This window comes from Staurois parvus, unplaced genomic scaffold (assembly GCF_062004578.1).
Source record: "Staurois parvus isolate SC_StPar_1 unplaced genomic scaffold, SC_StPar_1.0 ptg000192l, whole genome shotgun sequence".
Lineage (NCBI taxonomy): Eukaryota > Metazoa > Chordata > Amphibia > Anura > Ranidae > Staurois > Staurois parvus.
This window is the reverse complement of record NW_028317988.1, coordinates 8,713,124-8,785,212: the sequence shown is the minus strand read 5'-3', so window position 1 is coordinate 8,785,212 and position 72,089 is coordinate 8,713,124. Positions and strand designations below refer to the sequence as shown.

General features: G+C 43.3%; 1 long non-coding RNA gene across 1 annotated transcript; it reads right to left on the bottom strand.

Annotated features, from left to right (window-relative positions):
- Window positions 1-15,510: 15,510 nt before the first annotated feature.
- Window positions 15,511-49,450, bottom strand: LOC149461798 (uncharacterized). The gene is made up of 3 exons (XR_016312774.1): window positions 49,040-49,450; window positions 29,277-29,408; window positions 15,511-16,338 (listed from the first exon to the last, which is right to left on the bottom strand). It is a non-coding gene; the product is annotated as an uncharacterized LOC149461798 (long non-coding RNA).
- Between the last annotated feature and the right edge of the window lie 22,639 nt (window positions 49,451-72,089).

Below are 72,089 nucleotides of genomic sequence, written 5' to 3'. Positions count from 1 at the left end.
CAGTTTGGCTTGAATGAATGGAAGGGGACATGTTTTTCCTATGTACAAAGCAGATCCTGGACTGTTCTTTTCCTGAAAGCCATCAGTCATTGTGTATCAGCTTCCCTTTATGGGTGGGGCATTAGCAACCCCTCAAAAAAATCAGCTTTACTTCTTGTGACTACATGCAGAGATGTCTTCTCTGCCCCCATAGAGCTGCTCCCAGCTCCAAAACCTGCAAACAATACCATCCCTCCTGGCTTCTCGAAAGATCTCCCGGGACAAGGATAAAAGATTGAGCTCAGTGCTGTCCTTAGAAAGCTTGCTATGTGTGGCAGTCTGTCCCCTTGTAGATACCAGAGTGAACTGCTGTCCTCTTTGCTCCCTGCTACTCCAAGTCTCAATCCCATTCATGCTACACTGCTGAATGTATCCTCCCGAGCCAGCCCGAGCCCAGCCTGGAGGTCGCCCCCCCCCTTCCCCCCAGACTTAGGGGACCCCTTCTAGTCACCAACAGTCTTCTCACCACTCCATCTTCCACCCGACCCCCTTTCAGCCTGACTCTCCCATATTTATGGGCCAGTCCACCATTCCACCATGGCCTCCATACTTGGAATTGGTCAGACTCCCATGAACATGCAGATCAGGTCTCCACCCCTTCCTGCTTACCGACCTCTGGAAGGTTCTATGGCCTTCCAGAGTCAGGAGGAGGCAACAGAGCCACAACCTATTGAGTCAGCCAGATGTCAGAAGACTCATCCGATCTGCAATATCCTGACCTCAATCACATGACTCACACAACTACCATGAGCAATGATTTTACCTATAGTACACTACACTATACTAGTAGAGGATAGCAAAAAAGGTTAGGAGTGAAAATTGTAAAAGGAAATGGAGTGAAAAGAGAAGGGGAAGGGACAGAGAGAATGAGAGAGAAAAGGAGAGAGAAGATAGGAAAGAAAGAAAGAAAGAAAGAAAGAAAGAAAGAAAGAAAGAAAGAAAGAAAGAAAGAAAGAAAGAAAGAAAGAAAGAAAGAAAGAAAGAAAGAAAAAAAAAAAAAGAAAGATTGATTGTAAAAGGGGTAAAACAAATACTAGTGAGAGAGTGATACTTGGAATAGGAAAAGGAAATGGAGTGAAAAGAGATGGAGGAAGAAGGAATAAAAAGAAAAAGGGAGAAAAGGAGGGAGAAGATAGGATAGATGGATTGAATAGATAGAAAGACAGATAGATAGATAGATAGATAGATAGATAGATAGATAGATAGATAGATAGATAGATAGATAGACAGACAGACAGACAGACAGACAGACAGAGAGAGAGAGAGATAGATAGATAGATAGATAGATAGATAGATAGATAGATAGATAGATAGATAGATAGATAGAATAAGATAGATAAATAGATAGACAGATAGATAGATAGATAGATAGATAGATAGATAGATAGATAGAATAAGATAGATAAATAGATAGACAGATAGATAGATAGATAGATAGATAGATAGATAGATAGATAGATAGATTGTAGATAGATAGATAGATAGATAGATAGATAGATAGATAGTATCTGTCTCCTAATTTGAATATGGAATGTAGGTGCAGCACAGCGTGTTAAGCTTTTCTTCACACACCTAAATCACAGGAACAGAGTGGTACCTGTTTGGTAGGAGCAGTCACTCTATTACTTATTACAGCACACCAGCCTGTAGTAGCCTTGTACGGAGCTGTGAGCTGCCCTCTAAGCTGGGCTTGTTTACCCTCTGAATGGCTCTGCTTATTTGGCTCTATCAAAGAACAAAGATTAGAAGGTGTGAGTTTTGGGGGTATCCGAAACAAGATAAAACTCTTTAGTTCCCACCAGGATGGGGTGGGGGAGAAAAGACAGCGTTTAAAGCGAAGGCTAACAGAACCCCTTTATCTAGCAGCACTACCAATAATATTCCATAATAAAATTAATGAAGGGAAAATGGAAACCAGACATGTAAATCCGTTGTTGCCCACGCTCAAACTTTGTTAACATAATCTGGGTTTTATAGTGTTTACATTGATAGAAAAAAACATAAAATGAACTGAGTTATTATACATTATAGTCTTCATCCTCCGTCATAGCATTGGTTGAAGTCATCAAATGATTCCTTTCATACGCATAATGTTTTTTACATTAAAAATACGAATCAAACTTTTTCTTCGAAGTGAGTGAAATGAAAGCATGGTGAAGCAATCTGCTCTATTTCAAATCAATTCACTTCCTGGCCTAGCACAGGAACATCACAGAAAGTTTGACTTGGGGGCTAACTGGACACATACTCCTAAGGCAGCCTTTCCTTCAAGGGGCTTTAAACTCAATGTTGCTGGTTGTTGTTGACAAAGAACTATTACCTTTTAATGCCCTTATTTGTAACTGCAGTGCTGACATATTTGAACTTCCCTCCCTACCCCCCAAATCTATTTGTAGTGCTACCCCTAAGAGGTAGGGGCTAAGGGGCTGCTGATTTTAACCTGTTCTTCCTCAATAAGTACAGAGGCTACTGGTCCACACAAGCAACAGTCCATTCACACTGGCTCCAATGAACAATCTAGAGCCCAAGGTCCCACAGCTAAAGAACATGGCATCAAGTTGCATTGCGTGTAAAAGCAGCTGTCAGTACCCAGCACAGCTTCTAGCACACAGTGGCAGGAATGAACTTAAAGTTATTACTCGCAGGTCCCCAGGATAGCTGTCTCCTTCCAGCTTCCTCTAGACACAACCCAGTGAGCGAGAAGGCACCTCTCAGGACCCTATCCCTTGTGGCGTGGTTCTGCAATCGACTGAGCAAAGTCTATTCAAGCCCTTATAGTCCTGGTACCTCTGAGGCCTCTTGAGCAGTTGAATAATCCATGCAGAGCAGAAGACCCTGCACCTCTGGAACCCTCCTAGGACCCTCCAGTGTCTCAGACTTTTTATCTACATTCAGGTTCCCTTCTGGACATGTTTCCCTCAGGGACTGGGGGAAGCAATCTAACTCCCAGGTTTTGAGACCCTGAACAGGTTAGACCAAACAATCACTGCCCTCCAGATTACAGATGGAGCCTCAGCTAAATTTGTTGAGAGTGCTACATATTCTACGCTAAAACCACCCACTCAGGTGCCTACTTACCTTTTTCCAGCAGTTATAGCTGTAACTTCCCATGGACTTGACTGGGATTTTTCTCCAATGGTACGGGCTCAGCCCATTCAAGTTTTTGGGAAGGTATTGCACAAGTGTGGGCAGTTTTGGACAATATTTGTACACCAAAGCTGAGGTAGAGCAGTTAGCAGACATATGGGTGAGAGCTTGGGAGCTTTCATTCTAAGCTGACTCTGTCCTTTAAGATTTAGGTTAAAGTGGACATAGCATCTGAGCTATTTTTGCATGTTAGGTACAGGCAAGTTAAGTGATGTGTAGGTGGAACAGGAACTGACAACTCATGGGGCCCCCGGGGCAATAGGGGATCATGGGGCCCCTGTGTCCTTGCCCAAACTCAAAAAAGCCTATGAAAAAGGTACCAGGGGCATCTCATGGGGCCCCCTACTAACCCCGGGCCCTCGGGCAGTGCCCGAGTTTCCAAATGGTCGGTCCGCCCCTGAACAGGGGTATTTATTACCTGTCACAGAGATTGATAGTACTTCCCCTGACAGAAGGATGGCATCATCTCTATTCAGGAATCATTCAGGATCAGTTTCCTGGATTGAGATGCTGAGATGAAAAAATCTAGTTATTTACTAGGACCAGTTTAGACTTTCACATCAATCCAAGCCCTCAAAGAGCTTACAATCTAAGATCACATGCATGCATACTAGGACCGGTTTAGACAGGAGCCAATTACCCTACAAGCATGACTTTGGAGTATGGGAGAAAACCCACACACACACACGGAAAACATGCAAACTCCATTCAGGTAGTATCATGGTTGGAATTTGAACTGGTGACTCTAGTGCTGCAAGACAGGAGTGCTAAAGTAAAGGCAGCCCATAGATGATTCGGTTTTCTTTCCTTCCACCACATTGACCGTGTTGTTGGGGGGAATGCCTTTCATAGCGCTATTGTGTTCTGCTGGTGGGGGACAGGGAGCTTTCTAAGCTACTAATTACTCTCAGACACTACCTGACAAAACTGGCTGCAGTTTTCCAGGAAAAGTTAGATTTTTAAAAGTGATCCCAGATCATGCATGTGATCATAACCCCTAAATTGTGTGGAGAGAATGGGGAAGTGGTAAAAAGCACAACACCATGGTTTTACCCAAAATTCAAAAGACAGTAACAAGACAGTTATATCAACATCTCCTGGCTATGCTAGGTACTCAAGAAAGTTGACCCATGTAGCACCCTGCCTTTGCCTCTGCTGTACTCAGTTCAGCAGCAATTTATTTTCAAGGTCTGGTCAGGTCTATCCCTAAATCTTAGGGTTAATTACTCCCGCTTGCCTCTAAAAGAAGTTTTCAGAAACAGAATAGGAGGATCAATATTTGGGCTATGAATATTTGTCTGACCTCAGCCAATCCCTGGGAGGGGCACCTGGAGAAAAGATAAATGTCTGGGAGGGTCTGTTCAGAGCTCTCTTGTCCTGGGGCCTCTACCCTTGGGAGGCATCCTGTGCTACAGAAGATCTGCATGTGTTTGGCTGAGGGTCTGAAAGACATCTGCTGGAGGACACTACCTTAGGAAGCTGGGTTGGAGAAGGAGCCCCTTTCACTAATGAGTGTCACAGGAAACTTGTTGGAGAGCAGTATCTGGACATTGTGAATAAAACCTTAGCCTAGAGCTCCAGGTGTGCCTGTGCCGTGAGGGTTGGGTGCCAAGGGTAGCTACAATGACTGTGACAGATGCACTGGCTGTTCCCTCTACCTGCAGCAATATTTTAAGCTCCTGCTGAACTTGCTGGCGTTTTGGAGTATCTGGCACCCTCATCCCTTTCTCCTGTTCAATAACTGCAATGAATCTACAAAAAGACATCCTCTAGACTGAGCCTTTGTTTGTTGGTGTGTTCTGGAACTACTACCTGGGCGCCTGGCAACCTTTGAACAGGTATGGGAGACCTGAGGTATTTCCAATGGTCCCTCTGGGGGTGAGTGCAACACACATTTAACACAGTCCAGCTAGAAGGAATGCAGAGATATCATAAACCTCAACTAGCCAGAATCTTTATCCACTTGCAAATTGCCAGCCTGCATTATACTGTGGGCAGGTGGCTGCAGGGATGCTGTTAGAAACCATGGGGCCCCATACAGCAAACCTGACAGGGCCCCTCCACCACAAAAAAAATATATGCTTCAGTTATGAATGAAAACAGTAACTGTTACTGATCACTCATTGTGTTCATTCAGGAAAGGAAAGGGCTGGTAAATGTGACATATTTACTGGACCCTTCCCCCACTCTCCACCCTGAAGAATCCTATTGTGTGCTTGCAGCTGCTGGTGGGAAGGAGAGGAGGAAAGCCGGCAGCACTTTGGTGGGTGGGGACACAGAGGGGGGCCTGGGCAGCAGGGGGTGCACAGAGAGGGTGATGGGTGTGGCGGGGGCAGTTACTGGAACTGACCTCCTGTATGGCTCTCTGCAGCAGCTGAAGGCTAGCGGGAGGAGGAGGAGAAGAAGGCACCTTCTCTGCCCATATCTGATTCAACTAGCTGCTTGGGCCCCCCTGCTGGACTGGGCCCCATACAAGAGGACTAGTGGCACCCCCTTATCCATGGCCCTGGGTGGCTCACACAGCCACAGTCGTGCTTCCGGGTTCAGTAAAAAGTTTAGTTTAGTAAAAATCAGCACACTGTATAATAATTGTTAGGCACACACTTAACGTTTTGATCACCCCAGATGTTAACCCCTTCCCAGCCAGTGTCATTAGCACAGTGACAGTGTATAGTATTATCACTGATTAGTGTCACCGGTGATGTTAGTGTCAGTTAGTCAGTTAGTGTACTTCTCAGCTAGTGTCAGATGTCTCGTTGCATTGTTACAGTCCCACTATAAGTCGATGATCACCGCCATTACAAGTATAATAAATAAATACAAATTCTAGTAAAACCATAGTTTGCAGATGTTATAATTTTCATACAAACCAATCAATATACACGTATTGGGATTTTTTTTTCACCACAGACATTAGTTTATGAAGAAATTATATTTTTAAATTGTTTTTATTGGATATGCTCTATAGCAGAAAGTAAAAAATATAGATTTTATTGTTTTAAATTTTCTGTCTTTTTTTGTCATAAAAAACAGTGAAACAATCAAATACCACCAAAAGAAATCTCCATTTGTGTGAAAACAATTATATAAATTTAATTTGGGTACAGCGTTGCACGACTGCGCAATTACCAGTTAAAGAAGTGCAGTGCTAAATAGCAAAAAAATGCAAAAAAACCTTCTGGAGCTCAAGTGGGGAAAGAACTTTCGATGAGGCCCTGTCATACACAGTAAAGTATTACATGGTCTGGAGTGCAGTTTAAGAAATTCTAATTGGTAAGACTGGAGTAGTGACCTATATTGACCTATAACTGAATTCCATAAAGTTAGGTTTTAATCATATTCCATAGCTCCTAAGGTATTGCAGTAGCCTTTCTTAAAAAGCAATGTACGCTACATTAATCTTCTACACTAATGTAGTAGAAGATACCAAGCAGATGTCAAACACACGTGGTCCAAAAAGCTAATAAGACACATTAGACCTCCTAGGAGAAAGACACATCATAGGCCATATTTGATGTCTAACAAATCATAACTTCATTCTGCCAAGTAATATACTGTTTTTTTGGATTGTGAAACTCTGTCATATGGAAATACAGGTGCGATTTTGGGTGTGTCCTCTGAGCATAAAAAAATACTCCAGCACACCTACAGCACAGCCTTTGATTGGGTGTGGATAGCTCTGCAACACCATCTCCAAGGACAAAAAAAGATAAGCGCACAGGCAGCTGTGAGCTTTTATTTTACCACCAGAATTATTAAGGAATACTAAGAATCATTCATGAGGGCCATTGACTCCTAAAACATTAAAGTTGACTTACAGTAATCTTTGAGTGATTTGAGATTCTTAGACCAGACAGACTCCACTTCTGCTTATTCCTTGATTTTTTTTGTGACACATATTCACTATGCCCTGTGAGTAGGCAATGCTGTGTTACACATTTCACAGAACCTGCCTTCTGAACTACAGAGGTGCTGAGAGGAGGAGGTTCAGGAGGTGCAGTCAGTACAGGAATTACTGCTTGCAGGCATCAATGTACCAATGAGGTGGAACTATTACCTGGGTATATTAGAGAATTTTTAACTGCTCACTATTTAAAAGAGTGTCCTGATTTACAACTATATTGGAGCTTTAAAACCCAACCAGAGAATTTCAAAATATAAAAAAAACCTTGCTCAGCAACCCAAACAACCAAAAATACTGCTTTTGCTACAATACTCACCTCCTGTCCATTGTTGCCCCCACAGATTATTAGCTCTGTAGATCAGCACTGGTCCACTTCCAGGTTGAATAACTCTCAGGTGTGTGTGTGTGGCTCAGGGGAGAAGGGATGAACAGAAAGCACAGTGAAGAGCAAGGACAAGCAAGTACAGTATAACACTTAAAAGAAGTGCTGGGAAGGCTGTGGGCGGGGCATAGACGCCCTAGTGGGGGACACTAAGTACTACACTCGCTAACTGCCTAGGTTCTAGGCAGGAGTTTGCAGTCATGCGAAATCGCACTGAGCACAGTTAACCCTCTATTAACCCATGGCTAACTGACTGTACTGTTTACACTAAACACTTCAGACGCTACTACAGTTGGAGAAAACCAACTCCAAGGTGTGCAGCATTTAGGTGCCACAGAGCCTGCAACGGCATCCACTGACCCAGCAATCCCTGTCACCTCACTCCCTGTGACATGTCCACAGTTAATGATGGATACAGTAAATGCACTTCACTCCATAACTACATGGTTGCTTCTCTCTCTCTCCCAAGGGCCCCTCTAAATATCTCACCAGTGACATCCAAAGTACTCTGTGCCACAGGTGTGATTTCAAAATGTGGGGCAGGGTACAAGCACAACACCCCTTCACTACCAGGGTAACCATAACCCTACACCGTCACCCATTCATTGGTTGGTTGATTGCTAAGTTCAAATGACACATGTACGGTTGTCCCTAGCAATGACAGTATAAGCTACACTAGACAGCAAACTACATGCTGGACAAAAATGTACTGTATATCTTCTAACCTACAGTCCTGTGGGTACTATATGCCATTGCCAGAAGAGTTTCTGTGTCTCCTAGCACAGTCTCAAGAGCATGGAGGAAATTCCAGGAGACAGGCAGGTACTTTAGGAGAGCTGGAAAGGGCCATAGAAGGTCTTTGACCCTTCACAAGGACCAGTATCTGCTCCTTTGTTCAAGGAGGAACAGGATGAGCACTGCCAGAACCCTACAAAATGACCTCCAGCAGGCCACTGGTGTGAATTTCTCTGACCAAACAATCAGAAACAGACTTCATGAGGGTGGCCTGAGGGTCCAATGTCCTCTAGTGGGTCCTGTGCTCACTGCCCGGCACCAGAGAGTTCGACTGGCATTGGCCATTGAACACCAGAATTGGCATTCCGCCACTGGCGCCCTGTGCTTTTCACAGATGAGAGCAGGTTCACCCTGATCACATGTGACAGACATGAAAGGGTCTGGAAAAGCCATGGTGAACGTTCTGCTGCCTGTAACATCGTTCAACATGATCATTTTGGTGGTGGGTCAGTGATGGTCTGGGAAGAAATATCCATGGAGGGACGCACAGACCTCTACAGGCTAGACCAGGGGTAGGCAACCTGGGGTTCTTCAGCTGTTGCAGGACTACAAGTTCCATCATGCCTCTGCAAGTCATAGCGGTAACTATCAGTTTTGTAATGCAATGCCTCAAGGGAAATGTAGTTCCACAACAGCTAGAGAGCCACAGGTTGCCTACCCCTGGGCTAGGCAATGGCACCCTGACTACCATTAAGTATCGGGATAAAATCATTGGACCCATTGTCAGACCCTACGCTGGTGCAGTGGGTCCTGGGTCCTCCCTGGTGCACAACAATGTTATGTTCAGCCTCATGTGGTGAGAGTATGAAGGCAGTTCCTGGAGGATGAAGGAATTGATACCAATGAATGGCCCCCATGCTCGCCTGACCTAAATCCAATAGAACACCTCTGGGATATCATGTTTCGATCCATCCAACACCGCCTGGTTGCACCTCAGACTGTCTAGGAGCTCAGTGATGCCCTGATCCAGATCTGGGAGGAAATACCCCAGGATACCATCCATCATCTCATTAGGAGCATGCCCCGACATTGTCAGGCATGCATACAAGCATGTGGGACCATACAAACTACTGAGCACCATTTTGAGTTGCTGCAATGAAATTTCAGCAAAATGGACTAGCATGCTGCATCATTTTTGCACTTTGATTTTCGGGGTATCTTTTAATTCAGTCCTCTGTGGGTTGATGATTTTCATTTCCATCAAACAATGGGGCAGCCTTACATTCCTAACACAGTACCCAGTCCATATCAGTATAGATTTCCAACATGATATTTTCCCCATTGAGATATGATGTGTTTTCAAAGTCTCCCTTTAATTTTTTGAGCAGTGTATATTCCTGCACAGAGTTCTCTAAGTGCTGCATAAAGTGACTGTACCTTAGGCAGGTGGCAAGTCCACAAAAGCAATCCTATTTAGGCAAGAGTCCAGTTAGACAATGAATTTACAGAGGTAGTGACAGTCCCTCTAGAGTCTATGACTGGCAGTAATCCATAAAAGCAATAAGTGTACTAAATACACTCCACCTTAAATTTGTCTTAAGGGCATATTTAAAAAGGTAGTGAACCAATCACCATCATTTAAAACTCATGCACTTGGAAGATTCACCTGCAGTGAATGTTTGGTGAATGTCAGATTCACTGCTTTAAAAATATGCCCTTTTGCTTTTTTTCACTTATGTTGCTATGTATTTACATGGCATACTTTGTGTTTCCAATTGGAATGTAGGATACAGGATATAATAGGTTAGATGGGCGGTAGGTCACTGGTGGCAATGCACTTAGAATGTACGGTATAATCAGAAGGTGGGTGATAGGGCATTGGTGGAATGCACTTAGAATGTATGGTATGATCAAGAAAATGGGTGATAGGGCATTGGTGGCAAGCCATTTGGAATGCAGGGTATAACCAGGAAGATGGGTGATAGGGCACTGCAGGCAAGATACTTGGTAGGTAGGGTATAATTGGGTGAGAGGTCACTGGTGGCAATCCACTAGGAATGTAGGGTATATACAGGATGATGAGTGATAGGGCATTGGTAGAAAGCCAATTGGAATGTATTGTATAATCAGGATGATGGGTGATAGGTCACTGGTGGCAATCCACTTGGAATTAGGGTATAATCAGGAAGATGGGTGATAGGGCACTGGTGGCAAGCCACTTGGTAGGTAGGGTATAATCGGGAAGATGGGTGATAGGGCACTGGTGGCAATCCACTTGGAATGTAGGGTACAATCAGAAAGCCACTTCTATGTAGGAGGTTAAAATGCTGGTAAAAAGTGGTCTGCATGGTATGTGAATGAATTTATAAATAAATGACTTGCGTAAAGACAGTTTAGTATTATCATTCAATAGCTAGCTGTAGGTGGCTGATCAGTTAAGCCCAAAATTAGCACACACAGGTAGATCTCATCCACTTGGGCCAGGCTGGTGAAAATCTGACCTGCCATGGGGATGAACAAATCAACATAAGCACTCACACTGAACACCCATATGAGGTGGGGAACAGTGGAAAATGGACATATAAATATGTTGTATTAGAATAGCATCTAAAAGCTCAGATGTGGCCCTTGTATGACCACATCTTACATCATTGGTGAATAACTGCCTCACTTAGAAAGTCAAAAGCAGCCAAATTCTCTGCAACCAGACCATTCTTGACCCTGACATGTGTATGGACACTTTAAAGCAGATTTCCACCCTAACAGTTGACTGAAGTGAGGCTTGCTGGTTCCCCTCTCCATATATTCCTATGGAGGATCCACAAGGGGGCTCATGACACCCCAATGCAGACATATGGAAGTCAGAAGACAGCGAATTTTGATAGTGAACACAAGGCACCCAGGACAGATTTTAGTGAAAATTGTGGAAATGCAGAAACTGTATCCAGAAAGCTAACCTGTCCATTGTGATCTCACTGTGAAAACATCCTTGGAATACCTCTTAGAGTTCACACAGCAGCACAAGCACGTCCAAACATATGTCAAGTTTGAATCAACAAACAGAGTTTTTCTCTCTCAGTGGAACAGCTTGATTTCTTTCTTAAATTTTAATCTTTAAAAGGCACATCGCCCTTAAAGCAGTATTAAACCCCAAAACAAAAGTGTAATATATTGCAGCTTACCAATTCTTAGATGTGGTGGCTGCATTCATTTACTTTTTTTAGGGCTTTTATTTTCCTTTATTGTCACCTGGTGATCCTGCCAATAAGTCTGTTATGTCTCAACTTCCAATAACAGATGAAGTTTTCCAGAAAAAGTGGCAGTTAGAGGGTTGAGGGAATTTATCACTATCAAGGTTGCGTACAATGATCAGCTTTTATTTATTTATGTAAATCCTTTATTCCAAAAGGGAAAAAAAACCTGTTACTGTAACTACTTATCCCCTAACGCCTACGCCTCCTGGCCCTTTAAGGGGTTCCTGATGCCAGGAGGTGAGGCAGGGTTTATGGTCACGTGACCGCTGTGATTGACTGTCACAGTGGTCATATGATCGGAAATCCTTCCGTTAGGCGCCAGTACCTGTGCCAGGAGCTCGCAGGGTACGCATATATGCACCCTCTCGGCTGAAAGGCCTACCCACCAAGAGCCCGCATATATGTGTACTGTCTGCACCAATGAGTTAATAGGTGTTAGCTGGAGTTCAGCTTTAATTAGTAAAGGACAGTAATCTGCTAGTCTAAGACCTGGTTCACACATACACTATATTGTCAAAAGTATTGGGACGTCTGCCTTTACACGCACATGAACTTTAATGGCATCCCAGTCTTAGTCCATAGGGTTCAATATTGAGTTGGCCCCGCCCTTTGCAGCTATAACGGCTTCAACTCTTCTGGGAAGGCCGTCCACAAGGTTTAGGAGGGTGTCTATGGGAATGTTTGACCATTCTTCCAGAAGCACATTTGTGAGGTCAAGCACTGATGTTGGACGAGAAGGCCTGGCTCACAGTCTCTGCTCTAATCATCCCAAAGGTGTTCTATCGGGCTGAGGTCAGGACTGTGCAGGCCAGTCAAGTTCCTCCACAACAAACACGCTCATCCATGTCTTTATGGACCTTGCTTTGTGCACTGGTGCGCAGTCATGTTGGAACAGGAAGGGGCCATCCCCAAACTGTTCTCACAAATTGGGAGCAAGAAATTGTCCAAAATGTCTTGGTATGCTGATGCCTTAAGCGTTCCCTTCACTGGAACTAAGGGGCCAAGTCCAACCCCTGAAAAACAACCCCACACCATAATCCCCCTCAACCAAACTTTATACTTGGCACAATGCAGTCAGGCAAGTACCAATCTCCTGGCAACCGCCAAACTCAGATACGTCAATCAGATTGCCAGACAGAGAAGCATGATTCGTCATCTCCACTACTCTAAAGTCCAGTGGTGGCGTGCTTTACACCAATGCATCCAACGCTTTGCATTGCATTTGGTGATGTAAGGCTTGGATGCAGCTGCTCGGCTATGGAAACCCATTCCATGAAGCTCTCTACGCACTGTTGTTGTGCTAATCTGAAAGACACATGAAGTTTGGCGGTCTTTAGCTATTGACTCTGCAGACAGATGGTGACTTCTGTGCACTGTGTGCTTCAGCATGCGCTGACCCCTCTCTGTCATTTTATGTGGCCTACCACTTGGTGGCTGAGTTGCTGTTGTTCCCAGTTGCTTCCACTTTGTTACAAAACCACCAACAGTTGACCGTGGAATATTTAGCTGCAAGGAAATGTCACGGATGGACTTATTGCACAGGTGGTGACCTATCACAGTACCACGCTTGGAGTCACTGAGCTCCTGAGAGCGACCCATTCTTTCACAAATGTTTGTAGAAGCAGTCTGCATTCCTAGGTGCTTGATTTTATACACCTGTGGCAATGCAGGTGATTGGAACACCTGAATCCAATGATTTGGTGTTCCAATACTTTTGGCAATATAGTGTATGTATGTTGTGATTGATTTTTTTCAGTGTATTTTACATTTTTGAACACACTTTTTTGATGTGTTTTTGATGCAGTTGGCTTTTGTTCCACCAATAGGAAAGTATCGAGTGCAACTTTATACTCTCTGGCACCTAAAGTTGCATCAAAATTGCATCAAAGTATTGCAGGAGCCTTTTCAAAGTCTATGTGACTTTGAAAAGGTTCCTGCACTACTTTGATGAGACTTTGATGTGACTTGATTGCCAGAGAGTGCAAAGTCACATCAAAGTCGCACTCAATACTTTCCTTTTGGCCAAAAAAAAAGCAAAATGCATAAAAAACCCAACACTTTTATTTTTGGTGCATCAAAAACACAATCTGTAAGGGGTAAGGTAAGTGAGCGCAATCAGAAAGAGTGAGCAGCTAACATACAGGGTAATCCTCAACACCTTAAATCGTAAAAATATAAATGGGGTATGTAGCGCTAGAGAGTATATAAATCAATCAAAAAAATGTATCACCATACATAATAAGTTAATACATAACACTTCTATTATAGAGGTATAAGGTCAAATAGACGTAAAATGTTCATATAATATATCAGGAGAGGTATTGGATGTAATCCCAATGTGCTTCAAATCCAACTTGATAAAATGGAAAAAGTGTGGTTATGCGCTTACCACATAGACATACAATTTGGGCATTGTATGTAAATCATCATAAGCTGGACATCAAGGTCTGGTCAGCAGCATTAGCAGCATTTGGTCACCATAGTGGACACTCAGGGATGATGGTACACACACTCTCGAGGGTCCCCTCAGACTCACCAGCAGGTCCAACGTTGTCCAGGTATCTAATGGCCCTTCACTCCAGAACACCACCTTGCAAAGCTCATCATAAACGAGCCAGGAGGCAAGAAGGTACCAATAGTGAAGTGCGTTTATTCAAAATAGTGCAAAACGAACAGAAAAGGAAGGAACTCACATAAGCATAAAAACATCCAGGTCTGATTCCCATGCTACCTGGTGGCTAGTGGTTCCCTGGTGGTAAAAGGATCCCACCCAATTGACGCCTTTTACCACCAGGGAACCACTAGCCACCAGGTAGCCTGGTATATGTATTTCACTATTGGTACCTTCTTGCCTCCTGGCTCGTTTATGATGAGCTTTGCAAGGTGGTGTTCTGGAGTGAAGGGCCATTAGATACCTGGACAACGTTGGACCTGCTGGTGAGTCTGAGGGGACCCTTGAGAGTGTGTGTACCATCATCCCTGAGTGTCCACTATGGTGACCAGATGCTGCTCATGCTGCTGACCAGACCTTGATGTCCAGCTTATGATGATTTACATACAATGCCCAAATTGTATGTCTATGTGGTAAGCGCATAACCACACTATATCTTTTTCCATTTTATCAAGTTGGATTTGAAAAACACAATCTGCTGCAGGAAAGAAGTCCCTGACCCTTTCCAAAAATGTAGTGGCTGAAAACTCATAGATGTGTCCCATAGGAAACTATGTTAAATGGACTGCAGTGCGTATCTGCAAAATGCACTAAAAAATGCATAGGTGTGAAACAGGTCTTCACACCCCCCTCTCCCCAGACTGACAATGCTGCAATCCAAAAATGTCTCCTTTACTCCTCCATCCAGAGTTGATTCTCCCTTACACTTGGCCATACATGGCCATACATTTGATACCTGTATGGGCAGGCTGGTTGTACACAAGTCGATCTATCGCTATATTGCTTCCCAAGGTAAATTTTAGTAAGAGCCTTCTGGCATGAGACCCACCAAAACCTGTTTAGTTATATTATCTGTACAGAAATGAAAGGAGTGACAATGACACTATATCCTCCATAAACAGGGGATCTGTACAGACTCCTCTCGGCTCCATGTGAACGGAGGTACAGTATTAGATTTTTGCTGTCTATGGGATCCGTTCTTTCTGATACAAAGACATACTGAAATGTTTAACACGCAGCTGGTGCAAAGAGCCGGTCATATTACTTATCCATTTATATAAGCATTGTAAAAGATGAAAGGGAAGGTGCGTAGTGCCAGAACAGTTAGTATAAAGGTGTACATTAAACGAGGACATAACTACAGAGAGAGGAGATCACATAGCTTGTATGGGGCCCCAAAGTACTGTGCACTTAGAAAGGGAAAAAACTCTTATTTAATAGATGTCTGAATTCAGAAACCTCCCATAGCAGCCAGTTTCATACAATTTTTTTCCCTCTGTTATCTTTTTATTGCTTACAGTCAATACAGACAGTTCTTATTTCATTTTTTTGTGACTGCCAACGGATTTAAATGGAACAACTATTTTTTATGTTTTATTTTTATTTTAATCTTTATTAAAGTGGTTGTAAATCCTTTCATATACCCTGTGAAGTGACATGACTCAGATGATATACAGAGATGAAATAAATCTTCTTACAAAGGTTGTACCTGTTAATCTGTAGTCATCTCTTCTCTATAGTTGTTCAAAGTCCAGAATTTACACAACATTTCTGAGCTTCTGGGGGCATGGGATCTGATGTCACACACTGCATAGCGTAAGCAAAGACCTGCGTGTAATCTGAGACCTGAGTGGAAGGAATGGACATCCCCCCCAGAGGTGTATTTACCACAAGGCAAACCAGGCATTTGCCTAGGGCGGCATTTTTCAGGGGGGCAGCAGCATTTTTTCAGGGGGTCCCACGAAAGAATTAATGGAAGAAAGGACACACGCAGCACGGGGACCAGATGGGATCTGAGAGAGGCTGCGGGCTGCTTGATGGTGTATGCAGAACCTGACTCTTGTTGCCGGGGATGTCCAGAGCTGTGAAGGTGGATGTCTTATCCCTTGCCGGGTGGGGGGTTGCCAGTGTATGGGGGGCGGTGGAAGTAGAAGGCTCTCTCGGGTGGGGGTGGGGGCTGGGGTGTTGTTTGTGCCAGGCCCTTTTCATGGGGGAGGGGGTGTTTGTTGGTGTCAGGGTCCGTGGGGGGAGCCAATTTTTGTGTTGCCTAGGGCAACATGAAACCTAAATACACTATTGCCCCCCCCTTCATACAGTCTCATAGCGAAACATGCACAGCTGAGGCTGACCGTCACCTGTTGTGTTCAAGAGGAGGTGGGATCGTCTCACGGCATTGTCTGGTGTCGGCATAGACTGTCAGAAGTGGCTGAGGAAGGAGAGAACAGACAGAAATCACACTTGGTGCTTTTGAATGAGACAAGTACACACTATAGAGCAGGGTTTCTCAACCAGGGTTCCTCTAGAGGTTGCTAGGGATTCTTTGAGCAATGAGCAATATCCACCTCTCGGATAGGTTCCCGCTGACACTATTGATATTTTTAGCTATCTATAAGGGGGTAATTCTTCTCAATGACCACAAGGAACATTTTTCCCACTGTCCATCACACGAATGCATCATGACCTTTAGATACAGTCATTTTTAACAGGGGTTCCTTGAGACCAAAAAGTCATTTCAAGGGTTCCTCTGTGTTGAAACAGTTGAGAAAGGCTGCTATAGAGGGACGTGCTTTGTTCAATTTTCATGTCAGAGGTTTACAACTACTTTAATGCCAGGACTAAAAGTATAATTTGTAGGATATATATAAAGGACCTAGAACATATCTATTGATCTATACTAATATACAGTATTTACATACTCCTTTACATTGTAAAAATCATGTTAACAAAGCTCAATATCTCAAACTGAAACCTACACACACAATGAGAATAAAAAATACAACCTCAATTTACAACGTAATACAAACTAAAGTCAAATACACTGTATTCAGATCATAGTTTCCCTTTAACCACTTTGAGTCCAGTCACTTTCACCCCCTTCCTGTCCAGGCCAATTTTCAGCTTTCAGTGCTGTCATACTTTGAATGACAATTGCGCGGTCATGCAACACCGTACCCATATGAATTTTTTAGCATTTTTTTGAGACAGATAAAACTTTATTTTGGTGGTATTTATTCACCACTGGGATTTTTGCTACATAAATGAAAAAGTCCAAACATTTTGAAAAAAAAAAGTTTTTTTCATATAAAATTTTGCAAATAAATAATCTTTCTTCATAAATCTTGGCCAAAATGTATTCAGCTATCTTTTTAGTAAAAAAAATAACCCAAATTAGTTTATAACCAAAAATTATAATTTTTCACAATTGTTTTTTGCATTTTTATTTTGTTTTTTTTATTTTTATTTATGGTTTTTTTTTTAACATACTGTCACACTAGCAGTACAGTGTCACCATAGTGACACTGTACTACTTGTGGGGGGGGGGGGTGATGAAGATTTTTTTTTCTTTTTTACACTGATTGCTTTTACACCCATAAAGGCGGTAAAAACAATAATTTCTCCTTCTCACTGGCTGCATTCCTGCAGCCATTGAGAAATACTGTGAGAGCTGTGATTGGTCACAACTTGTCACATGATAGAAGGCTGTTGTGAATAGCCTTGTACCATGTGACCTCTGTGATCATTCACAGATTTCACACGTAGTAAGCAATGATGTCAGGAAGTGACATCTTGTTTACCACTGTTCATGTGATCACTGATTGGCCAATCAGTGATCACATTAATCGGGACCTCACACAGAGGTCCTGTACAGGGATCGGTGTTCTGTTGTTCTGTTCTGGGCACCGGATCGTGGTGTAGCAGGCAGTGAATGTGGGGGCCATTTATAAACTGCCACCCGCTTGGGCACTGCTCTCATCCAGCCGTTTATGTACATGGGCCAGACAGGAAGTGGTTAAAGAGACTTTTCCTGACACATTTATACTCATCTTACCCGCAACCCCCCCTCCCCCCCATAGCTCTGTTGGCCCACTCTCCTCCCAGCATACAGTAATTGAAGCATGAAAGCTCAGACACTGCCTGGTGGGAGAGGTGTACCCATAGTTCCCTATGCACATGTATACACACGCACCCACACTCACATAATCTTCTTCATATATATATATATATATATATATATATATATATATATATATATACCCATACACGCACACACATATAGATATTTACCACAAATGCGGATGATAATTACATAATTATATTCTTTACTTATGTAGTGCTACCCCTGTAGGAGCCGCTGTGTTTTTTAGGTCTCCCTAAACTCTGTACAGCGAGGCAACACGCATTTTCCACACTTGCATCCAAAGTCAATAAACAGTCCATGAGCTTGGTTTTTGTTGTTTTATTAGGGATTAACAGCTTGGATAGGATCTAGGGGTATATGGGATACCAAATAGAACTAAAACAACTTGGAAGACAACTTCTTAGGCACAAAAAGGCAAAAATCCATCAAAAAGCAAAACAGAATAGACCCTGCACTCTCTACTCCTTCAGGAGTGTCTCTTATCTTCTGATGAAATCTACACACAATGTTTACTAGGGGCACTTGATCCCCTAAATGAACCTCTTCAGACCCCAGATGAAAATCTCCTCCGAGACACACATGGGAATGATGTCTCAGGAAGAACTAGTTGGGTATTGCACCTGACCACCCTTTCCCTTGTAGACCCAGGGAGTGTAGAAGTATTCACAATGTCCTGTTCCTGTAGCTGTAAAGGTGAAGATGCTTTCAGGACTTACGCTGGGCTTCTTCCCCTGCTGACAGGCTGTCCCTCCTTGTAGGCAGGCTGTGGAACAGTGCAGGCCCCTCTTTCCAGCTCTCAACCTGTAGGCAGACCCCCCTCCTCTGAGGTCCCCTCCCACGCTCCACACCAGTAGCACTTCCTCACTACATCTTCCACCCGATTCCCCTGCTGACCAGGCTCTCTTATTTTAAGGGTTAATGTAGCCACCATGCCAGGTCTCCTGCCTGGGGTTTGGCCAGATTCCCCTAAGTATGAAGATCAGTCCCTCCTCGCCTCCGCCTACTGGCTTCTAGAAACTTCTCCAAGTCTCAAGAGCAGGGGGAGGCATCAGAGGACAGACCTGTAGATCCCTCCAGCATTAGCCTGAGGTAACCTTGCTGACTCACTCCCAGGGTGACTCAAACCCAGGCTTCTAGCAAGCCTCTAACTGTACACAAAAAACTAATTACACTGAAGGGCATTTTACTTAGAACCATACTATGAATTTTGTAAATTTTTTTACTCTTTAGTACTTTACAATCTGATCCTTGTATCAGTCTGGGCCTCTTCCGACCCATCTTCCTTGGTTTATGTGCTAAGTGGCCGCAGCAGTTTCACATTGGGCTTTAGGGTTTGGTTTTGCTTGGGTCCATGGTGGACAGATGATGTGCTGGCAGCCTCTTTCTTTTAATCATTGTGTACTGAACCTCTACTTATGTAAGTACAGCATGCACTATGCAATATGATGTGGAATATCACTGCTTGGTTATATTATCTTTGTAATTTGTATACTGAACAAATGTGATTGCTTTTTAGAATTGGAAAACACCTGATTTATCCCCTGAAGAAGGAACTTTTCCAAAATGTGCTGGACTTATGTCCTGATGTCTTAGTTGTGGAAGGCAAACTGTATTCATATAAACATATGGGGTATTCTGAAATGCTGTATCGAGTAGCCATGTTTATGTAAATGATACCGACAGAACAATCTGCTTATATGTATTTTATTGTGTATATTTTTTAAATCAACCATAGCATAAAAGTTACAGTAACAGTCAGTTGACGCATTTCAGCCTACACAGCTTTAGTCCTAAACCGTGTTAACTGACTGTTACTGTAACTTTTATACTGTGGCTTCCTGAATAAATACAAGATATTAGAGCTACGTCGGATGTGCAGATCACATTTTTGGATTATTGCCTTTAGCTGTGCGACGGAGGATCGGGCACCCACTGGCTCTATGGATGGAGGTCTGCAAGAGTTGTAGCGCATGGTTCTTTCTTTACAATACTATTTAATCTGCCTTTTAAGTCCTAAGGGGATCTCTGTCTGACAATTTTTTACTTCTGATTGAGGACGGAGCAGTGGAAGCTGAGTATAAATGGGTTGGGAGAGGGTGGGGGAGCTTTCAGGGCAAAGTAACAATGGTTATTTAACCACGTTTTGCCATGTTAAGAGGGTGGGCTTTGATGTCCACACTCACACATGTGTCTATGAGTGGCAGAGGTTTCTGTGCTGAGGGCATGCTCACTGTGTACTTCCAGCTCTGCGACCAGGCTGTCAAAGACAGCTTCTGGTCTCTAGTAATGACTGGAAGCTGGCGGGACCGTCTCCCAATCATGTGACCACTGTGACAGCCAATTACACACATGACTGGGCAGTCCTGCCCAGCCCTCCAGGCATATGTACCCACTTAAAGGGACAACGGGGCTGGGCAGGAAGGAGTTAATAGTAAAACAATTTAAAAAACAAACAAACAATAAACCAGATAATTTTTTTTTATTTATCAGCAACTACTGGCAAATATGTAAGTTTGTTGTTAAAATGCAATAAAAGTACCCCCCCCACACACACACACACACACACACACATACACAAGGACTCAGACAGAGAGTCAAGATCAGCAGTATAAATCAATCAAGTGTATCTGTAGACAAAACTTTTTTCTTTATATTTTGGATAGAGTAGTGAAGAGTTAGATCTTTCTTCTGTCAAGTCTTTATCGCTGTCTGTGTCACCATTGGGGAGATTCACTCCTTTGTCACTGAAACAGAAAGTGATGGGAAATCCAAAATTCTAGAGTTGTCTCCAGGACAAGATGTAAGGGGAAATCTTCTGATGGGGACCCCTGGTAGGGGACAAGTGGTGAAGAGGGCACTTCCTCTCATTTTGGGACATTTCCACTAACTTCAAGTAAATCGACATTTCCCCAGTGGTACCCAGGTAAAATAAAAATGGCAAGGGTTTTGACTCTTCCTAACTCTATCTAAAGCCAAAAAATGGCTATATACACTCCCCAGCCACTTTATTAGGTACACCTTGCTAGTACCAGGTTGGACCCCTTTTTGCATTAATAACTGCCTTAATTCTTCCTTGCATAGATTCAACAAGGAGAATTTGGTCCATATTGACATGATAGCATCACGCAGTTGCTGCAGATTTGTCGGCTGCACATCCATGATCTGTTCCACCACATGCCAAAGGTGCTCTATTGGATTGAGATCTGGTGACTGTGGAGGCCATTGGAGTACAGTGAACTCATTGTCATGTTCAAGAAACCAGTTTGAGATGATCTGAGCTTTGTGACACGGTGCATTATCCTGCTGGAAGATGGGGACACTGTAGTCATAAAGGAATGGACATGGTCAGCAACAATACTCAGGTAGGCCATGGTATTTAAACAATGCTCAGTTGGTACTAAAGGGCCAAAAGTGTGGCAAGAAAATATCCCCCACACCATGACACCACCACTAGCCTAAACCATTGATACAAGGCAGGATGAATCTATGCTATGCTTTTGTTTACGCCAAATTCTGATCCTAACATCTGAATGTCGCAGCTGAAATCGAGACTCATCAAACCAGACAACATTTTTCCAATCTTCTATTTTCCAATTTTGGTGAGCCTGCGTGGATCGTAGCCTCCATTTCCTGTTCTTCGCTGACAGGAGTGGCACCCAGTGTGGTCTTCTGCTGCTGTAGCCCTTCTGCTTCAAGGTTCGACGTGTTGTGTGTCAGAGGTGGTGTTCTGCATACCTTGGTTGTAACGAGTGGTTATTTGAGTTACTGTTGCTTTTCTATCATCTCGAACCAGTCTGCCCATTTTCCTCTGACCTCTGACATCATCAAGGCATTTTCATCCACACAACTGCAGCTCACTGGATATTTTATCTTTTTTGGACCATTCTCTGTAAACCTCAGAGATGGTTGTGTATGAAAATCCCAGTAGATAAGCAGTTTTTAAAATACTCAGATCAGCCCATCTGACACCAACAACTATGCCACGTTAAAAGTCACCTAAATCCCCTTTCTTCCCCATTCTGATGCCCGGTTTGAACTTCAGCAAATCATCTTCACCACGTCTGGATACCTAAATGCATTGAGTTGCTGCCATGTGATTGGCTGATTAGAAATTTGTGTTACCAAGCAATTGAACAAGTGTACCTAATGAAGTGAGTGTATGTACTTTAAATGAAGGAAAGACACGGGTATAACATCATCAATAAACAAATACAATGATAGTGCTACTACCCATATATCCTCAATTCGGAGAGCCTGCCAGATCCACAGTTGCTCAGCTGTATACAATACTCGGTACCAAAGGATACTCTTATGGCTAAAGTCATGTAGGCTGAAACGCGTCGACTTTTTGTATTTGCAATTTTTACACTGTGGTCATTTAATAAATGCAAGCTTTTAAACAGCAACGATGGTCATGCGGATCCTTTTCTGTGGAGTATTGCATAACCTCGTCAATGTGCTGCTTTTATTTTAAAGTTCAGTCATCAGGCTGAGGGCAGGGAAGCCACCAAGAAAGCAGCTTTTTTTTTCCTATGGGCAACTGACAGATGGGTCAATAGTATTATTATAATTTTCTCTCTTTTTTTTTTTTTTTTAGGAGTGATGGATGGGGACTAGGGATGAAGTCGAATCTCTGGCCACATACGCAAAGGGGCTTGATAGGGAGTGACATTATTGCCTAAATATAGTCATATGGCCATATTGAGGCAAGAATGTCACCACTATTCCTGTCCCTTACCTATTATTGAAGATGACAGCCAAGGAAGCTGTCATTCAGTGAGTGGCACCACCCCAGTGTTCAATATATGTGGCCTGGCATGGTTGCTGACCTGCCATGCTGCCTGCTTGGATTTTATTTGTGGGGGGGGGGGGGGGCTCACAGGTTTTTTTTTATTTCCGTATGGAGTTCCCCCTTAAAATCCCAGACTTGAAGGGACTGGTATAGAATTTGGGATCTCCTTTTTAACATGGGGTCCCCCTTGAAATTTATACCAGACTCAAAGGACCTGTTATGAGATATGAGGGGACTCTCAGGCATTGTGTGCGTGGAGGTCCCCCACTACCATCTACATCAGACCCCATTCACTTTAAGCATTACTAAAATCGCTGTCTCTCCCAAACAGAATTAAAATAATAGTTTGCTTAGGTACATGCTCCCCAGTGCAGTGCCCGGCCTCCCATGCCATTTGTTTGACAGTCCCTTGTACCCCAGAAAATGGCCATTACAGGATTTTTTTGTTTTTTAAACATTCAGCTTCCGTTGTCTTAAATGGGGTTAGGAATCGGCAGCCAAGCTTTAGGCCTGGTTCACTCTGCTGCGACTTGAAAGTTGTGCGACTTCCATTGCAACTTTGCATTGCGACTTTCTTACGACTTGATGCAACTTCACTGCGACTTTCATGTGACTTTGATGTTATACGACCAGGGGCCGACTAACCATTTGGAAACTCGGGCACTGCCCGAGGGCCCAGGGTCGGTAGGGGGCCCCATGAGATGCCCCTGGTACCTTTTTAATGGGCTTTTTTGAGTTTGGGCAAGGACACAGGGGCCCCATGATCCCCTATTGCACGGGGGCCCCATGAGTTGTCAGTCCGCCCCTGTATACGACTTTGGTTTTTGGTTAAAAACCATCTGAAGTTGGATACTGCTGCATCATAGTTGAATAGATGAAGGCAAAGGAGATAAAAAGCAGTACCATCTGAGTGCAGTATGATTATAAACAGCTTTAATCGCAAGTGGAATAACTTACAGGAACAAAACTTGCAGCAAGCATGTAAAAATCCCACTGCTGTAATCGCATCCAGCGGCTTATGGAAGGACCCCTTGTCTGGGCCGCTCTGGTGGTTCCCAGGGTTCCCTAGCTGGTGTGTATCTGATGCTGGCAACTGACATTGTCACAACCGGAGCACAAGACAGACAGAGGGTGTGGCATGCATTCAAAGCATGTGAGCTCCTTCATCAGGCCATGCTCTGAATGCGCACCATGATGAAGGTGCTTCCATAAGCCGCCAGATGCGATTACAGCAGTGGGATTTTTACATACTTGCTACAAGTATTGTTACTGTAAGTTGTTCCATTTGCGATTAAAGCTCTTTATGATCGTACTACACTCCGATGGCACTGCTTTATATCTTTATTTTCACAGAGCCGCTTCTAGCTCCCATAGGCGGCTGCAATCTGAGAGACAGTGTAGCTGAAAGGACTATTGGACTTTTCATATCAGTCTGCATTTCTATTTGTACTATCATGCTTCCAAAGTATTGCCTCTTGTGGTCTCTGCACCACTCTCCTGTTTCCATAGATTAAGGCAATCCTTGTGGCTTTTGTCATTTTAACATTGCAGTCTATGGCACTGGAGTCCCCCCAAAGACGCAGAAAAATAGTGCAGGAACTCCTTTTAAAGTCATTACGACTTGAGTTGTATTAGTTAACTGCTTCTGCGCTTCCCTGTAGCAGTATTATCTATACGTGATTTTGGGTATGGGGCATGTGCAAGCCGTGCGCGTGCCCTACCTGTGCTGCCATTCGTGGCCTTGGCTGTCAATCACCGGGTCCCAGCCAGTGATTCCCCGTGGGCACCTGGCGATCTCCAAGTATTACCAATGGGGGAGAACCCTATGTGAAAACAATACAGATCTCTCCCCTGTTAGCTCCTGCACACTGCTTTGTATGGCTCTGCATAACAGAGCCCAGGGGCGGACTGACCATTTGGAAACTCGAGCACTGCCCGAGGGCTCGGGGTCAGTAGGGGGCCCCATGAGATGCCCCTGGTACCTTTTTCATAGGCTTTTTTGAGTTTGGGCAAGGACACAGGGGCCCCATGATCCCCTATATGAGTTGTCAGTCTGCCTCTGGTCACAAGTTGCATCAAGTCACATGATAGGTCACATCAGTGTGAACTAGGGCTCAGTCATGTTCACCAAACCCTGCTCGATCCAAACCAAATTAGTTAATCATTAATCATTGAACTGTGCATGTGGTGGCTTTTTTTACAGATATAATTGTAACATATGACATATGCACTATGTTACCAAAAGTATTGGGACGCCTGCCTTTACACGCACATGAACTTTAATGGCATCCCAGTTAAGACTAAGGTCTGTAGGATTCAATATTGAGTTGGCCCCGCCCTTTGCAGCTATAACGGCTTCAACTCTTCTGGGAAGGCTGTCCACAACGTTTAGGAGTGTCTATGGGAAGGTTTGACCATTCTTCCAGAAGAGCATTTGTGAGGTCAGGCACGGATGTCGGACGAGAAGGCCTGGATCGCAATCTCCGATCTAATTCATCCCAAAGATGTTCTATCTGGTTGAGGTCAGGACTCTGTGCAGGCCAGTCAAATTCCTCTGCTGACGCCTTAAGAGATCCCTTCACTGGAACTAGGGTGCCAAGCCCAACCCCTGAAAAACAACCCCACACCATAATCTCTCCTCCACCAAACTTTACATTTGGCACAATGCAGTCAGGCAAGTATTGTTCTCCTTGCAACCACCAAACCCAGACATGTCCATCCGATCGCCAGACAGAGAAGCGTGATTGGTCACTCCAGAGAACACGTCTCCCCTGCTCTAGAGTCCAGTGGCGGTGTGCTTTACACCACGGCATCCGACGCTTTGCATTGCACTTGGTGATGTAAGGCTTGGATGCAGCTGCTCGGCCAAATAAACCCATTCCATGAAGCTCTCTACACACTGTTGTTGTGCTAATCTGAAGGCCACATGAAGTTTGGAGGTCTTTAGCGATTGACTCTGCAGACAGTTGGCGATTTCTGTGCGCTGTGTGGTTCAGCATGCACTGACCCCGCTCTGTCATTTTACGTGGCCTACCACTTCATGGCTGAGTTGCTGTTGTTTCCAGTTGCTTCCACTTTGTTATAATACCACTAACAGCTGATCATGGAATATTTAGTAGTCAGGAAATGTCACGGATGGACTTATTGCACAGGTGACAACCTATCACGGTACCACACTTAAATTCACTGAGCTCCTGAGAGTGACCCATTCTTTCACAAATTTTGTAGAAGCAGTCTGCATGCCTAGATGCTTGATTTTGTACACCTGTCTCCATGGAGGTGATTGGAACACATGAATCCAATGATTTGGAGGGGTGTCCCAATACTTTTGGCAATATAGTATTTATGTGGGTCATAAAACTGAGATTGGAGCCACTCTAATAAATGCAGAGGTCTCAGCTGCAAAGACTGCCAATGTGCCTTTGCAGGAGTGGGGTTCTACTTTAATATTTATTATTTATTTCAGGTACTTATATAGCGCTGTCAGTTTACGCAGCGCTTTACACATATATATATATTGAACATTCACATCAGTCCCTAACCCTCAAGGAGTGTACAATCTAAGGTCCCTAACGTACATTCATACAATAATAAATTGGAGTATTCCCATAAACGGAATTTGTTTGATTTGACTGAAATAACTAGTCTGTAATAGCATCTAATTAATGCTTAGGATGCAATAAAGGAGATTTACTAAAACTGGTGCACACAGAATCTGGTGCAGCTCCGCATAGAAAGCAATCAGCTTCCAGGTTTTACTGTCAAAGCTTAATTGAACAACCTGAAGTTAGAAGCTGATTGGCTCCCATGCACAGATGCATCAGATTCTGAGTGCAACAGTTTTAGTAAATCTCCCCCATTGCATATATAGTTAAGGTACTGTATCTATGCCTGGTTTTGGTTTTACAGTTACAACTGCTAATATGCCTCTGCTGTGTTAGTTTCTGTTCGAAGGAAATGTCCTAGACAGAAATATTTCTCCACTTCATCTGATTTGGACACTTTGGCTTCTTATGGATTGGGTGTTAGTTCACACTTCCAGATTTGCCTGCATTGTCACCTGCTGGTGAAAGCAAGTACTGCAGCTTCTCTGGTTATGTGAGCCTGTAAAAAGGGAAAGAGTGATGCTGAGCACAGTAATTCATGGCATCCAATGTGATTCCATATTTAAAAAGTGGGGCCTTTTCAAACACAGAAAAAAAGGGCCACTGGACCCTCCAGGACCAAATGGGGACATCCAATGACTGGGACAGAGATGATGTACAGGAGTTCATATTTCAACCCTTCCAGCAAGCCACTAGATGTCCTATTTGAATTTCTTAATATTCAGGGCCAGTGCTGGACTATTTTGTGACCTAGGCAAGGCCAGCTACTTGCGCCCCCCCCCCAAAAAAGAAAAATCAATATTTTTACAAACAGTAGAAAATATTAAAGCAACAAATCATGAAACTGCTACATTTCTTTTAATTTTCAAAAATAAGTGCAATAAGATGCCACCAGCACCAATATTGAAGACAAAATATATATTACCAAATATAAATGAACTGTATTAACCAATCAGACAGAGAAACAAAGAAAAAAGAAGATAGTTTCAAAACTCCACAGCGATCAGCAGCCACCAGCTGGCTTGCAGAAAGGGACTGGGTCTGAGAGGAACACTGGAAGGAGCTGCAGCTTAGCTGCTACACTGGCTACAGACATCCGGCATCTTCCTCTAACTAAATGGTCATGTGTGTGGACAGGCTGTGAGACAATTGTGCAGAGTAAAGATACCATCATTCCCTCATCATGCTCTGTGTATGAGGGGAGGGGAACAGGTCCATAGGCCACACAGAAAGAGAGCTGGCCTGCGCTGCGCCCAGGCGCCCCTAGGTGGGAGTGCACCCTAGGCAGCTGCCTAGTTTGCCTAGTGGAAGCACGGCCCTGTTAATTATGCATACATATACATTATTATATTGTTGCACTAGAATGTATCTGTCCAATCCCACTCATGAGCCAAAACTATCTGACTCCTATCAGAGATGTGAAATCTCCTTCAACAAACAGGCTCATGGACTTCTTAAGGCCAACCGAACTTTTGGTTTAAATTAGCTAAGTGCATTCAATGGGCACAAAAATAAAATGTGTGCAAAGTCTTTTCCGTAGAAAGCAGCCACAACCTAAGAAATAAAGAAAAAAAAATCCTGTCCCCTGCCAGAATGCTGTGTAGAGAATGACCTTCTGTGCGGAAGCAGTGGTCTCTCTGAAAAGTTCCAGGTCAGAGCTAGAGCTCTGCAGCAAGCAAAGCTTATGTTCAAACTGCTCAACTTATCACTGCCCTATCCTCCTGCTAGCAAGTTACCAGTGTTAGACTGGTGAGCAGCCACAATCTAAAGCAGTTGTGTATGGCAACCAATCAGCTTCTATCTTTCATTTTCAAAGCCTAACTGAACATGCTGAAGATAGAAGCTGATTGGTTGCCATACACAACTGCTTTGGATTCTTTCTGCTCCAGTTTTGATAAATGCCCGATTGCATCTTTTGCTCCTCACTATAAAAACAAAAGTTGTTGGGGAAAAAAAGATACAATTGTAACACTAGGGCGTAATCTAGGTTAGGCTAGGTTCAGGCCCATGCAGTTTGTGCTTGATCTGTTTCCGCAGTGCGTTTTGTGGTTTTGCACATGCATTTTTTACTTGTTTTTTGACACGTTGTTGATGCGTTTTGCGTTTTTTTTAACTTGATGCTGGACAGATTAAAACGCAAAATGCATCAAAAATGCATCAAAACCACACAACATGCTTTTCTGCAGCTTCTCCGTTGAAGTCCATAGATCCACAAATGCAACGTTTTGCGTTTAAAAAAGTCCCTGACCCTTTTCAAAAAATGCAATGGGTGAAAACATGGAGATGTGGACCTGTCCCATAGGAAACCATGTCAACTGGTCTGCTGTGCGTTTCTGCAAAACGCAGCAAAAAACGCATAGGTGTGAACCTAGACTTAGTGTTGCCCCCATTCACAACTGAGCTGAGCATCCTTGGTCTTCCTTTTTTTTTTTTTAGAATGTTTGTATAGGCATTTTTGCAGGTCCTTACACACATTTCAGGCTCCAGCATTTTTATTTTTGCATGACAATTGTGCAAAATTGCACTGTTTAGCGTACGATTGCCACATCATCCCTATAAAACTGAGCACGTATTAATTATACAGGTTCTGTGGCTGATGAAGGTGGTAATTAAACTCATCTGCATTAAATTGGCCTCAGAACCCGCGTCCTTAATATGCATTCGACTTTAAAGGGATGAGGTGGCAACACTAGTTTAGCATGCCATTAACCTCCCTGGCAGTATTCCCGAGTGTAGCTCGGGGTAAAGTTTCAGCACCACAAGCGGTAACCCCGAGCTACACTCAGGAATACCTTGCAGCGTTGCTCCGGGATCTCTTCTGCACTTACCTTGTCCTTCGCTCACACGATGTCCCTCCTGCAGTGTCCCCTGTAATGTCCTCCTGCCAATGCCGGCATCTGTCTTCTGGGTTCCGTTCCCTGCAACATCGGGACGTACGGGGGACAGAACTGGCGGGAAATCTAAAAATGTGAAAAAGTGACATTCACTAAATACAGTAAAATCCCATAGTAAAACATTACTGTATCAAATCATTTCACATATATTTTGTCCCGAGTGCTTTGTCCTGTGCCCTGCCTGCATTTTTACTGTTCTTTCTGCCTGGAAACTGAGAAATGTCCATGGCGTCCAAAAAGCGTCCCTTTAGGTCAAAAGCGGTTTTAGACCGGCTAGAGAACAGCGATAGTAAATCAGAACCACTTGCAGAATTGAGTGATAATGATTTGTGGGGAAATTCGTCATCAGACACTGAAAACGATTTTGCGTCTTTGCTCAGCGATATGCGAACTTGGCGCTATATTTCAAATTTCAGTGTTTTTGGTTTGATTATATTATTGAATTAAATTTATTATTATTTTTTATGATTATTTATTAAATTATAATTTATGATTTCGTTTTTCAAATGTTATCATCCCCGGGATGTTTACTAGACTCTTGTTCAGCCAGATTTCAGTGAGTTATTCCTAACAATTACAGGCCTACAATAAATAAATACATATTTCCATGCAAAAAAATGTACCGCTTTGAGCACAGAAATACTGACATAATCAGACTGCTAGGAAGGCTACAGATGAATAGCACCCAAACCCGTGTCAACTGTTTTGCCAGGATTTTAGCATAATTCGGAGTCGTGAGCAGAATCGCGCCATTCCAGCTCATGATTCCAAATCCTGTTGAAGGCACCTTTCACACAGGCGGCTGGGAGGTGGTAAAAACATGTGGTTGAGCCTCGGTCCCCTCCCCCCCAACAACCACCATCAAACCACCCACCTAAAGTCCACAATACAACCAGAGGGGTACCTTCACATGTCAAAGCCAAGATGCTTTGCATCATTGCCACAGCACGTTTAACACAGCATGTCAGTTGGGCAATTCAAGTCAATGGGGCTATGCCATAACTGCCATGTTGCAATGCATTTGTCCCATTAGCAGTCAGAAAAAAAAAACAGGCATTCAAGAAGGGTCAGGATCACCTCCTGAACGCCTGACAGCGGGTGCTTAGTGGCACCCTAAAAGGTGATCCACCGCAGATTGATTTTCAGGGAATGTGCATGTGTGAACTGTGACTGAGGCCTCGGTTCACACTAGTGCACGCACCTTTTCTAAAACGCATCCATTGCGATGCGCTGTGAGATGAGATGCATGGGGGTACCATGCTGAATGAATGCCAACCCCCCCCCCACACACGTGCGTCATGCAAGAGAAGCACAATGCGGCTGCGGGTGGTTGCGGCTGCGGGAATCATATCGATAGTGTGAACCTAGCCTTCAGGAAGACTGAGAAAGACTGTCTTTTTCGCACCCACAGCTGCATCGCTCTCCTCTTGCGAGATGAATGAATGGCACCCCTATGAATGTCATCCTGCAGCAGGATCACGGCTCAACTAAAAAGACCATGCGGTTTCTGTGCAGATGCGTTTCAAAAAAGGTGCATGCACCTTTTCCTTGTGTGAAATGCGGACACAGCAGCCCATTCAAATAAATGGGCTGCTGTGCTCATGCAAACGCGGGCCACGTAGCCTGCACTAGCGTAAACCGGACCTAATAAATTCATATTTAATAAATAAGTCAAAAAATGAATAAACATGAAACAAAATATACAAGTTGCTCAAAGCACTAGTAGGATGATGCATGTATTCCACATGACATCTCCTGCGATACTACAGCACACTGAGTGGTCCTCAAGGCCAGGCACTCTGGTACCCTGTAAAAGGAACTGCCTGTACTAGACATCTATATAATTAACATTCTTCTCCTTAAATGTATTCTTCATTCATTTTTTTTAAACAATTTCTTTCCTCATTTTTTTTTAAACATCTATTACAATTGAACAAATGCTACTGAAAAAAAGAAGTGCTTTCAGTATACTTTTTGGTATTATACTACCACCTACTGGTAAAACACAATATTGGCAGTAGGAGATATATATACTGTATGCTGTGTGAGCAGTATACAGTACAGGTGAAACTCGAAAAATTAGAATATCGTGCAAAAGTTCATTTATTTCAGTAATGCAACTTAAAAGGTGAAACTAATATATGAGATAGACTCATTACATGCAAAGCAAGATAGTTCAAGCCGTGATTTGTCATAATTGTGATGATTATGGCTTACAGCTCATGAAAACCCCAAATCCACAATCTCAGAAAATTAGAATATTACATGCAATCAATAAAACAAGGATTGTACATAGAACAATATCCGACCTCTGAAAAGTATAAGCATGCATATGTGCTCAGTACTTGGTTTGGGCCCCTTTTGCAGTTTGTTATGGAAGACCAGGATGCTCCAATAGCGGCCTTCAGCTCTTCTGCATTGTTCGGTCTCATGTCTCTCATCTTTCTCATGGCAATGCCCCATAGATTCTCTATGGGGTTCAGGTCAGGTGAGTTTTCTGGCCAATCAAGCACAGTAATCCCACGGTCATTGAACCAGGTTTTGGTGCTTTTGGCAGTGTGGGCAGGTGCCAAGTCCTGCTGGAAAATGAAGTCAGCATCCCCATAAAGCTAGTCTGCGGAAGGAAGCATGAAGTGCTCCAAAATCTCCTGGTAGATGGCTGCGTTGACCCTGGACTTAGTGAAGCACAGTGGACCAACACCAGCAGATGACATGGCTCCCCAAATCAACACAGACTGTGGAAACTTCACACTGGACTTCAAGCATCTTGCAGTGTGTGCCTCTCCATTCTTCCTCCATACTCGGGGTCCTTGTGCCTCTCCATTCTTCCTCCATACTCTGGGTCCTTGGTTTCCAAATGAGATGTAAAAGTTGCTCTCATCAGAAAAGAGGACTTTGGACCACTGAGCAACAGACCAGGTCTGTTTTTCTTTAGCCCAGGTAAGACGCTTCTGATGTTTGTTGTTCAGGAGCGGCATGACAAGAGGAATATGACATTTGAAGCCCATGTCCAGGATCCGTCTGTGTGTGGTGGCTCTTGATGCACTGACTCCAGCCTCAGTCCACTCCTTGTGAAAGTCCCCAACACTTTTGAATGGCCTTTTCCTGACAATCCTCTCCAGGCTGCGGTCATCCCTGCTGCTTGTGCACCTTTTTCTTCCACACTTTTCCCTTCCACATAACTTTCTATTAATGTGCTTTGATACAGCACTTTGGGAACATCCAACGTCTTTTCCATAACCTTTTGAGGCTTTCCCTCCTTATGGAGGGTGTCAATGATGGTTTTCTGCACAACTGTCAGGTCAGCAGTCTTTCCCATGATTGTGACTCCTACTGAACCAGACTGAGAGACCATTTAAAGGCTCAGGAACCCTTTGCAGGTGTTATGACTTAATTATCTGATTAGAGTGGGACACTTTGAGCCGAGAATATTGCACCTTTTCACAATATTCTCATTTTCTGAGATTGTGGATTTGGGGTTTTCATGAGCTGTAAGCCATAACCATCACAATTATGACAAATCACGGCTTGAACTATCTTGCTTTGCATGTAATGAGTCTATCTCATATATTAGTTCCACCTTTTAAGTTGCATTACTGAAATAAATGAACGTTTGCATGATATTCTAATTTTTCAAGTTTCACCTGTATATGTCTGAAGAGGTGTATATTTATAAAGGATTCATACTTTAACAACTTTTGTAGTAATGCCACAGAAGGGTAATGTCAACTTTCACTTATCTAGATGTAAACCCTAATAATGAACTTCCATTATTTGCTCCCTTTTGGTCTATTACAGTGGTCTCCAAATTGCGGCCCGGGGGGCAAGATGCAGCCATTTGCTTGCTTTTATCTGGCCCTTATGGCACTATTTCATCTACTGATACCAACAATTGGGTATAATTCCCCCCACTTACACCAATGAAGGGCACAACTCCTTCCAATGGCACCAATGATGGGGCACAGTTCCTCCCAATGACACTAATGATGGGGTACATTGACATCAATGATGGGGCAAAATGCCTCCCAATGACACTAATGATGGGGTCCAATGACATCAATGATGGGGCGCAATTCCTCCCAATGACACTAATGATGGGGTCCAAGGACATCACTGATGGGGCACAATTCCTCCCAATGACACTAATGATGGGGTACATTGACATCAATGATGGGGCAAAATGCCTCCCAATGACACTAATGATTAGGTCCAATGAAATCAATGATGAGGCGCAATTCCTCCCAATGACACTAATGATGGGGTCCAAGGACATCAATGATGGGGCGCAATTCCACCCAATGACACTAATGATGGGGTCCAAGGACATCAATGATGGGGCACAATTCCTCCCAATGACACTAATGATGGGGTCCAATGAATCAACGATGGGGCAAAATTCCTGCCAATGACACTAATGATGGGGTCCAAGGACATCAACGATGGGGCACAATTCCTCCCAATGACACTAATGGGGTCCAAGGACATCAATGATGGGGCACAATTCCTCCCAATGACAATAATGATGGGGTCCAATGACATCAATGATGGGGCACAACTCCTCCCACTGACACCAAACAATGGGGCATTATTTTTTTTTCCCACTGATGTTGGGACCTTTTCTACTCCCACTGGCCACAGACCCGGCCCTCATAAAGTCTGAAGGACAGTTAACTTGCCCTTTGTTTAGAAAATTTGGAGACCCCTGGTCTATTAAATACTTAATCAAAAATATATTTTTATATTTAATTGTTCGACAAGTACCTGTTGATCCTGCCAGAAATCCTGTGAACAGATACATGTCTCCCCAGATCCAGGGGCAAAAAAGACTAAGGAGTGAACTCATGTGGCCACCACTTCAAAGAACTGGTAAGCTGAGATACATTTCATTTTTGTTTTTTGGATTTAAGTACATATTAAATCGGTATTAAACTCAAATCCAAAAATGTACTATAATGCAGTTTACCAATCATTAGATGTGGTGGCTGCATTGGTTTTCTTTTTTTAGGCTTTTTTCTTCTGTTTGTACCTGGTGATCTGGCCAGTAGCACACCTCTTGTATTAGAGCGCCCCCACTCTGGATGAAGGAGCAACAGACTTTATACAGAAAAATATATGTGGATAAGATCTTAATCTGATATAAATGTACCGACCCCATGAACAGTGTATAGAGAAGAATAATCCCCCCTCCCTATACGGGGAAGACAAGGAATAAAAGAAGGGCCTTCAAATGTGCCATAATAATATGTATAAAGTTTGTTGTTGCTCCTTCATCCAGAGTGGGGGCGCTCTTTATTCCCTTTCTTCCCCCTATAGGGAGGGGGAATTATTCTGCTGCAAGAACAAACTTTGGACAGCAGCATTGTCAGTCTAGGGGGAGGGGAGTGTTAGCCCCGGTCAGGGGCGGACTGACCACTCGAATACTTGGCACTGCCCGAGGGCCCGGGGTCAGTAGAGGGCCCCATGAGATGCCCCTGGTACCTTTCATTGGCTTTTTCATAGGCTTTTTTGGGTGTTGGCGAGGACACAGGGGCCCCATGATCCCATGAGTTCTCAGTCCGCCCCTGGCCCCGGTTCACTCCGGTATGACTTGTCATGTGATTTGACAGTTCCAAATTGCATGACAATTCGCACCCAACTGTCGGCAATGGAACCGTTCAAAATGGTGCGACTCTGACTTCATCAGAATTGCACCGAGGTTGAAAATAGTTCCTTCACAATTTTCAGTGATTTCAGGGGCGACTTGCATAGACATCTATGCATTAAGTCGCTCAGATGTCAGGCAAGTCGCACCTGAAATCGCACTGACCTTCGGGTTTGAAATCACGCTACTTCAAGTGAAGTAACGCGATTTCAAAGTCACCGTCAGTGTGAACTAGGGCTTATATGCATTAGCAGATTTAGATACACTAACAAATTGAGTCCAAACTCCAAATCAAACTGCAGTTATGCAAGCAGTTACAGCAACAGTTTTTTTTTTTTGGGGGGATAAAGGTTTTACATGAAAAGCTGATCATTGTAAGCACCCTTTGTCAGTAGCAAATGGTTTGTCTCAACAATCTGTTACATGTGTAGGACATCTTGCTCTTTTGAAAAACAACAGACTTACTGGCCAGATCACCAGGTGAAAATAAAGGAAAGAAACCCTAAAAAAGAAAACCAATGCAGCCACCACATCTAAGAACAGGTAAGCTGCAATGTAATGTTTGCTTTTGAATTTAATATCACTTTAACCACTTGCCAAGAACCCCATACTGCTACAGGGCGGCAACTCTGCGCAAACTCACACACATATATATATAATTTAGCATTATCTGGTAGGGGGCGCAGGCTCCTGTAGGTGTCGATCACCGGGTCCCGCCCATCGATTCATGGCCTGGACTCAGCGGAACAGCTGACAGGAGAGAGATCTGTGAGTGCAAATAACTCAGATCTGTTTCCTGTCAGTGGGGACATGCTGGTTTTTATCACTCTGCAAAGCAGGGAAATAAGAACCAGCAGCTCCCCTAGTAAAACACCACACAGTCAGGGGCGGCCTGACAACTCATGGGGCCCCCGGGCAATAGGGGATCATGGGGCCCCTGTGTCACCGCTCACACCCAAAAAAGCCTATGAAAAAGCCAATGAAAGGTACCAAGGGCATCTCATGGGGCCCCCTACTGACCCCGTGCCCTCAGGCAGTGCCCGAGCGCTCGAATGGTCAGTCCGCCCCTGCACACAGTACAAAGTGTAATCACTCCCTAGCACACAGTTAACCCTTTGATCGCCCCAGATGTTAACCCTTTCCTGCCTAGTGTCATTAATACAGTGTCAGTACTTTTTGTATTAGCACTGATCACTGAATTAATGTCACTGGAGATGTCAGTGGCAGTTAGTCAGTTTCCGCACAGTGTCAGTTAATGTAAGAATGCCCACCACACTATCGCAGTCCTGCTATAAGTCGCTGATTGCTAGTATACAAAAAAAAATAAACATTCCAGTATATATATCTCCTATATACTGTATCTCCTAGATTGTAAGCTCCAAGGAGCAGGGCCCTCCTATCCCTCTTGTATTGAACTGTATTGTTGCTGTATTGTCTCCCGTTATATTGTAAAGTGCTGAGCCAACTGTTGGCGCTATATAAATCCTGTATAATAATAATATAATAATAATAATATATACATATATAGTTTTTACTCTGCCATTTGTAGACGCTACAACTTTCATGCAAACAAATTAGTATACACTTATTGAGATTTTTTTTTTTACCAAAGACATGTAGAAAAATAAAGTTTGGCCTAAATTTCTGCAGAAAATTTGATATTTTTTATAGGATATAATAAATATTATTTTGTTTTGTTTATAATTTTCAGTCTTTTTTTATTTACAGTGCAAACAAACAATGAATAAAACCCCAGTGATGCTCAAATACCACCAAAAAAAAGCTCTATTTGTGTGAAAAAAAAAATTATATAAATTTAATTTGTGTTCAGTGTTGCATGACTGTGCAATTGTCAGTTAAGTAGCACAGTGCTGTATAGCAAAAAATGGCCTGGTCATGAAGGGGGTAGGGGTACATCTTCTGGGGGGCAAGTGGTTAAGCCTCCCCTGCCTAGCAGGGATGGACTGATTATTTGGAAACTCGGGCACTGCCCGAGGGACTGGGGTCAGTAGGGGGCCCCATGAGATGCCCCGGTACCTCTTTCATAGGCTTTTTTGAGTTTGGGCAAGGACACAGGGGCCCCATGATCCCCTATTGCCCGGGGGCCCCATGACTTGTCCGTCCGCCCCTGCTGCCTAGTATGGCCGATCATAGCAGTGTCGCCAATCAGTGCCGTCAGTCAGTGCCACCCATCAGTGCCCATCAGTGCTGCCCATCGGTGCTGCCTATCAGTGCCTATCATTGTTGCATATCAGAGCCGCCTCATTATTGCCAGCTCATCAGTGCCGCCTATCAGTGTCCATCAGTGCTGCCTATCAGTGCCGCCTATCTCTGCCACCTCATCCGTGCTGCCTATCAATGCCCATTAGTGCTGCCTATCAGTGCTGCCTATCAGTGCAGCCTCATCAATGAAGAAAAATTACCTGTTTACAAAATTTTATAATAGAAACAAAGAAAAACTTTTTTTTTAAATGTTTGCTCTTTTTTTGTTTATAGTGCAAAAAATATTTATTTGTGTGAAAAAAATGCTAAAAATTTCATATGGGTACCAGGGGAAGACTGACCATTTGGAAACTCGGGCACTGCCCGAGGACCCGGGGTCCGTAGGGGGCCCCATGAGATGCCCCTGGTACCTTTTTCCTAGGCTTTTTTGAGTTTGGGCACGGACACAGGGGCCCCATGATCCCCTATTGCCCGGGGGCCCCATGAGTTGTCAGTCCGCCCCTGCTGCCTAGTATGGCCGATCATATAACAGACAAATATAAATCACGGATAGTCTGATTCTCATTTTGTAGGATATGAGTAGATTTATACATATATATATATTGATATTAATTGTTTCCTATGTGAAGCTATAAAAGGTTTACTGTTCCTTTAAATACAGCAAGGACTTGGCAGTTGTTACATTGTAACAATCTTGTGTCTGAATCATAACTTTTTTCTTCAGTTCCTTTGATGAAAATCAACCATTGGCCCGGCATTAAAATCTAGCTGTGAGATGTAAGCTCTTCTTCCAGATAAGCGGACTTAATTTCATACGTATACTTTGATAACGGAAAAAAAGATGAACTGGAAATGAGGCTAAACAGGCAAAGCCTTGGGCCTGGCCCAGTTACCGGGGCGCACTGCCTAATCTTCTCACTGAACAGCCTCAGACAGATGACAGTCAGATAAGTCTGAAATCTGCTGCATATTTTAATATCATTAGGCTGGAAATTCAGCTCAGTATCAGAGGAGAATGTTGCATCGTCTATGTACTCTATGCCATGCGTCATTACTGCACGTCAGCCTGCAACTGCTCCTGTTATTACCACATGGAGACATTTTTTGAACCAGGTTCTGAATTTTTTAGTAACTAGAGAAGAACAAATGATTAACGTAGATTTAAGTCATAACTAGGTGTTTTTTTTAGTTTGTTAAAGCATTGTTTTTCTGTTCTACCTAAATGTATGTCTTCTGTTGTTGCATTGAACTGTATGGTTTTTATAGTTTGCTGACATCTAGTGGTGGTTTGAGCCACTAAAACTTTGCCTGTGTGATTTGGTATCTCCCCTCCTGTTTTGTGCTAGTTATTTAGAAGAGAGGTACGGGCATACCTTGATTGTTGTTCTGTTCTACCTAAATGTATTTCTTCTGCTGTTGCATTGAACTGTATGGTTTTGTAGTTTGCTGACATCTAGTGGTGGTTTGAGGCACCACAACTTTGCCTGTGTGATTTGATATCTCCCCTCCTGTTTTGTGCTAGTTATTTAGAAGAGAGGTACGGGCATACCTTGATTGTTGTTCTGTTCTACCTAAATGTATTTCTTCTGCTGTTACATTGGACTGTATGGTTTTGTAGTTTGCTGACATCTAGTGGTGGTTTGAGGCACTAAAACTTTGCCTGTGTGATTTGGTATCTCTCCCCTTCTGTTTTGTGCTAGTTATTTAGAAGAGAGGTACGGGCGTACCTTGATTGTTGTTTTGTTCTACCTAAATGTATGTCTTCTGTTGTTGCATTGAAGTGTATGGTTTTGTAGTTTGCTGACATCTAGTGGTGGTTTGAGGCACTACAACTTTGCCTGTGTGATTTGATATCTCCCCTCCTGTTTTGTGCTAGTTATTTAGAAGAGAGGTACGGGCGTACCTTGATTGTTGTTCTGTTCTACCTAAATGTATTTCTTCTGTTGTTGCATTGAACTGTATGGTTTTGTAGTTTGCTGACATCTAGTGGTGGTTTGAGGCACCACAACTTTGCCTGTGTGATTTGGTATCTCCCCTCCTATTTTGTGCTAAGTATTTAAAAGAGAGGCACAGGCGTACCTTGGCTTACGAATGCCTCGGTTAATGGAATTTTCGGTTTACGAATGAAAATCCATTGAAAATAATGCCTTGCTTATGAATTTTTTTTGCAATATGAAGCATTTATAGCGCCGGCCCCGTGCCTTTAAAGTGCACTTTCTAATAAGTTTTGAACAGATAAAATACTTTTTTTTAAACTTTTTTTCCGACCTCTGGAACAGATTGGTTTCAATGCATTCCTATGGGAAACTGAGTTTTGGTTTACAAATTTTTCGCAATACGAAACGTCCCTCAGAACGCAATACATTCGTAAACCGAGGTACTCCTGCATAGCCAAAGCCTTTTCTGGCCATACCTCTCTTGTGGGTTACAGGAATACGCTTAATTTTGTTCTCCTGTGACCCAGAGACAGCAGATAGGAGGCTATTTGCTAAATATCACTGAAAGGGCAGAGCTGCTCCATGCTCTGGAGGATCTTGACAATATTATCGGAATCCACCCAGCTGCCTGATTGACAGTTGGCTCTACCTCTCAGCATGCAGCTGAGAGTAGGGCCAGCTTCACCTACCCTCTCCCCAGCCCTGCTCTCCAGTGATTGCTGAAGCGGCACAGCAGAGGCCGTCACTACTCTCCGCTCTGAACAAACCGAGAACTGAGTGATCAGCTGTCATGTGATTGCTCAGTTCTCAGTGTTGCAGCTGCCATGGGACAGCAGCAGTATAACCAGGGCCATGGATAAGGGGGTACCACCAGTCCTCCTGTATGGGACCCAGGCCAGCAGGGGGGCTTGATGAATTGTATGTGGGCAGGGAGGGTGATCGGCATTGCGGGAGGGGGCAATTACTGGAACCTATCCCCTTTATGGCTCTCTCTGCAGCAGCTGAAATCTGGCTTTTTTCTCCTCTCCCTCCCGCTGGCTTTCAGCTGCTGCAGAGAGAGACATACAAGGGCGTCAGTTCAAGTAATTGCCCCTCCCGCCACACCCATTACCCTCCCTTTGCACCATATGTTTCCCCCTGATGCCCAGGCCCCCCTGTGTGCCCCCACCCCCGCAGTGCTTCAAGCTTCCCTCCTTTCCTTCCCACGGGCAGCTGCAAGTGCACAATAGGATCCTTCAGGATGGAGAGTGGGGGAAGGGTCAGGTAATTTATGTCACATTTACCAGCCCTATCTTTTCTGAATGAACACAATGGGTGATCGGTACTGATCAATTACTGTGTCCATTCATAACTTAAGCATAGTACACTGTGTTTTTTGAGGGAGGGGCTGTCAGGTTGGCTGTACGGGGCCCTGTGATTTTTAACAGCAGCTCTGATTATAACACCAATACTGCAGCATAGAGGTGAGTATAAATATTCATTTTTTATTTTTTTATAAATACATACTTCTTTTCCTAGATGGTCCCTCTCTGTTTTTTTTCATGCTCCCTCAGTCAGTGTTGTTTCCTTACAGACACATGGCTTACCCCTGGTTCACACCAATGCTTTTTTTAGTGCTTTTTGCAAAAATGCATTACAGGCTATTTAACATGGTTTCCCATAGGACACGTTCATATCTATGCTTTTTTGAGCTGCTTCATTTTTAGAAAAGGACAGAGACTTTTTTAAATGCAAACAGCAGCATTTTTTGCTACAATAGAGTTCAATGGAGAAGGTGCTGAAACGCATTTAGTGCATTTACTCACAAACATAGTAGTAAAACAAGCATGTGTTACTTATCATGGGGTTCGGTTTTGGACTCTACATGCTTGTTTTACTGCTATGTTTGTGAGTATATCTCCTAACTTAATAAATCAATTAACTGTTTACTGAAGTAATGCGGAAGGTTGGCGCGCTCTGTCTTTTTTTCTTCACTACAGTTTATATTGAGCTTCCTCAGCTTTTTGTTTGAGCCTTTGATCGGTTCTGGATGAATCTCCATACTCTTCAAGAGTATTGGTCCATCAGCCCCCTATGGATCCGGGTCATTGAGCGCAGAAGGTGTTGCATTTGTGGTACTTATCTGATCCAATCCACCAGATAGATGGGGAACGGATTATCGATCCGTCTGTTTTTAGTGTACAGGATCGGATCTGATGCCGGTGGGTGTCAGTGGAGGCATGTCCGCTGACACCCGCTGCTCTATAGAGATCTATGGATGGTCCTGAAATACTGACAGGTAGACCAGGGGCGGACTGACCATTAGGGTACCGGGGCACTGCCCGAGGGCCCGGGGTCAGTAGGGGGCCCCATGAGATGCCCCTGGTACCTTTCATAGGCTTTTTTGGGTGTAGTTTGAGTGTGGGCGAAGGACACAGGGGCCCCATGATCCCCTATTGCCCGGGGGCCCCATGAGTTGTCAGTCCACCCCTGAGGTAGACCCGATCAGACCATCAGTGTGAAAGGGGTTTTACATCTAATTTATCATTTTGCAGATTGTTGTGCTCTTCAGTACGTCAGTACATATATTTCTGAGGTTCTCTGCCTTTTGCTGAATTCTCAAAGCACAATTTGGCATGTTAAAATTTCTGCATAGCACACCTGAAATGAGGTATAGGGTGCAGAAAAATCATTATAAAATGTTAAAGAGGTGCAATAAAACAGAAAGGCCGGTTCTGACTAAGGGATCTCTTTATAACAACGTTCACTGGACAAATGTCACAAACATTCATGCAGGTAGCATGAATGTTCCCCATATTTTCTGTAATAAATTGATTCCTACTGATTATCAGCCCCATCTAGTGGCCAAAATGCAGTACATTTTCTTCTTCATTTTCTCATTTGGGTGGTTCAGAAAACGATGCAGTATTTTGGCCACTAGATGGAGCTGACAATCATAGGAATTCATTTTTTACAAAAAATGGGGAACAATCGCGTATCCTGCACAAATGCTTGCAACATTCGTCCTATGAATGTCTCATAAATAAATTCCTATGTGTGGAGACCTGTATTTTTCTGCATATTTCACCGCTAGGGCTTGCAGAAAATAATAGTTTTCCTTGTGAACCGTTCACACCACAATGCTGGTGTGAAGTGTTGTGTGGAAAAATGCAGCATGTCTGCATTTTTCTGCAGTGCACTGGCTGGCATCACTTGTCGCTGCACTCTGCACTGCTACGGTACAGAGAGGCCCACATGAAGTGGGGCAGCACAGTGGCTAAATGGTTAGCACTTCCGCCTGGCAGTACTTGGGGCGTCGGTTTGAATCCCAACCACGGCACCACCTGCCTGGAGTTTGCATGTTCTCCCTGTGCCTGCATGGGTTTCCTCCCACACTCCAAAGACATGCTGATAGGTGAACTGGATCCTGTCTAAATTGTCCCTAGTATGTGTATGTATGAATGTAAGTTAGGGACCTTAGATTGTACACCCCTTGAGGGTTAGGGACTGATGTGAATGTACAATATACAGTGGGGATCGAAAGTTTGGGCACCCCAGCTAAAAATTTGTATTAATGTGCATAAAGAAGCCAAGGAAAGATGGAAAAATCTCCAAAAGGCATCAAATTACAGATTAGACATTCTTATAATATGTCAACAAAAGTTAGATTTTATTTCCATCATTTACACTTTCAAAATAACAGAAAACGAAAAAATTGTGTCTGCAAAAGTTTGGGCACCCTGCAGAATTTATAGCATGCACTGCCCCCTTTGCAAAGCTGAGACCTGCCAGTGTCATGGATTGTTCTCAATCATCGTCTGGGAAGACCAGGTGATGTCAATCTCAAAGGTTTTAAATGCCCAGACTCATCTGACCTTGCCCCAACAATCAGCACCATGGGTTCTTCTAAGCAGTTGTCTAGAAAACTGAAACTGAAAATAGTTGACGCTCACAAAGCTGGAGAAGGCTATAAGAAGATAGCAAAGTGTTTTCAGATGTCAATATCCTCTGTTCGGAATGTAATTAAGAAATGGCAGTCATCAGGAACAGTGGAAGTTAAAGCAAGATCTGGAAGACCAAGAAAAATATCAGACAGAACAGCTCGCAGGATTGTGAGAAAAACAATTCAAAACCCACGTTTGACTGCACGATCCCTCCAGAAAGATCTGGCAGACACTGGAGTTGTGGTACACTATTCCACTATAAAGAGATACTTGTACAAATATGGTCTTCATGGAAGAGTCATCAGAAGAAAACCTCTTCTACGTCCTCACCACAAAAATCATCGTTTGAACTTTGCAAATGAACATATAGACACGCCTGATGCATTTTGGAAACAAGTTCTGTGGACCGATGAGGTTAAAATTTAACTTTTTGGCCGGAATGAGCAAAGGTACGTTTGGAGAAGAAGGGGCCCAGAATTTAATGAAAAGAACCTCTGTCCAACTGTTAAGCATGGGGTTGGATCAATCATGCTTTGGGGTTGTGTTGCAGCCAGTGGCACAGGGAACATCTCACGAGTAGAAGGAAAAATGGATTCAATAAAATTTCAGCAAACTTTGGATGGTAACTTGATGCCATCTGGGAAAAAAGCTGAAGTTAAAGAGAGGATGGCTTCTACAAATGGATAATGATCCTAAACACACCTCGAAATCCACGGGGGATTACATCAAGAGGCGTAAACTGAAGGTTTTGCCATGGCCTTCACAATCTCCTGACCTCAACATAATTGAAAATGTATGGATAGACCTTAAAAGAGCAGTGCGTGACAGACAGCCCAGAAATCTCAAAGAACTGGAAGACTTTTGTAAGGAAGAATGGGCAAAGATACCTCAAACAAGAATTGACAGACTCTTGGCTGGCTACAAAAAGCGTTTACAAGCTGTGATACTTGCCAAAGGGGGCAGTACAAGATATTAACTCTGCAGGGTGCCCAAACTTTTGCAGACGCCATTTTTTTGTTTTCTGTTATTTTGAAAGTGTAAATGATGGAAATAAAATCTAACTTTTGTTGACATATTATAAGAATGTCTAATCTGTAATTTGATGCCTTTTGGAGATTTTTCCATCTTTCCTTGGCTTCTTTATGCACATTAATACAAATTTTTAACTGGGGTGCCCAGACTTTCGATCCCCACTGTATATGTAAAGCGCTGCGTAAATTGACGGCACTATATAAGTACCTGAAATAAATAAATAATGAAGTGTCACTATGTGGTACTTCAAATAAAGTTTATTTTAAAAAAAAAAAGGAAAGCACTTTAACAGGGAGGACTTTAAGGCTGGGTTCACATGTGCACGTTTCTAAACGGACGTCAAAACCGCACAGAAAACACGCATTTTCCTGTGCGCTATGGAAACCGAGCTGCAAACAGGCATCGTGCTTGTGGTGCTATTGTTAATGACACCCCAAACGTGGGTAGCAGGCATGCATTTGCAGCACCAAAAAAAATGCTCCACCCCAAAAAAGTCCTAGAAGTTCTTTCGGACACTTCTGGGTCGCACATAAGGTAGTCCATTCAAGTTCTGCCTTATGCGTAACAAGCAAAAACGCTCCAAAATGCCTACAAAAAAAAAATGTGCGAGCAAAAAATGCGAGACGTGAACAGCTCCTGACAGCTGATGGCTGCGTTTTACTGCGCAGTCCGTTGTGCACCTAGCAAACACTTTTATATCTTTGAGTACAGTCACATACTCACAAATAATATCAAATTACACATTTACTGAAGCAAATGGCCCCAATTTTTTCCAAAACAGTCTTTACACGTGGAGGAAAATAATGAATTAAATCCTTTTCTTCAGTGTGTGCAGCCAGTGAACCCCATCCACATCAAGGAGCTCTGCACATCTGTTTGGAGGTGGTTTGTGTTGGCTCTGCTCTCCTGCTGCACGCTGCGATCCTGAAGCTCAGCCATAAACTGGACACATACATAAAAGAATTAGTGTGTAAGAGAGAGGAAGATAAAGCCCATGTCCTCAGCACCTCGACCGGCGGCCCCGAATGAGGCTGAGACTTGGTATGCACCTAGTGGAAATATCTGGAGAGGTTTCATTCAAAGACGTTGGAAATAATTTCATAATAAAATCGTACATATGGGCAGCTGAAAAAAAGAGTGCATGATTCGGAAAGTCTAAATATCTTTGTGGTGTTTCATTTTAAAGTGGACCTGAACTCAAAAAATAAAGATTTGCTATACACCAAAAAGTGAGATAACACAGAGAGAGGGTGCACCAGACTACTGCATTGTCATAAGACCCTTTATTATAATATATTATATTATTATTTATATTAAATAAATACAATGTACTTACAAAGGTACTCAGCTTTAAAGTGATAATAAAGGTAAAACAACACCCCCCCTTAAAAAAAATAAAATTAAATAAATGTATATATATACACACACACTATATTGCCAAAAGCATTGGGCCGCCTGCCACTGTCACAGTGGTCATATGATCGGAGATCTTTCCGTTAGGTGCCAGTACCTTTGCCAGGAGCTCGCAGGGTACGCATATATGCATCCTCTCGGCTGAAAGGCCTACCCACCAAGAGCCCGCATATATGTGTACTGTCTGCGCCAAGGTCAATAGGTGTTAGCTGGAGTTCAGCTTTAATTAGTAAAGGACAGTAATCTGCTAGTCTAACACCTGGTTCACACGTACACTATATTGTCAAAAGTATTGGTCGGCCTGCCTTTACAAGCACATGAACTTTAATGGCCTCCCAGTCTTGGTCCGTAGGGTTCAATATTGAGTTGGCCCCGTCCTTTGCAGCTATAACAACTTCAGCTCTTCTGGGAAGGCCGTCCACAAGGTTTAGGAGTGTCTATGGGAATGTTTGACCATTCTTCCAGAAGCACATTTGTGAGGTCAGGCACTGAGGTCGGATGAGAAGGCCTGGCTTGCAGTCTCCTCTCTAAGTCATCCCAAAGGCGTTCTATCAGGCTGAGGTCAGGACTCTGTGCAGGCCAGTCAAGTTCCTCCACAACAAACTTGCTCATCCATGTCTTTGGATCTTGCTTTGTGCACTGGTGCGCAGTCATGTTGGAACAGGAAGGGGCCATCCCTGAACTGTTCCCACAAAGTTGAGAGCATGAAATTGTCCAAAATGTCTTGGCATGCTGATGCCTTAAGAGCTCCTTCACTGGAATTGAGGGGCCAAGCCCAACCCCTGAAAAACAACCCCACACCATAATCCCCCCTCCACCAAACTTTGCACTTGGCACAATGCAGTCAGGCAAGTACTGTTCTCCTGGCAACTGCCAAACCCAGACACGTCCATGTGATTGCCAGACAGAGAAGCGTGATTCGTCACTCCAGAGAACACGTCCAGTGGCAGCGTGCTTTACACCATGGCATCCAACGCTTTGCATTGCACTTAGTGATGTAAGGCTTGGATGCAGCTACTCAGCCATGGAAAGCCATTCCATGAAGCTCCCTACGCACTGTTGTTGTGCCAGTCTGAAGGCCACATGAAGTTTGGAGGTCTTTAGTTATTGACTCTGCAGACAGTTGGTGACTTCTGTGCACTGTGTGCTTCAGCATGCGCTGACCCCGCTCTGTTTTTTTACGTGGCCTACCACTTCATGGTTGAGTTGCTGTTGTTCCCAGTTGCTTCCACTTTGTTATAATACTACTAACAGTTGACTGTGGAATATTTAGTAGCCAGGAAATGTCACGGATGGACTTATTGCACAGGTGACAACCTATCACGGGACCACGCTTGGAGTCACTGAGCTCCTGAGAGCGACCCATTCTTTCACAAATGTTTGTAGAAGCAGTCTGCATGTCTAGGTGCTTGATTTTATACACCTGTGGCCATAGAGGTGATTGAAACACTTGAATCCAATTATTTGGAGGGTTGTCCCAATATTTTTGGCAATATATTGTATGTATCAAACATGTCATACTTACCTGTTCTGTCTAATGGATTTGCACAGAGCAGCACCAATCCAATCTCATCTCGGGTCACCCACCGGATCTCCTGGCCCCTTTCTCCTGCTTAGTGCCCACACATCAAGTAGCTTGCTATGTGGGCACCCAAGCAGGCTCACTCCCAAGCCACTGCTCTGTGTGTCCATTCACATACAAAGCCATGGCATCACTGCTCTGTGTGTCCATTCACATACAAAGCCCAGGCATCACTGCTGCTTCTTCCAGGCTTCCAATCTATGCAAGGCTCCTTGTACCCAGGACCTCATATGACAGCAGGACCACCCTGTGCATGCATGCATCCTTCTAGTTTTTGTACCAAGCACATGCTGGGGCCTCCTAGGCCAAAAGCCTTGTCAGATAGCACAGCACATACACCCTCCCAAAGCAGAAACCTGGGGGAAGGGAGCTTCACAACATCAGCCAGAGATATTTATGCCCTCCCCTAGCATGCACCAATGGCAATAAGCGTCCCAGTTGTTGTCCAGAAGAAACAAATATTCATAACCCAGTATAAGGGCTTATTTGGATGTGCGGAAACCCCCTTCTGAAAAGTGATCCTCGGTTGATTGTTTTTCAGAGAGGAGTTGACAGACAGCCGAGAAGCAATAAGTCACCTCCTCGCCACTTTTTTTAACCCTAAAAAGGCAGTATCACCGCACCACAGCCACATGCATTGCACTTAAATGGGTCACATACAGCAGCAGTACTACCCTCCAGATACGATATGCAATTTTATTTTTTTCCACGGCAGGTGTACAACCTTGAGAGTCTCTCTTTAGATGAATGGATGAGGGACAGTAAAACTGTAGCTCAACCACCTGCTTTTACCATCCCCTGGCCAGCCATAAGTACAAGCTGCGGCCTCTCACTCTATTGCCAGATATACCAATGACACCTACTGGCAGCAGGGAGGAGCAACTGCAACTCTGAGCTTAGCAGGCAACCCAATGAGAACAGACTGCAAATCAGCTTGAACTGTTAAGCACCCAGCAAACTAAATCTGGGTAGTCACCCCTGTTTAGGGCAGAGCGGCCTCATATCAAACAGGAATTCTGCTTCAGTTAACTTACAATATTGATTTATTTAGTATTCCATAGTATATAATACAAATATATAATGCAAAAACACACCTATACTGTATATATAGATAGATGAAATAGGATTCTGGATATAATAAAGTAAGAGTCATTTTATATAGGAGAAAAAGTGTTTTGATACTGCAACAGCTACATAGCACGGCAGATGTGAAAGGATACATACACAAAAATATAAAATTGACAACTAAAACAGGTCCGAGCCAGGGGCGGACTGACAACTCATGGGGCCCCCGGGCAATAGGGGATCATGGGGCCCCTGTGTCCTTGCCCAAACTCAAAAAAGCCTATGAAAAAGGTACCAGGGGCATCTCATGGGGCCCCCTACTGACCCCGGGCCCTCGGGCAGTGCCCGAGTTTCCAAATGGTCAGTCCGCCTCTGGTCCGAGCTGTTTGTAACACAAAAATATTTGTATCTGTTGACATGCCTTCTGGCCAGTAACTGATATTAATGTCCAGACTGGCCAAAACCTTCATTTAAAATCTGGAGAGTTGGATGCAGAGTGTGCTATTTTGAGAGACACTCCAACAGATACGGTTTGTCTGGTCCTCTCTATCAGATGGTGGAGTTCCTCAGCAGGAAGTGCTTTGTCTTGCAGCATTCATACTTATTCCCTTTTGGTCAATTAAGACTCATGCTTGAACCCAATATCAATCATGAGAGTGTGCAAACTGATTGAAAACATGTTCCTGCTCCACAAACTTAGGGGAAATAAGCCTTTAAAAGGGTTAATCAACCATCGTTAAGAATCCTGCCAAAAGCACAAATATAATCCTCAGCGGAAAAAGGTCCAGATGTTTTTAGCATTAGAACATTTTCAGTGTCCAAAAATAACAATATACAGTATATATATGTATAACAAAACCTAGATCTTGAGATGCACTTACCTTAGCTGTATAATTCTGAAAAGAGACCTCATAGTCTTGCTCAAATAGGGTAAATGATGTTAGAACTCCTGGAACTCAATGGTGTAAGAGCTTAGAGGGGCTTTGATGTCACCCCATACATCATGCTCCTCCATACTCAAATCATTGGGTATTCAGGAGTGGTGGGTGTGACAACAATGGTGTAGGGCCACTTTCAACAAAATGTGACAAATGGCTAGTCAGATGCTGCCACCAGTACTTCACAGACGTAGGATGAACTCGCACCACACTGTCAGTGAGAAGGAGCAGTAGGAAGAGCTGGAGAGGTGAGTATAAAGTTGTGAAGATGAAGGCCCCTTGACCTTACTGAACGGAGCCATGGCTGCTGACAACATCTAGACCATGGCTTTTTAACCAGGGTGCCGCAGCAACTTGGGGTGCTGCAACAAAATAACATATAGCTCTTTACAACTTGATCATGACAGAGTTACTCTATTAACATCTGTGTACAGAGAGGAGGAAGACAGCTCACCCCCCACCTCCTCCCTGCTCTCTCCTCCTCTACTCTGTTATCTGTACTCTTGCCAGCAAAACTGAAAGCTGTACAAGCCACCCGACCTGTCCTTAGCAACTGATGATGTTGCTATGTGATTATAGTATATATAAGTATTAACAGAGATACCTCCAGATGAATGTTTTGGCAAAATTCAGTTACAGGGGCTCCTGAGGATGATTTGGCATCTGTCTTTATGTCAGAGACCTGAATACAAGATCAGCAGTAACAGGGGGATCCTCCAACTACTGTCCAACAAGCCTGGACTGGGACTTGTCATTGGCAAGAACTGTGGTGTTGCATTGGAACTTTAGGTCCATCAACTCTGTGCTTTATTCTCTCCTTAATCATTTAAAATAGTCTCTTCTGGTCTGGGGGACAGCAACTCCATGGACAAGACATGTGGTTCAGTTCTCTCGCTCTGCCTGCTTTCTGGAAACTCCCCTTTATAAAGATATCAAAGTTCTCAAATATGGGTTTTTGACCCAGCTAGCAGGGATAGGAGGTGTACATACAGTATATAACTCTGACAGTAAGATGCACAGCCAATTACATACAGTAGCGGGCAGCAGATCCCTACACTCCCAATATTTTAGTGTTTCCATCTCCTAGTCTGGGCTGCAACTAAATAGACACAGAGTCTTATTCTTTGAGATCGTCGCTTTAGTTGTCCTCAAAGAAGAAGGCTCAGTGGGCATTTTGTCTCAAGGAATAAGGACCTAGGAATGTAAACACTGAGAGTATTTCAGCCAAGCTCCATGGGTGACAGGAAAGGTCTACAGGTATAGCATTTGCATTAAACAATATTTTTACAAATTGCACTCCTGGGCCCCTTGTCTGCATGGACCAGCTGATGTCTGTAGCACCCTCCTATATATGGATATGGAATATAAATTTAGTTACTAACGCACTGAAATCAGTTGGGCTGTGTATGATTATTTTGGTCTGCTCTGTGTTTCACTGACTGCAGGGTTGGCTGCATCTCCGTCTATCTGGAGGATTCTGGAAGATAGTGGGCTGGAAGAGTCAAACCAGCAGTTGACTATTTATGCAACTCTTGCCAATCCCCACGGAGTGGTGCCCAGATGGTTGCTTGGAGAGAGCATACATAGTCTGGGGCCTGGAGCAGAGGGGTTCTTGTCCTAGAAGAAGAGATCCCAGCCTGGAGGGCTGCTGCCCTTCTGGCAGACTTGTCATGCTTCTGCTTCTCATCAAGGTACCAGCCATGCTAGCTGTGGGGCCTATTCTTCTGAAGTTTGCTGGAGCTGACTGGGGGACTTTCTTGTGGGGATCTGGTGTGAAGAATTCACAGGAGAGGTGTCTGGAAGATATCAGAAGGAGACATCCAGTTATTCAAGGACATTAGTGAGTACAGAAAGATGTGAGAAATCCCAATGACTGTGCGCTGCTACTATCCCTCTTGTACTAGAGTCAGCATTTCTCAAAGAGGACATTGTACTTGTGGCTCAGCCCGATATTTGCTGCTGCAAGGACTGTGCTCAGATTCTTAGGAGGAAGATTGGTGCCCTCAAGTTACTACTTAGCGTTGCTGGAATATCCCACAGTTACCCTACACTCATCCAGGTTCAAGTTCTGCAATGAACCATCAAAAAAGAATACCCAGCCTAGACTGATTACTGAGCCAATGGAGTGACTTTGACTGGGTGCCTGGCTGCAGGTTCATCTGCTGGGAAAAAACCTTGGGACCTATATAGTGAGTAAAGGTAAACTTAGCTTTCAAAGTGAAGCAGAACAACATGGTGGCCTGAGTGCTAATCTGATCAAGCAACAACATATGCACTGCTCAAAAAAATTAAAGGAACACTTTGAAAACACATCAGATCTCAATGGGGAAAAATATCATGCTGGATCACTGAGCTCCTGGACAATCTCAGGTGCAACCTGGCGGCGTCGGATGGACCGAAACATGATATGTCAGAGGTGTTCTATTGGATTTAGGTCAGGCGAGCGTGGAGGCAATTCAATGGTATCAATTCCTCCATCCTCCAAGAACTGCCTGCATACTCTCTCCACATGAGGCTGGGCATTGTCATGCACCAGGAGGAACCCAGGATCCACTGCACCAGTGTAGGGTCTGACAATGGGTCCAAAGATTTCATCCCGATACCATATCATCCAAGGATTTCATCCCGATAATGGCAGTCAGGGTGCCATTGTCTAGCCTGTAGGGGCCTATGCATCCCTTCCTGGATAAGCCTCCCCAGACCATCACTGACTCACCACCAAAAGGGTCATTCTGAACGGTGTTCCAGCAGCTGCAGGGAGATCTCTGGGTGTTGTGGCAAGATGGCCACCACTCCGCTTTGGAATGCACGCCGTCCATGTGGAGCGCAAAAACTGGAAGTGACATCAAAAAGGGGCGGTGAATGCGCGATTCACTTCATCAAGACCGAGTCCTAAAGCCGAGGAGCCATGTAAATAGGGGAAGGGGGCGGAAGGAGGGCAGCACTAAGGCGATGGTCACGCCTAAAAAAACGGTAAAATGAAGCAAAACAACTTGACAATTATGGTTACTAAATTGGAAAGAAAAGAAAACATTTCCACAAAAGGACAGTACTAAAATAATGTGGGATTATGCTCCAAAACGCATTGCCGCCCCATTTTGACCTCACTTTGCACTCGGAGATTTCCCTTCATCTTCTGGCCGGCACAGCGGACCTGGGCACATAGTTACAAGTGATAGGAGTCCAGCACCATACGTTTATGATGTGCCTGTAATCACTACATATCTTGTAAGTGTTTTTACCTTTGTTTACAATAAAGCCCTGATCATACTGCACTTAAAAGCGCCTTCTTGCTTCCTTCTTCTGGCTCACACCTATGCATTTTTTATGCATTTTGCAGAAACACATTACAGTCCATTTAACATGGTTTCCCATGGGAAGCATTCACATCTATGTGTTTTTTAGCTGCTGCGTTTTTGGAAAGGGTCAGAGACTTTGACAGTGTATTTTTGGTTCAATAGACTTCAATGGACATGCAGCAGAAAAGCATGTAGTGCATTTTGGATGCATTTTTGATGCATTTTTTATGCGTTTTACATTTTTGGTTCTTTTATGCCAAAAGTATTGACTTTGATGCAACTTTGGATAGGTGTGACTTTGATGCAACTTTTTTTCCCACAAAGTATTTTTATTGAAGAAAAACAAAAATGGTATACAACATAGTGATGTACAATAACATGGTATACCGTGAAAGGTTAAGAAAAAAAAAAGCTTGTAACACAAAAATAAGTTCTACAAAACAAGCAAAAGGCTAAAAAAAAAAAAACAGGAGAAAGTAAAAGGTCCAAAGGTCCAGGCATAGGATACACAAGTTGCGTAATCCTAGCAATATGCTGCATAGGAAAGATTCTGACTATAGAAAACTACAGAAATACTTTTTTCTTTTTTTTTGCTAATAGGAAAGTCTGACAGTTCTGTTCATGCAGTGTGACTTTGATGCGACTTTATTATTATTATTATACAGGATTTATATAGCGCCAACAGTTTGCTCTGTGCTACAATATAACGGGAGACAATACAGCAACAATACAGTTCAATACAAGAGGGTTAGGAGGGCCCTAATCCTTGGAGCTTACAATCTAAGAGACTTTACATTCTCTAGCACAGTGTTTCTCAACCTTTTTTCAGTCAAGGCACCCCTTAAAATTATGGACAGTCTGGAGGCGCCCTTTAAAATTATGGACAGTCTTGAAGCACCCCAATAAAAAATGGTGTGCTTCTAGACTGTCCACAATTTTAAAAGGGCACCTCTATTCTAAAATGTGTTTTCTATAACGCAGCAACATCCACACATGTAGGCATTGGCGGACTGACCATTTGGGAATTCGAGCACTGCCCGAGGGCCCAGGGTCAGTAGGGGGCCCCATGAGATGCCCCTGGTACCTTTCATAGGCTTTTTTGGGTGTGGTTTAAGTGTGGGTGAGGACACAGGGGCCCCATGATCCCCTATTGCCCGGGGGCTCCATGAGTTGTCAGTCCGCCCCTGCATGTAGGACATCCAACATTAGAGGTGATTTATTCTTCCAGAGCAAATACACTTCTGCACTCTGGTACTGACTAGTAATCCAATGTTTCTCTTCTCCCTCAGTTTTCCCCATCACTGAGCTAATGTGACCCCAGCACCGATGGAGAGGGGCAGGGGAGGGTCAAATTAGGATGCTGTGCAGGCAGCTGACATCCTCCTTATCAACTGATGATGTCATTGGTTGTCAGGACGCCGGCGGCTAGAAGGTCGTAATGGTGCACAATGAAAACCTGCGACTTTGTGTAACTAAAAGGCAGGCATGCTTAACCATACAAGATGGAACAAATGGGAGGAATTCAAAAAGTCAAGGCTAGTCTTAGAGGTTATGGGGGATTAACATAGAATGATATGGAAACATATTTTGTTCTTCTTTTATAGGGATTAAGATCTCCAGAAATGAACCAGAAAATGCAGAGCAGAAGGGGTCAGAGATTGGATAGGGGGGGGGATGGGTGGTATATAGGTAGGGGGAGGGGGAGAGGGAGGGCTGAAATGATAAATGTTTTGATAATATGCTAAGGTTTTAATGAGTAAGTTTGTATAACTTGTTTATCTGAAAAATTAATAAATATTTAAATTAAAAAAATAAAATGTAGGCGTGTTCCACCCGCTGGCTTGGATACAAGTTTTTGTCAATTTTTAGACATTTTGCCAAGGCACCCCTGAAGAAACCTCAAGGCACCCCAGGGTGCCTGGGCACCCCGGTTGAGAAAGGCTGCTCTAGCACCCAAGTTGCATCCATCCAAAGTCGCATCAAGGTCGTATCCAAGTTGCACCCATCCAAAGTCGCATCAAGGTTGTATCCAATTTGCACCCATCCAAAGTTGCATCAAGGTCGTATCCAAGTTGCATCCATCCAAAGCCGCATCCAAGTCGCATCAAAGTGGCATCAAAGTTAATACTTTCCTATTTGCAAAAAAAAAAAAAAACGCATCAAAAAGGCGTATTCAAAAATACAAACTGCACCGTAAAAAAATGCATCAATCGCAACATGCAGAGGTGTGAACCTAGCCTAAGTAAAGGTTATGTTTAACCCCCCTTGTATGATTACCAGGCTGAATATCACAGGCTATATAATCCCGGAGTTTCTAGTATCATTATGTGATGTCATTGGTCTGTCGTGAGACCTCCATACATCAGTCTCCATTTCTCCACATTGTTTTTGTATGTTCCGCGTTCTGTATATATCCGACCTATCAGAGCGCCTAAACAAATAGATGCACATAGGATTATTTACTGACTCCGAGTTTGTTGGCTTTTCAAGAGCCGGAGTTATAAATAACCGCAGTGCCATGTAACTAGCTTTTCTTCCATCATTTACAGTAAATCTTAATTGTGTATTTTCTCTGCTGAAACTAAATCAAGGTTTACATAAACGATCAGCATCACACATTCTCCGTACAGGAGATTGATAAAACAATGTCTCCACTATTCCCAGCAGTAATTAAGTCATTTCTGTTTAAGTCTAATAATAAAAGTAGGTGGACTCAAAATTAGCCTCTGTGCTAAAAGGAGAACTTAAACGGTATGTAAGCCGAACAATTGTAGTGACTCTAAAAGATATTTTTATTCTCCCAAAATTTTCCATACACATCCTTTACTTAATGGCCTTGTGATTTATTTTTCATGAAATTGCTTCTTACTGTGTTTTTCTGCCTATTTATAATTCAAAATGTAAGCTCCCAAACCTCTCCTTTTCCCTCTCACTTCCATTTGTTTGGAATGAGCAGTGCACATTAGTTGTAGTCATATGCACTGCTCTATGCACACTTCATAGTCCATAGTCCATCTTGGGAGTGAGCAAGATAGGCTGGCTATGTTCTTATATACAGGGGGACCGTGGAGAATGAATATAGTCGCACTCTAACAGAAAGTCTGAACACAGCAGCAAAAGTAAAGGATTTCTTTTTTAAACAAAGTTTAATGTCACTTTAATGCCTCTTATTTGCTCCTTTTTGGTCTGGTGAAGATGAACTCTAGGCAAATAGCCAAACACACAGATGAAATACATATAAGGGAGCTGTTTTACCATCCTGAGGATTTGTATTTCTGTCCATCCAATCCTGAGAATGACACAGCCCTGCCAACACAGCAGAGCCCTGTCTGCAGGGCAGGAGACCTGATTTTTCTCAATTGCTGCAGTTCAGTACCACTGACAGATTTTTTCCCTCAGTAGGTCGATATGTCGCCTCCTCACCACTTGTTTTTCACCCTGAAAATACAGACCTACCATACCGACAGGCCGCTTAATGCAACAAGGGGCTTATTTTTCGCTGCCCCCATGAAGTATAACAGTACTACAGTGTTCACATGAAACCGTGGGACAATCTGATAGGAGGATAGAGCAGAGTGTCAGAGAGATGTGCTCATCAGTCCACTGCTTCTCCTTCACTGCCCAATCAAAGACTTGGGGGAAGAACAAGACCTGTAAGTGTTATTTAACCACAGAGAAAAATCAGGTTTCCCACCCTACCAGGCAGCAGGGCCATCTTAATGAATGGGCACACCTGGGTACTGCCTAGGAGCCCCATGTGTATAGGGGGCCCATAGCCAGGGCCAGAACAGGGGGGGGGTGCACTGGTGATTTGGCCACTCTTCTTTCACAGGAGAAACTGCAGTATCACTCATGTCAGAAGAAGCAGCTGCTGGCTTCTGCTGAAGAGAAGGTTCAGCTTTCTCCACCCTCCTGCAGGGGGCAGAAGTGAGCCCACACTGAGGCTGAGAACTCACCTCAGTCTCAGCAGGGGAGAGGAAGGAGGAGGAGCCTTCATTGCAGGTGGGAACAGCATTTGAGATCTGTGAACACAAGGGGAAGGCCAGGGGAGGGGGGCACACTGATATATGGGGGCTCTGTGATGAGGACACATGAAGTATATGGGCACTGTGATGGGGACACCTGATGTATGGGGGACACTGTGATGGGAACACCTGATGTATGGGGACACTATGATAGAGGAACCTGATGTATGGGGGCACTGTGATGGGGATACCTGAAATATGGGGACACTGTGATGGGGTCACCTGATGTATGGGGCACTGTGATAGAGGAGCCTGATGTATGGGGGCACTGGGATGGGGGAACCTGATGTATGTGGATATTGTGATGAGAGAACCTGATTTATGTGGACACTGTGATGGGGGAACCTGATGTATGGGGGGCACTGTGATGAGAGAACCTGATGTGTGTGGACACTGTGATGGGGAAACCTGATGTGTGTGGACACTGTGATGGGGAAACCTGATGTATGTGGACACTGTGATGGGGAAACCTGATGTGTGTGGACACTGTGATGGGGAAACCTGATGTGTGTGGACACTGTGATGGGGAAACCTGATGTATGTGGACAATGTGATGAGGGAACCTGATTTATGTGGACACTGTGATGAGGGAACCTGATGTATGGGGACACTGTGATGAGGGAACCTGATGTATTGGAGCACTGTGATGGGGATACCTGATGTATGGGGGCACTGTGATGGGGGAACCTGATGTTTGGGGGTACTGTGATGAGGGAACCTGATGTATGGGGACACTGTGATGGGGGAACCTGATGTAGGGGGGCACTGTAATGGGGGCAACTGATGTATGGGGGCACTGTGATGAGGAAACCTGATGTATGGAGACATTGTGAGAAAGGAACTTGATGTATATGGGCACTGTGATAGAGGAACCTGATGTATGGGGGCACTCTGATGAGGACACCTGATGTATATGGGCACTGTGATGAGGATAACTGATGTATGGGGGCACTGTGATGGGGGCACCTGATGTATGGGGGCACTGTGATGGGTGCACCTGATGCAGACTGCTAGGGGCCCCAGTGCATTACTTTGCCCAGGGACGCTACTAAGATGGCACTGCCAGGCAGATCTGTGCTGTGTGGCAGAACTGTGTAAATCTCAGAACTGGATATACAAAACTACAAATCATTTGGGAGGCAAAGTAACTTTCATATTTTTCATGCAACTATTACTGTTTAAATTTACTTCTGAAACTCCAAATATCTGTGAACCAAACTAAAATGATTAGTTATGGATTCAACCAGGACTCATGTTTTTTTTATATATTTGTTTATGTTGTACTAAAATGGGCTGATGGTCACAAAAAAACAATTATGAACGACTTCTTTAATGAAAACATCTTTAAAAACATGACAAAACAAACAAAAAAGCACCACACTCCACATATCTCATACTATTCCCCCTACATTTTGGGGGATAAGGTGGCCATAATGGCCAGCAAAACTCCATATTGTAGGGTAAAGCACATGAAGTCCTCGTTAGAGAAATGTTCCTTATATTACAATTCTACATCTTTCAAAGGAGAAGTGTATTGCAGAGGAAAGGTAATATATACGCATAACGTGCAGTCCAGAGGAGGAATTTTAAACCAGCATCAACCTCCCTCATGCACTGTAAAGATGATCCAATGTTTCTTGTGGTAGAAAATTGAAAAGCCCAAGTGGAAGACAACGGCTGAATGTAGTCCAGAGGAAGAAGCAAACTGTGCTGATATGCAAAATGGATGATACAGATCTTCACTTCCCTCTAGTACCCAATGATGTAGGGGTGCTGTCCCAGGGAGGGTTAGATAAACAGACCTCACTCATGCATGGGCAAGATTTGTCTCAAATAGCAACCAAATGGACATAGAGGTAAAAGGAACAGTCTCTTAGAACATGATAATGCATGAATTCCTTGAAATAAGGGCAGTTCATAGTATTGGAGTCCAAAATTGAGTAATCAATACTTATCAAACTGTAGGCATAAGTCCTCATCAATGGATCTGGGGGTGTGGAGGCACCTTTCCTGATCAGTTTCTCCAGTAACACCAGCTTCTTCAGAGTTAGGCTTCGAATTGTTTGGTTTGTTAAGAAAAAATGAACCCTAAAATTGGCCACCATGTACCCACTGCTCATGCACGAAACGCGATGGCGTCACACGCTAGCACGTGTACTGACGTCACGTGCATGCACAGTGCAGCTGAATGAGACCAAATACAAGATATATAATACAAGATAAGATATTCAGATATTAAAGGTGCCATCTTGTGGACAAAAAACATATTACATGGCATATTGTATACAATGTAATTAACATATGCAATATCAACAACTGTCATTTTATCTTGAGACACCTTTATAAGGATTTGTTACTGGCAAGCCAATCAAGAATTAAAATATGGTACTAACAAAGAAAGTAATTCAATTGAACACGAAGGGCCATCAACCTAAGTATTACACATTCAAAATATCACTCTATATATAACAAATAAACCAATAAACAATGTCAGTGGAAAACCCCAATCATAAAGAGAAAAAAAAATAAATAAATAGAAATTTTTGAGTTGGAGGAGGAATCACGTTGACAAAAATGGGACGAAGCTTAGGCTATCATTAAGTCCAGGCGATTTAGTGTCCTCAAGCTCCCAGATCCATCTTGCTTCATGTTGAAGTACCAATTTGTCAAAGTCTCCCCCACCTTGTATCCTGAGGAATGACTTCCAGAACCCAACATTGAAGAAATCTGGGATCACTATTGTGTTTTAAACAAACATGTCTTGCCAGTGGAAACTTAAGATGATATGTGGAAATCTCATAAATATGATCCTGGAATTGCTTACTAATCGTATGAATGGTCAATGGTCTTGCCGACGTAGAAAGACCCACAGGCGCATAGTATGATGTAAACAAGTGTGCTACAATGGGCTCCCTGTCGGCACCTGAGGATCCTTCCCGTCAGCAGGACCAAACAGTCTTCCTCAATCACAAAAGGACAAATATCTCAGCTTCCACATCTATACATGCCTGAAGTGTAAGGTAATCTCGGGGGGGGACCAGTTAATATCACTATGAACCAGTAAATCTGCTAAAGATTGGGCCTTCCTGTAAACCAAATTTGGACGATTGTTAACAAATTTTTCAACAGAAGAATCTTCCTTTAAAATATGCAAATGTTTAGCACAGATATTCTTTATACTTTCTGACAGTTCTGTATATTGTATATATAGCCTAGTGGTTTCTTGATTGTTAAAAAATGTATTTTCTTTTTCCTTATGGCCAAATAATAAACGCATTGGATCATCTGTACAGTGCATGAGGGAGGTTGATGCTGGTTTAATATTCCTCCTCTGGACTGCACGTTATGCGTATATATTACCTTTCCTCTGCAATACACTTCTCCTTTGAAAGATGTAGAATTGTAATATAAGGAACATTTCACTAACGAGGACTTCATGTGCTTTACCCATTAATACGAAGCTTTGCTGGCCATTATGGGACTATATATATTTCAACATATGGCCCACCTTATCCCCCAAAATGTAGGGGGAATAGTATAAGATCTGTGGAGCGTGGTGCTTTTTTGTTTTGTTTTGTTATGTTATGTTTTTAAAGATGTTTTCATTAAAGAAGTCATTCCTAATTGTTTTTGACCATCAGCCCATTTATCTATGTTAGTACAACACAAACAAATATATAAATAACCCATGAGTCCTGGTTGAATCCATAACTAATCATTTCAGTTTGGTTCACATAGAGATTTTTGATTGGCTATTCCTGGACTATTTATAATTTTGAGACCTTGAGGCCTTTCTTGGGAGGTGCTATTAACTCCCATTAACTACACTACCGATGATGATGATTCTAAAAGTTTCCTACTTTTAGGCTATATTTGGAGCTGGGTTTTTGCTTATTTTGCTGAGGGGAAAGTAACCAAAGAACAGATATAGAGAGATTTTGCTGGATACGTTTCAGTAAATGGCAATATATTTCAAAGTATGTTTCCCAAAGCTGAAGGAAAATGGAAAATTGGAAGGGAGGAGGGATTGCTGATTTATTCTGCAGAATGGTGCACATGAATAATGGAGAGAGAGATTTGAAAAAGGAAATATGGGGCATCAGGGACCTGGAGAAGCTTTAATAACAAATACTGCAGAACACAAATCATGTCCCTTATATTCCTTGTCTTCTGGCTTTTAATCATTTGTTAAATATTTTATTGAGGTATTAATGCTTCCAAAAGTAAAAAGGTTCCTAACCTGTGATTCACATAAATTCATGTTATCTTCCTGTAGTGCTTTATTTCTTTGTCAGTTGGGGACAGTAAAGATACAGAAGACAAGTTTAATGCATAAACTGTATACCATTAATCTAACAATCCCTAAAATGTCTACAATCCCATTCCTAAAATGTATGTACAGCCGAAAAAAAAACCCAAATCATTTTTTTGCTGGTCTTGGCTCTTTAGATCCCCATAGCACATAATTTCCTGTCTCTTTACAGTTAGCCTAGGTTCATACGAATGCGGTGCAGGAAACACTGCGATCTGTGCTCGCTTCCTGCATCGCATTCCAATCGCACTGCCATTGCAATCTGCAGCGGGTGTCAGTGCAATCTTAAAGACACCCCAAACGCAGGTCGAAAATGCAGTGCATTTGTCTGAACCGGATCGCTCTAGATCGCATGGGACAAAATGACAATGCAATCCAGTTGCAGTGCTACTCAAAAATTGGTGCAATGCAGTGTGATCTGAGCTGGTTGAAAATTAACAGGCTCAAATCACACCGCAATGATTCATATGTGAATTACATAGGAATGTGGTGTGGTTCCTGTGCGATTCAAATGCGGTGTATACCCGGTGACTCGTAAGTTGCACTCATTCCCAGATCTCCAGAAAAAAGCTCTGCTACCTTCTCAACACCTATATATTTACCTTCAAATACGCCACTTCTTTTCCACCTTATCACCCTCATTGACCCTGGGGAAGCCTACTCCCTTTGAACGTCTATGCATGCAGGGTCCCCACCAAAGGGGTATTATTTCTAATACTTATAAACTTCTTATGGCTGCCCCCCCCTTTGTCCAATGACACTCATCTTTACATGCGTAGGTGGTCTCAATTTGTGCAATGTGATATAGATTTAGTAACGTGGAAGAAAATTTGGGAAAATGCATCTAGATCATCTGTATGTGTGGTTTTTAAGGAAAATATTTACAAGATCATGATGCTATGGTACAAAACACCAGAAGTTCTCCATGCTTATAATCCGAATGCTTCTCCTGTCTGCTGGCGCTGTGGTAGAGACCTCAGTTCTCTCTATCATATCTTTTGGACATGCAGCACCATTACTCCTTTTTGAGAAGATGTTCTCTCCTTATTGCAATCGTTGTTACATATCTCTCTCCCACTTGATCCTCTACATTTTTTGCTGGGTTTGCCATTCCCGGGACTACCTAAACTATCCAGAAAACTTGCTGTACATGTTCTGACCGCGGGCAGGAGAAGCATTCCTGTGTTGGTTGTCTTCTACTCCTCCTTCAATGCCAATTTTGTACAAACTTATTGCTGATGTATGACAGATGGAATATTTGACTGCCCTACATAGTTGTTCGTTTGCTAAGTTTGAGATGATTTGGCTCCCATGGGATACCTTTACTGCCTCTATGCCGGCCCAAATTGTAAGGCCCTGATTACCTTCACATTGCTATCTTATGATTCCGCTGGTCCTGTCCATTTGTAGTTTTGCCATCGATGTACCTTTCTGTTATGTTTATTCTCTCTTTTTATCTTGTTTAAATATACTGTTTGTAATTTCATGAAAATCAATAAAAATTGTTAATATAAAAAATGCGGTGTATAGTGTGAACTGGGGCTTATGTAGGAAAAAAAGCATTTCCATACTACCAGTTTCCCTTCTGTTTTTTTCACATGGGTGGGTAATAACAGGTAGTTGAGTCATGGTTTTGCCACCCCATGACTGCCCACCTTAAGTCTACCTTGTAGTCAGAGGGGGAACTGTTCACATGCCACCAAACACTTGGCTCATGGTTGCAGCACATCAGTACCTATGAAAATTGACGTGCAGCAAAAAAAATTTAAAAATTAGGGATTGCCTCCTGAACGCCTGAGAGTGGCTGCTTAGTGGCACTTTGAAAAGCAATCCACCATGGATCGCTTTTCAGAAAATGAGTGCTGCCGATGTGTATTGCCCAGATTGCATTGCAACAGCAGCATTGTCTCCCATGTGTGGCCGCTCTGGTGATGCCATGTCCTGTAATCCTCCCCAGCTTGAGCGGAGTCTCTACTGGACTGACAGCAGCTCTGGGAGGGAGCAGCACTGCCTTTTTTTGCATATACAAGTCTCCATTAATACATCAGCATAAATGACATAGAAAACTCACTCCACCCAAAGTCATCACCTTTAATAGCACTGTGCAGGAGGTGGGTCCATGACACCGAGCACTCACAGTATTTCCTCCAGGTTGAATGATATGACAACCCAGGAGACTAAAGACATGTAGTGGCAGACAAGATTTACTGCAGGGGTGTATATATATATATATATATATATATATATGCTAAGAACAATGCTGGCTGCCACTACCAACTTCCTGCTGAAAATGCTAGTTATCTGATTCCATTGATACTTTGAGACACTTAAGCAGGCCATAGATTATACAATTACTTTTCCTTCCACTACGGGTGAAAGGAAAGTCAGTTGATGGGGGATTCCCTTCCATGGCGTTATTGTGTTCTGCCAGTGGGGAGCCTTCCCAGCTGGCAGAACAGGATGATCACTGCTGGTGTCTATAGCCACCAGCAGTGATCACATGAAAAAAATCTGACAGGCTAGTTGTACTGACGTTGATTGATGGATCTATTTCAACACAACCAGCCTGCCCATTGATGGATCTAATCTTGGGCGGTCCCTGCTGAACCGATTCAAATTTGATCCATCTATATGGCTGGCTTTAGATATTCCTATTGGTATGGGTCCCCTTTAGGGCCCTTGCTAATTTTTTTTTATAGGTACTTATATAGCAATGTCAATTTACGAAGTGCTTTACATATATATTGTACATTCACATCAGTCCCTAACCCTCAAGGGGAGTACAATCTAAGGTCCCTAACTTACATTCATATACTAGGGCCAATTTAGACAGGAGCCAATTATTCTACCAGCATGTCTTTGAAATGTGGGAGGAAACTGGAGTACTGGAGAAAACCTATGCAGGCACAGGGAGAACATGCAAACTCCAAGCAGGTGGTGCTGTGGTTTAGATTTGAATCAACAACTCTATTACTGCAAGGCAGAAGTGCTAACCATTTAGCTACTGCGCTGCCCGAGTAGCTACTGAGGCTTGATTCACACTACTGAGAACCCATTGTCGTGTGACTTTGCAGTGTGACTTTCATGTGACATTAGAGTCCATAGGACTCTAATTCTCATTGATGCCGCATCAAAGTAGAAGGAACCTTTTTTGAAGTCGCTGCACCTTGAGTCGCATTGATTGGACCAGCTGCAGTTGAAATAAATGCGTTTTGACTTTCCATGCAACTTTGTGTGTTGCAAGTTGCATGACAAGTCGCAGCAGTGTGAACCAGGGTTAAATAGAAAAGGTTTAACAAGAAAGAGATTGAAAATCTCAGCTGTGGCTGTGCCTTGCTTGGCAACATTGTCTGCTGTCAAATGGGATTTTGGATTAAAAAAAAATATTCATAACTTTTATACATATGTTTTTTTCATTTGAAAGACTTTATATGGTTCATAGCTGTTCACTGTACATTAAACACAGGAGAAAGGAAACAAAGATGGAGGAAGCTTTGCACATCATTTCGTCTCACGTCAAGCACATTGTAAGTCACACAAGCTAGAAGAGAGGGTAGAAAATAAAGATAAAATTACATTCAAGCTCCGAGTTCCAGGAGAACTATTTCTGTCCCCAAACAATTCGATCCACTCTGCGGTTTATCTTATTAATTTGTGGTTTTGGCTTGTCTGAACATTTTTTGGTCCACTACCAATGTAAACTAAAAACATCTGCTGAAGGACTTTTAAAATATTAAACAGGCACATACAACTTGAGTTGTTTGCTTCCAACGATGTTTAACATTGAACTTCTGTAGTGGCCTTCTCATATCAGGATTGATGTTAGGTTCACAGGGAACAAATCAACAATGTCTAGCAGAAAATTTGGCTTATTCCGTATGCTGGAAAAAATATTTATATGATAAAAAGAATAGAACTGGCTTAAAGGATCAGTCCACCCCAAACTGATTTCAGTTGGTGGTAGATACTGAAAAGTCAAAGTAGATCTAAACCCTAACTTTATGACATTTAGGTTGGTAAAGCTCTGTATACCATAAACAAATGCCATTTTCTACTTCATTAAAGCATTACTAAACCCACAACAGTAAAATCAGTCTGTATATGTGTATATGTTTTTCTCACAATCCTGCGAGCTGTTCTGTCTGATATTTTTCTTGGTCTTCCAGATCTTGCTTTAACTTCCACTGTTCCTGATGACTGCCATTTCTTAATTACATTCCGAACAGAGGATATTGACATCTGAAAATGCTTTGCTATCTTCTTATAGCCTTCTCCAGCTTTGTGAGCGTCAACTATTTTCAGTTTCAGTTTTCTAGACAACTGCTTAGAAGAACCCATGGTGCTGATTGTTGGGGCAAGGTCAGATGAGTCTGGGCATTTAAAACCTTTGAGATTGACATCACCTGGTCTTCCCAGACGATGATTGAGAACAATCCATGACACTGGCAGGTCTCAGCTTTGCAAAGGGGGCAGTGCATGCTATAAATTCTGCAGGGTGCCCAAACTTTTGCAGACGCCATTTTTTTGTTTTCTGTTATTTTGAAAGTGTAAATGATGGAAATAAAATCTAACTTTTGTTGACATATTATAAGAATGTCTAATCTGTAATTTGATGCCTTTTGGAGATTTTTCCATCTTTCCTTGGCTTCTTTATGCACATTAATACAAATATTTAGCTGGGGTGCCCAAACTTTTGATCCCCACTGTATATGCGGTAAAGCATGCTTGTTATACTCACTGTGGAACCTAAGGGGTTAATCCTCTGTATTGTGTGAAAAGGCTGTTTGATCCTGTCTTCTCTGATCCTCCTATTTTCCACTGTCCCCCTCTTATCTCCTGATAAGATATATTGCGTGAAGACACTCTGCACATGCTCAGTTTGGTGTGTTTTGCTAGAGAGTTTTTTTTTTCTTCGGAGAGTGCATGTGATCAGCACATGGCCAATCAGCACTGTCCAGACAAAGGTCAGGGGTTTTGCATCATCCTACAGCAAAATGGAAACTCCTCCTACAAGCTTTAACCAGTGCTCTGCTAGACTCTAATAGAAGCCACAAGACTGCTCTCTGCTGATGAGAAAAGGTATTTAGCAGTTGATATTTACTACAATAATTGCATTTCCATGTTCTGTGTACTGTGGGAGACCAGATATAGTGAATGCAGGGTCCTGGGTTTAGCAACACTTTAAATTCTTCTTTCACTTTTTTTCTTTGCTCCTCAGTGCTGCTGATCATCTCCAGCCACTTACGGTCAACATGCAGTATGTCAAAGCACATCATTGCTCTGCTGTAATAGTAAAAAGAGTGGAACATGCGTGCGCAATTTGACATTTCTGTTATGGGGGATGGGCAGATGCCTACAAGTGGAATAGTTTCTGTAGCAAGTAGCGTAGTCTGCCCAGGGTAGGGAAGCATTAAGTTGTGGGAAGCCAGTTTTTGTTCCTGCCTTCCTGCCTGGTCTGTACATAAATAGGGGGGAAGGCCAGGCTTACAGAGAGCCTTCCTGAGGTTTTGGGAGTTTCCTAAGTGTTCCTGCCTTTTGTTCAGACTGCATGGAAACTAGAGGGTCTGTACCACCTGGAAGGATGTAGCCTCTGTCTGCCACCCTAAAGGATTCTCCAGCAATGGACACTACCAATTATTAACTCTCACCTCTACAGGTATGCCTGGGCAGCCACAGAATAGTTAGGAGTTGGACTGAGTTGCACTTTGAGTTGTAATGTCTTCAAGTGTTTCAGTAAAACTTGTTCACAGTTACAAGCCTGTTCTGAAGTTATTCAAAGGAGTGCATGGTGGTGAATGTTGTATCAGAGAACAGGGCCTGTGAAGCATGAAAGCAAGGTCATTATTAAAGGATTAACTCAGCAGAAAATTGGAGGAAGAGAGCAATTAATTCAGTTAACCAAGTACTGGTGGAAAGTGAAGAGCAGCCAGTCAGTAAAGTGTGGTAGCTAGTATAGGCACACATTGTCATTGTGCTTTTATATTATTTATTAAAAGGTCAGTTGGGAAAGAGTGAAGGGAGCCCCTGATTGGAGGCTGCAGATTTTGACATGTTGGGCATGTGCTTGTCATTCAGTCCTGCAATCACAGTGTCTACTAGTCTTTCAGCACCAACTTTCTTTGTGACTGTAGGGTGCCATATTAAGAGCCCCAAAGAAATGTGATGCTTGAAGATATGTACCAATAGACCATTTCCTGTTCGAACACCCACCTCCTTTCATTATTGCCACCAGTCTGTTGGCAGGCTTGCTCACATGTGGCCATAGTCAGCAGCAGGGGCGGACTGACCATTTGGAAACTCGGGCAATTCCCGAGGGCCCAGGGTCAGTAGGGGGCCCCATGAGATGCCCCTGGTACCTTTTTCATAGGCTTTTTTGAGCTTGGGCAAGGACACAGGGGCCCCATAATCCCCTATTGCCTGGGGGCCCCATGAGTTGTCAGTCCACCCCTGGTCAGCAGACAAGCCAACCCCCAACGACAACCAACCTTCTGGGCTTTATGACACTTTGCCCAATGACTCTTCCCGATGTGTGGGTAGTAGTTGGTGACCAAATATCCTCTCCACCCTCCTGGCTGTGTAGCTTCATCCCCTCACTCCCAGGGGTTCCAAATGCTGGCCTCACCTCTCTCAGGCAGATCAGCCAGGTGACATCAGTAGTACTCTCTCTCTCTCTCTCTGTTTCTCTCTCTCTCTCTTACGCTCTCTTTCTCCAAAACAGCTTTGTGAACAAATAAGGCACACCAAGGTTGGGCGTAGTTTAAGTTCTTTATCTGACGAACTTGAAATAATAACATAGCTTTTTCGGGCCGCAGACCCCAAAACAGTTCCATAAGCAGAACGTAAGGAACATTTGATTTCACGCCCTGCTGGAAGCTGCTTGGATCTTCTACCAATGGGCACTATAGCCCTGCTATGCTAACAGAGGGGTAAACATACCCTACAGGCCTTCCTCTGGACCTGAACTGATCCACTGAAGCCCTCCTTCTCTCTCGGGCCTATGATGGGGAACCCTAAGCACCCTGCCCTCCCCCAGAGGGGGAAGAGCAGGAGCACAGCAGCTAGGTGTTACTTCTTCTCCTTGATCTCCAGTCTGATACACCTCCTGCCCAAACTCCCAACCCTCTCCCAGGGGAAGGAGGCATCCTAAAAGGGACCTGCTCTACCACCTACTTACATGTGAAGACAGTGCCACTTTCTCTAACCAACAGATGTCTGTCCCTACCGTGTTAGTCCACCCAAAACTCATGGTGTCCACAGGGAGGGAATAGGATTGGCACAGACAGCATGTAGACTGAGTCATGCTATTTTTTTTATTTTGTTTTGTTCTGCTACTAGCACACTGCTGTTACACTACTACACATTTTATTGTGTTCCTTCAACTACAGATTGATTGCTTGTTATGGGCTTAATTGCCTTGGGTCATAGGTTTTTTTTGGATAGTGTGTTTGTCAGTATATGATTTAATCTTGATAACGTGCCATTTGGCATGAGTTGTATTTCAACTGTTTCCCTCTGACTTCTCTGCTCCTCTCCATCTCCGTTGGTCTTATGAGAAATATGTGACATCTTTTATGGATATTGTGGCTCATTTACATGAGCAGAGCTGAATATAGATGTGCACTTTGAAGCCCAGCTCTAAGCAAAGAATACAATAGGGTCTCATGCACACTGTTAGCGAGCTTTTGGTGTTTTTTTGCCAAAGCCCCAGAACTCAACCCAATAAAAGCCTGTGTCCATGCACACATAGACTTTTATCAGCATTTAAGAATAGCAGAGTTTAGGGGCAGTTAAAAGTCCCTCTCCTGAACACAGAAGAATTGCATCCAGGAGATGAAAGTTTTGGCCAAAACAATGTCACACACGGCAAAAACGCACGTAAACTCATGTAAACATACCTAAGCGCTAGCCATTCCGCCTTTTATTTCAGCTCATCCCCCACAGCTATTACCTTTTGTATTACTCAACCCTTCCTCCTAGATTGTAAGCTCTAACGCAAGGGCCCTCTGTTTCCTCTTGTACCAAATTGTATTGTCACTGTAATGTCTACCTTCATTTTGTAAAGCGCTGCACAAACTGTTGGCGCTATATAAATCCTGTACAGGGGCAGACTGACCATTTGGGAACTCGGCACTGCCCGAGGGCCCTGGGTCAGTAGGGGGCCCCATGAGATGCCCCTGGTACCTTTTCACAGGCTTTTTTTGGGTGTGGTTTGATTGTGGGCGAGGACACAGGGGCCCCATGATCCCCTATTGCCCGGGGGCCCCATGAGTTGTCAGTCTGCCCCTGATCCTGTATAATAATAATGTTCAGCACTTGGGCATTTATTCATTTCAATGGCAAGTACTCTGGCCAATGAAATGAATAAAAGTCCAAGCGCTAAATGCGGCTAAACATAGTATCGCGCTTACACGCGTTTTTGCCACGTTTAACATTTTCTGCTGCCAGTAGAGTAAACGTTCAGGTGCACATGTAGCCTAACACCCATAACTCTCCCCCCCCCCCCCAATAACATGTAACTTGTATTTATTTATTTTGCTGCAATGTTATGTGCATGCTGCAGACCCCGTGAAATCTTTAAGAGTTGGAAACTTGTAGACACAGGTATTAGGAGCCAGCAGGTAACCCTATGTGTTTTTTTTTTTTCTGAGATAGGTGTGTTCTGCCATACCACAACAGGAGGGAACAAGATGCCTAGTACACGCGATGAGAAAATCAGACAAATGATCGTTCACGATGAGAAAATCAGACAAATGATCGTTCACGATGAGAAAATCAGATGTAGCCCTGTTTGGGGGGGGGGTTATGTGAAATGGCCCACACCAAACAGGCTATGGCGCTAACCTGTATATGAGTAGGCAATCCTGAGCCTTTGCTATATGGAAGAGGGGGTTGTGTGATAATACAAATGGCAGTGCCTCCACCTAGAATAGGGATCCTGCAATTGAGGAGACTCACCCCTTTCTAGGAATGTAACAGGTAGACAACTTACAGTAACTATACATAGCAGTATTAATGCACCCAGCTTATATTTCTAACATGAAAACATGTCACCACACCTGTATGAGATTAATGCAAAGTTTATATAAAGCAGCCACATAAAATAGGATGCATAAGAATAACATTCAGGAATTACAATTTACCATAAATTAGGAGGTTGCACCCGAGTATATGTGCATGTAGTATACAGAATACCTCCAACCATGGGTTATAGCGCAGTCTGGTTGCAGGGGCCCCTGGAGAGGTGAGAGTCAATAAGATGCACACTTCCACTTCAGATGCTGCGATGGCATCCAAGTAACACGTTCTATGCGGATGAATTCACTGCTTGTCTGACGATCAGCGATGCATCACCTAAAATGATAAAATGCCCTATCTCTCCTTACTCTTAGTCCCTATCCCTAAACTGGGCTGTCACCGCAACCGGGCCTCTATCTGTCTAAGTGGCCATCGGATGCCTAACCTACCTCTAGCCTAATCTATCCAACGCTCCCTATGCTAATCGTAGCTAAAGGGAGATCCAGACCAATAAGGGTGCTATGGCTTTAAGCAAAGAGGCTGCAAAGATACACTGCAATTAACAGAAAGTTCACCTGACAGTCTTATGCAGGTGAAAACACTGATCTATATATATATATACAGTTGCAAGAAAAAGTATGTGAACCCCTTGGGATTACGTGGAGTTTTGCATGAATTGGGCATAAAATGTGCTCTGAACGTCATCTAAGTCACAACAATAGAAGAACACAGTCTGCTGAACATAATACTACACAAACATTAGATGTTGCCATGGTTTAATTGCACATAACATGTAAACATTCACAGTGCACGGAGGAAAAAGTATGTGAGGCCCTAGCTTAATGACTTCTCCCAGAGCTAATTGGAGCCAGGAGTGAGCCAACCTTGACTCCAATCAGTGTGATGATATTGGACGTGTTGCTGATAGCTGTCCTGCCCTTAAAAAACACACACCTGTTTTGGGTTTACTGGTTTCAAGAAGCACTGTCTGATGTGAACCATGCCTCGCAGAAAAAAGCTCTCAGAAGACCTACGATCAAGAATTATTGACTTGCATGAAGCTGGAAAGGGTTACAAAAGTATCTCCAAAAGCCTTGATGTTCATGTGTCCATGGTAAGACAGACTGTCTAGAAATGGAGAAAGTTTAGCACTGTTGCTACTCTCCCTAGGCGTGGTCATCCTGTAAAAATGACTGCAAGAGCACAGCGCAGAGTGCTGCATGAGGTAAAGAAGAATCCCAGAGTGTCAGCTAAAGACCTACAGAAATCTCTGGCACATGCTAACATTTTTGTTGACACATCTACAATAAGGAAAACATTAAACAAGAATGGAGTACATGGGAGGACACCACGGAGGAAGCCATTGCTGTCCAAAAAGAATATTGCAGCACGTTTGAAGTTTGCAAAAGAGCACCTGGATGTTCCACTGCACTAATGGCAAAATATACTGTGGACAGATGAAACCAAGATTGAGTTGTTTGGGAAGAACACACAACACTATGTGTGGAGAAAAAAAGGCACAGCACACCAACATCAAAACCTCATCCCCACTGTAAAACATGGCGGAGGGAGCATCATGGTTTGGGGCTGCTTTGCTGCCTCAGGGCCTGGACGGATTGTTTTCATTGATAGGAAAATGAAATCCAGAGTTTATCAAGACATTTTGCAGGAAAACGTACGACCATCTGTCCGCCAACTGAAGCTCCGCAGAGGATGGGTGATGCAACAGGACAATGACCCAAAGCATACAAGTAATTCAACAAAACAATGGCTGCAACAGCACAAAATACGCCTTCTGGAGTGGCCCAGTCTGAGTCCTGACCTCAACCCGATTGAAATGCTGTGGCATGACCTTAAGAGAGCGATTCACACCAGACATCCCAAGAATATTGCTACACTGAAACAGTTTTATGAAGAGGAGTGGTTCAAAATTACTCCAGATCGTTGTGCAGGTCTGATCTGCAACTACAGGAAACGTTTGGTTGAGGTTATTGCTGCCAAAGGAGGGTCAACCAGTTATTAAGTCCAAAGGTTCACATACTTTTTCCTCCCTGCACTGTGAATGTTTATTTGTTATGTGCAATTAAACCATGGCAACATCTAATATTTGTGTAGTATTATGTTCAGCAGACTGTGTTCTCCTATTGTTGTGACTTAGATGACGTTCAGAGCACATTTTATGCCCAATTCATGCAAAACTCCACGTAATCCCAAGGGGTTCACATACTTTTTCTTGCAACTGTATATAGACAACTATAAGGATTCTGCAGTGTGTAAATAGAATAATGATAATGAACCACAACTCTCTCTCTTACAGAGATATTAAGATTCCAATACAGAAG